Here is a 72,089-nt window from a genome sequence, read left to right as displayed (position 1 = left end):
GTTCCTTTATTGCTAACAAGTGGAGTGAACACTTAACACTTCACCAAAACGGTGAAAAAAGACATGATTACACTCAATTTTCAACAAATGAGCGTTGGATTCACAAAACACGTGCGGCGTCAAGATAACATTTTGCAAGTCATTCCCTTTATGAAGGGAGAGGTGCGTGCCCCGGATATTTCGGCTTTTTTTCGGCCTATATTTTTCTTTCGGCCTAAACCGATAATGCTATTTCAGCCGAACATTTTAGACAGCCGAAATTTTTGTGCACTACTAACATTATGACATACTTTCACACTCTCCTACAGTCCTACACCCCATCAAGAACCCTGTATTCAGCAAACCAGCGCCGTCTTGTAGTGCTTTCTCATATGGACAGTAAATCCCTTTAACTCTCATTCTCCTTCACAACTCCTTCCTGGTGGATCATTCTTCCCAACTCAGTCCGGTTAACCACATCTCTCACAACATTCAAAAACTACTTAACACCCATCTCTTCTGTGAATACTTGACACTGACAGACAAGTGAAAGAAAAAAAAATCACCCTCTCTCTTTCTCTCCACAGATATTGTACTGGCTTTGTTGAAACTTGTAAACTGGTATTAGCACTAGTAATTTTGGTCCTGTAAGTTGCTCTGGATAAAAGTACGGAAGCCGATAGGTGTCGCCACGCGGCAACGGAAGAAAAACCATGCAAACACAAAAACACCATCAAATTCAAAAAAGCCACTTCATTAGTTGGGTGACACATGCCCTGCAAATTCTCAACAAAACAAAAACGCGCTGCAAATTGGCAACAACACAACGAAAGTGTTTCCAGGGGACTCAAGTAACTAATGCACAATGGCTGGAGTGCGTTTCATTTCACTGTGGCCATATTCGTAGGTGGAGTTATAAATAAAATAAAATGCATTTTTCTATTCTAGCCGGCCGATTTGAACAATTTAACGATGAAAGAAAACCATGAGACATTGTTAGCTGCACGGCATGCTTTCACAAGTATCACTAACGTGAAAGGATGAAAAAGTTTAATATTTTTTATTACATTATTAAGTACATTTAACATGATCGACAACAAAGAAAATAGGACCCCAAACACGAGTTCTTTGTTGATAACTCCACCAACAAATACGGTCAAAGTGAAATGAAGCACGTTCCAACCATTGTGCTTAAGTTATTTGAGTCCCCTTGGAAACACTTCCGTTGTGTTGTTGCCAATAAGGAACACGTTTCTGTATTTGTTTGTGTTGCGAGGATTTGCTGCGGGTTTTGTGTTTGTTTTTGTTTGCGAGAATTTGCAGGACATGTGTCACCAAACTAATGAAGAGGCTTTCTGAATTTGCTGGTGTTTTTCTGTTTGCATGTGTTTTCTTCTGTTGCAGCGCGGCAACACCTATCGGCTTCTGTATAAAAGCGTCTGATAAATGACTAAATGTAAATGTAGGCTTGAATGCATCAAACTTTTGATCAAAGTAAGCAAGCAACACGCAGTGCATTCCATATCCATCATTATAAATAGATGCAAATTTAATTTGACATCTTTTAGTTAGTCAAGAAAATAGATGCGCTGTTGTTTGAAATGTGGGAGGACACTCATATATGAATTAATATTGTGAAATATAACAACAGATAATAAAAGTAGTCTTTAAATGCAATGTGTGCTATTTACATTTACAAATTTGGCAGACGCTTTTATCCAATGACTTATATTGCATTATCCTGTTCATTTATACATAGGTATGTGCAATCCCCTGGGATCGAACCCACAACCTTGTATTGTTAACACATTGCTCTTACCACTGAGCTGCAGGAAAGCTGAGTATTTTCGGCAAGAATTTGACATTGATACGATCTAAACGTATTTATTAGTAGACATCATTACCCCTCCACCTTGGTGGTGTCATCAACAAGATTGGCGAACCAACTCGGTTCAAACAATTGATCTCCGACAGAGTTACTATGGTTTAGGGAAACAGCTGTTACATCGTTAATTTCCCCAACGATGCATCTAACTATGGTGGTTAACCAGCGAGTTGTGTTGTTGTTCGGGAAACACACCCCTGATTAGGTTTGGGTTGATGTTGGGTTTACTGTATGTTAAAGATAAGGGACTTGTACATCATATCAATCTATTACTTTCTGCTGATATAGGGTTAGATTGGGAAGTTATTTGACAGTAAAGTTGCTCCACAACGTCTAGAACCAACCAGATATGTTCATCCAGTAACAAACCTTACTTGACAAAATCATAGTTACTGACCATAGAAGTATTTGTACTTGTGTTATATGGTGATATGAATATTTTGACTGATTCCCTGATAAGTCACTTCTAAACTTTGTTTGACCAGTTTTGATAATTTAACCTGTGTTTTTTATTTGAATGTAATGAACCATTAATCTCTTTTTTTAGCCATTGTTTGTGTGAATTGTGTTCATCATCTACTGGCGAACTGTGTGCTTTTGTTTCGTAAAATGCAAAAGAAATTCAAAGGTAAGTGCATGTTAAAATATAAAATCTTACATATATAGTACTAGACTACTAATATATAGATATAATATGTGTGTACACTATATGTGACCCCCGATCACAAATCCAGTCTTATAAGCACAGATACATTTTTGGGTCAGAATAAAAGATTTTTGTTTAATGCCAAAAATAATTTGGATATTAAGTAAAGATCATATTCCATGATGATATTTGGTAAATTTCCTACCATACATATATAAATTCTTTATTTTTATGAGTAATATGCCATGGTAAGGACTTCATTTGGACAACTTTAGATTTTCTCAGTATTTGGATTTTTTTTCACACTCAGATTCCGATCTCATCATATATTGTCTGATCCTAACAAACCACATATCCACGGAAAGCTTTTTATTCAACTTTCAGAATAGTTTGAAAAACAATTGACATAAGACGATTAGTTGTCCAGTTTCACATATAGTTTTATTGTGTACTTTTTATATATGAATGCAGGTCATCTTTTATTTTTATTCACAGTCTTACAGAGAAGCTGGTTATTATTTACAATGATGCTTCTGGATATTCCTCTATCAATCTATTTTCATCTTGTCACATTGGAAAGGGAAAAAGGTATATTATTTCAATAATATGAGCCATTAGTAATGTTTTCAGAGTAAATAACAATCTTGTTGTTAATGTTCATTGAAGTATTTTTATGGGATAAGGATGTATTTTTTGTAAACTGTATTATACTTTTTTTATACTTGTACTTCAAAACTTCAAACTTATTTCAATTTAACGAAGCTCATTGCAGTTTGGGCAGTTATTACGTAATTCAAGTAAGACAAGTATGGGGAATACTAAACTAAAGCAGGAAGCCGTGGGTTACAGTACAATTTATAACAGCTAGGGCGTTGTGGCACGACGCGAAAATGCTTTTATAAAACGGCTGTTCCATATGCGTAGCAAGGTTTCATAAAATAAAGAAAATTAAGTGATATTTAGGCTAAGTAATGCGGTCAGCCGTTACAAATTGGGATATGTTCTAAAGGCTTAGATCGGCTCAACCAATCAGAATCAAGGACCAGAACTGACCGTTTTATAATTATATTTCTACAATCGCCAGCAAAAATCCTAATTAAACATCACATTATAGTATTGTAACAACTTATAAAACATACTATTTGTTTCATAAGCTTAAATTGCTCAAAAAAATCTAGTTTTTCAAATTTTTCAAGATTGCTTTGGTTAGTGTTGATTTTTGTTAGTGTTAGGTTGAAGGACCTATAGTGAGTGAAGAGTTAATCATATTAACACAATCTACTGCAACTGATACATAACTGATAACTTTAGTAATCCCACAGAATTACCTGACTAATAATCTGACATTTACTTGTATAAAATGACAAACTGTGTTTTGAACTTTTCTGTTTTTCTGTTGTTTGTTTAAATAACAGATTATAGGGGATGGATCTCAGTCATTTTATTTATCCAAGCCCTGAAGATGATTGTGTTCTTCGAATGCAGTTTTCATGGTACTATCCATTCCACATTGCCTGATTATCTCAATTACAATGCTGTGTATTCCCAACCCTGACCGTACCTACCTTGTCTATTTTTGACCTTAAAATATAAGGTATATAAGTGATGTTTGATATAAGTGATAAGTGTGTTACGCTGTCTTCTTCTTTTTTTTTATCTCACCTGAGAACATTGACATCCAAGATCTCTGAGAAGAGCTATATGTGCTTTTTACAAAACCAGTAAAAATCACAAAACATATTTTTATTATATTTATATTTATTATAAAAAATATTGTATACGTACAGTAGTATATCATTTCAAGATGCAACTTTTATGTAGATTGATTAAGCTGTAAAACACAAAGTTTGTTTTACTGTGAATTAATGAAATCCTAGGGGCTAACTTTGTTTTTATCAAAATCTTGAAATTGCTGGGTTGTTATTAAAATGGGACGAACCAAGCTGCCTGGTTAAATTAAAGCATTTTTTTATATTTGACCCAACAATGGATTAAAACAACTCAGCATTATTTACAACTCAGTGATTGGGTTCTTCCCTTTTTGACCCAAAACTGGGGTAAAAATAACCCGGCATTTATACAATATTACATAATATATTAGAAAAACATTCTATGTGTGATTTCATCTTTTAATCTGTGTTTTCTGCTCAGTCTTTTAACAACAAATGTTGCTCACACAGCAAAATGTTCACGAATGCAGAGACATCAGGACAATGCAGAACAACTTAGAGGAAGCCTTGGTACTACAGAGATAACATGTAAGACATGTAACTGCACATTAAACAAGATCCCACAGCAGATCTACACAGATAAAAAATCTACATCTTTCCAAGACCTGTAATGATTTTTTGGGAGAAGAATGTCTAAATACTGAAACATGGAGGTTCCCTTTCTGTCGGTCTCTCGACGTTGTGTCGAGAACGACAGGTGGGGTTCGCCCTTGAGAACCAATCAACTCTGACTACTATAGAAAAGGCCAATGAAATTTGGCGAAGGAAATTTGCATGCCGGGCTCCGCCCTCGGATATCCGGTATAAAACGAAGCCGGCGCGCAGCATTCATTTACCTTTTGTTCTTCAGAGCCATCGCTCATGAGTACAACTCAGGATTCAAAATCCTCTATAACTACACTGCCGGATCTTCGAAGTGTTGCAGCGGATCGTCCCTTCCTGCAGTGACCTTCCCCTGGGCGTCTCGGCGGTTCCAGTGGTGTCAGAGCTTTTTCCAAACAGTCCTTTTCAGGACTTAGCACTCTACAGCGCGGCAGATGCGGTACCCTCATCGAGAAGGGGATGGACACGATCGCCGTGTTAGGTGTCTGGGCGTCCAGCTCGCTGAAGCAGCAGTCGTTGACACATCTTGCCCGCACTGCGGGCAGATTGTCTTACAGAAGTGCGGTCACGGTTGGCTATCTTCCTCCGGGAACCAGTCAACATTTCGTCTGCTACCCGGGATGTGACATCTGGGACTACGGCCCCAGTGTCCACCCACGTCAGCAATGTCAGTGGTTTGGGGACTTCTGAGAGCGCTAACCCGCCAGCCAAGCGCTCACGGCCTCTCGCTCCCCAGTACGCTCGTCTGACCATTCCCCACTCGGAAACGGGGCGTGGCGAAGATGAGATGTCTAACGGAGCATCGGAGGGAGAGTTGCTGGCATCCGACCCTGAAGATTCAGAGTTTCTCCCCCCGGGGGGCCGAGCTTAGGAGGAAGCAGAGGTTGAGCTGTCGGCCATGATAGTCCGGGCTGCCGCGAGCATTGGGCTGCAGTGTATGCCACTGCCTCTTCCCCAACGCTCGCGGTGGGACACGTGGTTTCTGGGGTCGGAACACGGTGTAAAGCCGTGTTTCCTCCCAGACCCCGGAGGAAACAACATCGGGCCCGACCCTCACAGTACCATCTCTGACCGGTCGGTATGGGACGATCCCTGCCTCGTCTCCAAAGCCGGGCCCTTTTCAGGGACTGGCGCCCACTTACTCACAAAGAGAGTTGTTTTCCCCGGGCGTTCATTCCAGCCGATCGCACACTCCACCGGACCCTGGCGAGGTGTGAGGCCGTACACATGCGACAGCTGTCACCACTCTCAAATCGACAGTGCGTGCCGTTGTCCCGCCAGGCAGGCAAAAAGGCGGAGCCAACCATCCATCCGGGGAAACCCCCGCGACATACGGTTGGCTCCACCTGCCAACGAACCACCCTCCGTGGGAATGGTGAAGCAGGCCGTCCCCTTGGTCCCCCTGTCACAGTCCCTGGGAGCTTGGCAAAAGTTGCCCACACTGTCTCTGTGGCTAATGCGGACGGTCCATCTCGGCTACTCGATTCAGTTCGCCAGGTCCCCTCCCAAGTTTCGGGGCATCGTCTCTCCCTCTCTCAGAGGCAGGGACGCCTCCGTACTTCGTGCAGAGGTCTCCACCCTCCTGGCGAAACAGGCAATCGAGTCCGACCCCCAAGCCGAGATGTACAGGGGGTTTTACAGCCCGTACTTCATCGTTCCAAAGAAAGACGGAGGGTTGCGCCCCATCACATTCCATGGCATTCCATCCATCACTAAGCAAGCACCCCCTGGGGGTTGGCTGGGCAGAGTAGCCTCCCCCTTAGCCCGGGATACCATATGACCTATCACAGATAGTTCTAACCGGACTTGGTGCTATCAGACGCAGTAACACCCCCACCGTGGGCTGTTCCGTCTGCTATACCCTCATGACAATGGTTCCCATACATGGTAACCCATGAGCTTCCCCAGGTGGACCTCCACCTCGCGGTTAACTACCCAGTCCGCAAGTTCCATGCGTTCTCCTCCAAGGACGAGACCATACTTATATCCACCATATTCCTCCCCACGGGTAGGAGGTGGCCTCTGCAGCGCTTCTCTGATTAAGAGTCACGCTCACCCGGTGTAAACTGAGCCGGACGGCCTCTCGCCTGTAGAGAGCTAAGGCCCCGTCCGTGAAAGGTTACCGGTCAGGGCTGTACCCATCTTTCTCCAAGAAAGCTCTGGAAACCCCCGACCACCACAATGGAAGGTTACAGTTTCATGAAAGCTTCGAGCTGACACGCCCAGGCTTGTTACCGTCGCTTCGCTGAGATTGTGACGCGATACAGCGTTGTGGCGTTTTCCATAGACGACCCCATCTGTCGTTCTCGACACAACGTCGAGAGGCCGACAGAAAGGGAACGTCTTGGTTACGTATGTAACCTCAGTTCCCTGATGGAGTGAACGAGACGTTGTGTCCCTTTTGCCACGAACACGTATTGTATTCTGCTGCAGTTGTGAGAGGATCTCAGGCTCTTCAGAACAAGAGGTAAATGAATGCTGCACGCCGGCTTCCTTTTATACCGGATATCCGGGGGTGGAGCCCGGCATGCAAAGAATGCCCGGCATTCTTTACAGTAGTGCAATAGAAATTAAAATGTTTGGTACTCCAAAGAACCAGTCAATTTCTTTCTCACCTCTTTAGAACCTTTTTCACAAGGAACATTTTTGTGCGGCAGAAAGCTTGTGTGGATGTTAAAGGTTCTTGAGGCACACAGCAAGACAAAGAACCTTCCATGAACCTTTATTTTGAACTGGGTAAAATATATGTATAAAGAGCCACTTTGTGGCATAGTGTTGTGTGAGGAACAGATATGAGTCACATTTGTTTCAATGAGATCAGGTTGTATATGTTAATGCAACTTTGTGATTGTTTCACTACGCTTGTGTTTTGTGTCTGTTTTAGTGCCTCTCTGCAGTGTTGTTGTGTACATGTTTGGAGCAGTTGGTCTTGTTTTGCTGAATTCTGCTGCACTTATGACAGAACTTATTTTGAAAGCACGTAAGTGAACACGGCTTTTCAACACCATACAGTTTTGTGGGGATCCACAACACATAGAGTATACAAATACATGACAGATTGAATAATTAAAAATGCCTTGCTTCATAGTTATAGATGTTTCTGTTCTTTTTATGCATGTAATTCATTGATTTTAACTGGTAGGTAATGGTGAACGTTTGATGAAAGATCTTAGAGTCATCGTCTTTCCTTCGGAGGGTATTTTTGTCTTATTCCTGCTGGTTTTACAAATGCATGCTTTCTGTGAGTATCAAATCTTAAATCTTTTTTTAGAGATTATATAGTTAGCATGACTTCAGCAGTTAAAACTTAAGGAATTATTGTAGTAATCATATGATATTTTAATGGCTGTCATGTGGACTGTGAGCATCCACATGGATCTTTAACAGTAGATGGAGATGAAAAAGCAGGCAATAATCAGGGCAGGTGGATAACATTTACAGGTGAGAGAATAGGTAATGGTTAGAGGGTTAGTCAGTCCAAGAACTGTTATTATTTGGGGGACGATGCTCTTGGCTGGTGATCAGGAATATCCGAAGGAGAATTATACATAACAATGGCAAGTAGATTTTTTTGTGGAAAAAATACAACTGAAACAGAAGTCTAAATTAATGTTTGTGATTAACAAACTTTTCATTCTAGATGTAGGGGTGAGATTCAGGGATCAGTCAAGTGAAAGCCGTTCCACACTCGTATCGCCCCTTTTCAGACATCTCCAGCATGCACCTTTACTTCTCTCACCTGTCCCACTATCACTGATTATAAATTGTGTTTCTGTAGCTGTCACTCACTGCTAGTATCTGAGTACTCGTGTACAGAGCTTTGCACTCTCACTAAGGGTCCCTATTCTGCCAAAATTATTGTCAAAAAACAGTTAATGATGACATGTGTTTTACTTTATAGTGTTTATTTGACAATTCTAATTTTCTCTCTCTAATGCTGTCTGTCACTATAGGGAAAGTTAATAAGACTGAGTAAGTTCATAGTTTTATATGCTTACTCTTTAAATAAAATGATCTATATATAATTTATTTGTATTCATTAATTTTCTTTTATTCTGTTTTCCATTGCACATCATAATCAAAGTAACGCGTCTCAAAGATATGGACAAGATCTCGAGGTATTTAACTTATTGTTTAAATTGTGATGGCCTGCATTACAAAGTTTGACATCTTAACATATGTTTTTGTAAAAGATAAATTGTAATATCTTTTCTGCACATAGAACGCAGAAGCCCATGAAATGGAGACACTGTCTGGACCTGATACTGGGGTTTTATAGGAACGTCAATAATGAACAAGCTGTTCCTCATCTATCCTTTGACAGTAAGATACATTTCTCAGGAGTGAGCTCCTTGAAGTGGATCGGGAGACATTCTACATCTTTGTTTTAAGTGTGTTTGTTTACTGTTATTTAAAACTTCTCACACAAATGTAAATGGTTTCTAACATCAGTATGAGAAACTGTAAAGTTTAGTCTAAAGCTAATTTATATAAAGGAATTTGGTACTATGGCCCAACGACATTTCATTTAGGATTATTGACTGTGAAAAGGGGGAAAGGATAACGCACAAAATTAAACCATAAGGGGAGAGAACATTATCAATGCACAGGAATGATTTTACTCTTATGTAGACAATGAGAAATAAAAAGAGCCGTTACAAGTTTAAAGTGATGATTAGAAATGAGAAAATTGGCTTTGTATAGAATATTTTCAAAAAATAATGGTCAGTCAAAGTGAAATTAGCTTACAATACGGTATGGTGGTTTGATATTAGTCCAGGAATTAGATGCCCAATTTTACATAGGCAGACAAATCAATTATAGTCATCTGGTGGATGAGCTACAGGTGTTCATACATTATGATCTTTATGACTCTGTGGTAAGGCATTGGGTTAGAAGAATAAAAGGTCATGGGTTTGATTGTCAGGGAACACATGTACTAATAATATGTATAGCTTGAATGCGCTGTAAGTCTTATAAATGCATACATTAAATAGTAAATGGCAAGGGAGATAAAATGAGGTCAATAAAGCAATTGAACAACTCTTCGGCAGTTTTATAAATTTACAATTTACGTTTGTCACTTTTTTATTTTGTCTCTATTTGTCTATTGAACATGTTAGAAGAATATTTTGTTTTGTATAAACTTTAAACTTTATAACTTGAAGCTTTGTTTTGATTTGATTTTGTATTATACAGTATTACATTTGTTTCTATTTGTAAGATATTTAGTAGTACATGCGTGCTTTAGCATGTTTAACTTTATTTTTGTAAATAAAGAGAAGAGACAAGAAAAAACTGTTTCTCATTACTGCATATCTGCCTTATTCTGCAATATTAGTGAGTGTTGTTTTAGCAGTTTGGGTTTCTGCCAGTGTGTTTGTTCTGGTCCATTTCCCCCAGAACTATTTTTCTTACTTAGTATATTTGTTGATACACTTTCAGACTTTCTCTTTATGTCAATACTGCTGAGAATTGCTGTTTTTGAGTGATATCTTCTTTACAAACCTTGGATGAATGTCATTTACATTAAATCAGATGGTCATGTGTTTGTTTATAATTCAGTGGTGATATTTCAAACATCGTTATTTTAGTTACATTTATTTATTTACATGTTCATATGTTAATATAAATGATGTCATAGCAAACCAATGACATGCCGTCGAGTGACTGATGGTGTAAGTCTGCTAAATCTGACACGACAAACATCAACGGATGTCTCAAAGGAATAGTTCACCCAAAAATTAAAATTCATTTATTCACCTTCGAGTCGTTCAAATCTGTATACATTTCTTCGTTCTGATGAACACAGATAAAGATATTTTGCTGAAAGCTTATAGATTTTGCCCCCATTGACTCCCATAGTAGGAAAAAATACTTTTTCTATTTTTTTCTGTTGAACACAAAAGACATTTTGAAGAATGTAGGACAGCAAACAGTTCTGGGGTTGTTTGGACAATTTTTCTTACTATGGGAGTCAATGGGGAGCAAGGTCTGTCTGGTTACAAGCATTCTTCTAAATATCTTTCTCTGTGTTCATCAGAACAAAGACATTTATACTGATTTCAAACAACTCGAAGGTGAGAAATGATGACAGAATATTTTATTTTTGGGCGAAATATCCCTGTAAAAGACCCGTGATCAGTCCATATCTGTGTATGTTGGTGAAGACGTGACTCTGAACTGCTCTGTGGACTCTCACATCCCACCTGAAGACATTGAAGAGGTTTCATGGAGGAAAAGAGATAAAGATGAACACATCCTGGTTCTGCTCTATCAAAACATTAAAATTCAGACTGAGCGATAAAAAGACAGAAAAATGCTGATCTTCCAGCACACATTGTACACCTCTTTCCTTTTGACCTTATTTCAGCATGATATACATTAAGGAGCATATAATTTAATGTAAGTCGCTTTGTATAAAAGCGTCTGCCAAATGCAAAAATGTACGCAGCATCGTCGTGCTGGAACTCAGTTCTCTTCACCATGGGTTCACAGTTCACACAACAGGTGTGATTCTAATTGTTCTGAAAGGTTATACATTGATTTGTAAGTAAGTATAAGTATTTGATTAGAAAGTATTCCTAATGTAAGTTTATAGAAAAGAATGTAAAGCTGCTTAAAGAGGCCCTTATACATTGTGCAGTTTGTAATGTGTTGCAATTATTATTGTTACTTACCTGAAAAAAATGAACTTGTCTAACTTGAAGAGTCAGTCCATCTTCACTTCGTTCACCAAGTGAATTTCAGACGGGCTCTTTATAGAAAATAAGAATTCACAGGTCAAGGGCTCCTTTTCTGGAAATGAGAAGGCATATAGGGATAGTCACCTCCATATGGAGCTCATCCTGAAGAAGAACAGCGGGTGTCATTGTGGCGTCTGTGCAGGTCATTATCTGAAGAGCAGCACGTGTCGCACATCCCTAAGCTTGCTACTGAAAATGACACTGATTAAACCACTTGTGGATTATATTAAAGACCAGTGTCGTGAATACATTTTTAACATTACATTTACATTTACATTTAGTCATTTAGCAGACACTTTTATCCAAAGCGACTTACAGGTGGGGTAAGCAATGGAAGCATTTGGGACAGCACAAGTACAACAAAAGCAAAAGTGCAATCATAAAATAGAAGACTGGTCTCATATAACCTAACAGAGTATACAGAGCTCAGTTTTTTATTTTATTTTTTTATAAAGATTAGAAGAAATAGAGAAAACATTAAAGGGATAGTTCACCCAAAGATGAAAATTCTGTCATCATTAACTCATCCTCAGATTGTTCCAGACCTGGAAATATTTCTCTGTTCTGCTAAACACTATGGAAGATATTTAGAAGAATGTCTGTAACCCTCATCCCTCATTGACTCCCATAGTATTTGTTTATGGGGATTGAGATCTGTTACTACAGTAGCCATGGTTTTTTTTATAAAACTTTAGTAAAATCTCGCAGGGTCCACGAGCCACCATTTCTGTGAAATAACTGTTCCATTGGAGTCAACAGAGTTGACTGACGCAGCTCTCTCTCTCATTGGCTCTGAAACAGAGATCCTATAGAGAGATGGAAGGGACTGTAATACTTGAATTTGGAGAAACCTTAACGGCTAACAAAACCCATTGACATCGATGAAAAAATTGCATCTGGACTCCTTCCCTGCATTCTGAAGCCAGGGCGTTAGCTAGCTGTTACGCTTTTTTGGCTAAAGGTTGTAGGCTTTCCATCTAGTGGCTTTGGCATAACATCATTCAATCGAAACAGGGTCATTCCGCAATTTTTTTAATCGACATTTAGAAAATATCGCTCTTTGCACAGATCTGTAATGGAAACCTGGGTAGAGAGAGAGAGAGATAAGGCAACAGCCAAAGTTCACTGCACTTTTCATCCAATATGTTGTTGATTTCTTTTGGAATTTGAGCTGTAATGAGCTACACTTTTACAGGAATTTCTTGCATTATAGATGCTAGATTTGAGTGTGATTATTTAAATCAGTGGTTCCCAAACCTGTTCTTGGGGACCCAGAGCTCTGCACATTTTGCATGTCTTCCTTATCTAACACACCTGTTTTAAATCCTCAGCTCATTAAGGGAGTGATCCATTAACTGAAGTACGTGAAGGGAGATTAAGAAAATAAGAAGAGCAGTGGGTCCTCAGGAACAGGTTTTGGAACCATGCACTGATTTAAATTATGTGTTGCCATCTGTTTGTTAAAATCTTAATACTGCTAAATCCTTCCAGAGAAGAGCCACAGGTCTGTAATAGGGGTCACTGCCATCTCTATCTTTCTTTAGCTGTTATTTTTACAAACATCAAATTCTAACGTCTTATTTTTGTACTTTAACAGCAAGGGGCCAATATGATCAGAAGAAGCTCGTCCCAAAGCCATCTAGCCCTACTGCTTGGCCAATTGGAAAGGTCCCGAAATATGTAAGTACATCCTACAGTGTAATATCTGAATTCAAATTTTAATTAATTTCAGGAATCTTAAGAGCACAAATTAATTTCATGACATCTGCCAAAATAACGTTTGTAATTCTTAAAAAATCTGTATTTTCAAGTGAAAGTTGTAATTGAACTACTGTTCAAATATCACTCAAGAAATGGAGTTTTGTACTTTGTCCATGTCTGGAATTTGATATTTATTTGCAGTTATTAATGGATGTTCTTTTGATGTAAATGGGACTCATGACACACTGACACAGTGATATGTTTCTGTGCACGACAGGTTTGGACTGCCCATGAGTCTTCTCTTCTGAATAAAATATGAGACAATTAGCTGGTTTTTGTGATGTTCGTCTGTTTTGTACAGATTGCTCATTGACATCCAATGCTACGGTAGGATAACACAACATGAACTTGCAGCCCATGGATTTTTTTTCTATCAGGAACTTTAAGGAGAACTTGGTGGATTCAAGTAAACTTGAGCTCAGCAAAATGGATTTAAATGGAGTGTTGATCATTCTGCTATCAAGTTGCACATATAATGCACACACATTATTATACTGTAGATAATATGGTTTTTGCAATTAAAGCAACACTTTGTAGTTTTTCAACCTTAAAATAATGTGCCTAACATTTTTTTTTCAGTGGTTGATCAAATCTTAACTGGACGAATTCTATTGCCGCTCCTACCTGAGCAACATCATAACGGTCAAAACCACATTGTGCGTTCTCTGTTCGGGAGGGTACACACAGCCTCGTCCATCCCCTGCCTGCGGAAGAGTTTCCAAACAATGTTTCTGCCGGTCATCAAATTCACACGGGTTGCGCTGGCCACAGGGAAGCTTATACAGCGAAGTTTTTTGTTTTGTTTTAGATTTACGACACTAGTAACAGACAATTGCGCTTATTAACCATACAGGGAACCTGTGAGCAAATATTCCATAGTGTTGCTTTAAGTTACAGCTGCCATGCAATTTTATGGTTTCTTTGATGTGAAGACTTAATTTTAATTTTATTTAAAACATTCATTTTGGGGCTCCGATTCATTTCCATATATTCTTTTAATTTACTTCCTAATGGATAACGTACAGTCAGCCGGTTGTTATCGCAGAATAAACCCTGACCGCGTGATCAGGACCCGACGAGAAGCGGTGAGGGTCCTGTTGTATTTTATTAGTTTTGAGCATTAAATCTTCACTTAATCATTTTTAGGGAATATTGAACGATAAATTAAGATTTATTTTAATACATTTAAACATTCATTAAGTAACAGCACAGTTAGGCAGCTTTGTTCAGCAATAAGGTACCTTTGGTTTATATCTTTATTTTGTCATATCTGAATCATTGCAATAATGATGATTAATTGTCTGTTAATTATCATTTAATTTAAATAATTTTAATTTTAATTGTCATTTAATTCTCATACATTTGTTTGTTTGTTCATTAAATAAATTTTACACACAGTGCTGTGGTTAATTGACTCGTTTGCAAGTTGTCATTCAGTCAATATTAATAGCCTACACTTAGCACATTTTAAAGTAATTTATTTAATGAATATATCTTCAACAACTCTGTAAACGTCGGAATTTCTCCAAATAAATTTGTATAGGGCCTGTACAGTAAAATATACAATATGAATTATTTTCAGGTGAATGTGTGATCTTCAAAAATATTTTTTCCAAAAGTTACATCTTTAAAAGGGAGATCGTCTTATATATGTGACAAAACAATTTAAAGGCGTTGATCGACTCGGATAATGCAGACATCAGAGTACAGGCACTACAGCTTCCCCTTGTGTCTTCTGTAAACATGTGCAATAATTGCGGTGATCTGAAATCATCGCGTCGAGTTCAAACAATCGCCATGAAACGATTATTTAATGATCGTGACACTGACAGCCCTAAACAGATCTCAAAATAATTCTAAAATGAATTTTGAGACTTGTTGAGTTTTGTCATAGAAGCTAAATCTGTACATCTACAGTATGATTCAGTGATGTGTACAGAGATGATACAAATATGTTTATAAATACATGTTTCATTCGGTTCTTATGTTTGTGAACATAATTATGCATTGTCTTTAATAATAAAAGGATCTGAGATTTCAGCTCAAGGATCTCTGCTGCAGATATTTTAATGCCGAGAACATGAAGGTATTAATATTGGCTGTTTTTTAAGTTAATATGTCAACAGTAGTTTATCTGAACCACAGACACATCAATGTGGTTCAACATTAAGATATAGTGCATGTTTCAGGAATATTTTGTACCTTTTACTTTAAAAAGTGCTGGATTAACACGATATATCATAATACATGTAAGAAGTTTGCATACTCTCACTATATTATTTAAATGGTCCAATCTGGCACAGTCTGGTTGGTTGAACAGTAAGGAGAGCAGTGTAGTTTGAAAGGTTTGAAGACATATGTAATATTAAATAAATAAATGTTCTATTTTTGTTGATTGCTAGATATTAGTTAATTTGATATTTTTTTACTTAAGTGTCTTTGCTTTCTCTCTTTTTTCCTTTTCTTTTCTCTCTCTCTCCTTTTTTTTTTTGGTGAGGTGGTGGTAAGTAATTTGAGAAATGGCATCTGGAAGAAAAACATTCCCTGTTTGGGAACATTTTAATATCTTCTAGTAAAGTGTGTTTTGATATATAATACAAATCACGTATTCACTCATATTTCCCAGGACATCTTCATCTATATTTTATTGATGTAACAGGTAAGATGTTTGGTGTGTGATAAGGAGCTTCTGTATTAAAATAATACTTCATCCATGCTCAGTCACTTTAAAGCTCTACACGAGACTGCGTCTGAGACCAATCCTGTACACAGGTGTATAATCATACTTTCACTTTGAGATTTACCTATGATTTGTATTTGTCATTGAAAATGTTCTTCCCTTCAGGTTCTCGAAAGCAGATGATTGATGAGGCACTGGTGAATATGATCATCCAAGACTCTCAGCTGTTTTCACTGGGGGAGGATGAAGGCTTCAGGGGTCTCATCCATGCTCTGCATCTTACCTATGTACTTCAAAGCATGCAGGTGTTTAGAAATATACTGAGTCCAATTTAACTATTTACACTGGATGATATCTTAATAATAACCTTTCTTTTACATTTATTTTACTGTTGCACATTTAGGCCTTGAAGGAAATGTTGGACTCAAATGATGAGAATGCCAATATCAAGGCAAAGGCTGATATGGAAAATGTCAAGGCTGTGTCTTTAACTTCAGACATGTGGACATCACTAGACATGGACGCTTACTTGCATGGCCATAACCTGCCACTATACATTAATGAGAATGATAAGCTTAACACTGTCTTATTGGAGGTAGAGAAGTGTAAAATGCCTTGTCACAGATGCTGCAGCGAATATGATTGCTTGTGCTAAGATTCTACAAGTGAGGGACACAATCTGCCTTTTATGAATATTTCATGACATAAACATTAGTGTGATGCATTTACATTTTCTGTAATATTTATATTTTGTCCTTCACATTGTTCAGGTGGAAACCTGTGGCACCTGCTAGGAAACTAACATACCCATAACCTGTGATCAACTTGAATCCTGGAAAGAACAAAACATGTGTTTCCCCATCTGATGGCACTTCAGTTTCTGTGTACACCAGCCTCCTCTTGACCCTGTGTGAGAGTGTTTTCAATTCAGGCGAGGTATTGTGCAAGAGGAGAAATAGGCTCAGCCCTTAAAGTATCAAAAAATATTATTTCTCAATAAAAACCAGTAAAATAGGCTTTTATTGGGCCCACATTCTTCTTCACCCAGTTTCACAAGCACATTTAATAACCACATAATCCATGAATTAGGCTATTTGACGTTAAATTTATATACTCTCCTATACCAGATACAGACAATGTTATTACTATACAGATCAATTACATGTCATATACTTTTAATCTTTTAGTTAAAATAATTCAACAATTTCTCACTTACTCTTGGCACCCACAACACACTAAACAGTATTTCACTGTAACACATTGACTAATATTGACTTATATATTAACAGGAATTTCCACGTTATATTACATTAATATTATCAGGTTTTATTTGTGCACTACACAGTACAATTACATCATTTAGGTGGATGTTCCATCCAATGAGGCTTCATCCCAGACACGGCTGTTGTACATTCTATGATCCACTAGATGGCACTGTAGTCGATACTCCATGTCAAATATTTCCTCGATCCAGAGGAAAGTCTCATAGCTTCACGTGGCTTCATTTAGCCATCCCTACCCTACTGTGAATTTATACAAACCTGTGTCATGATTCCTCCGCTTGGATTCCTCCGCATGATCCTGCGTAATCATGTTGATGCATTTGCTGTTGAGGGACAGATAATTAATGTTAAATCATTTATATATATATATAAAGATATATATATAAGACTTTTTATCGGATCTATTGGTTAACGTCGATAAAGTACTGATTGTTGGAGATTTTAATATCCACGTAGATATTGCTAACGATCCATTAGCTGTGGCGTTTAAAGAATTACTAGACTCTTGTGGTGTAACACAGTACATCAATAGACCTACTCATCGACATAATCATACCCTAGACTTGATTATATCTCACGGAGCCGATCTAACCAATATCGATATTATACCTCAAAGCGACGACGTTTCCGATCACCATCTTATAACATGTACACTGCGCACTGCTGAAATCAGTTGTATACCTCGTTATCGACAGGGTAGAACAATCACCTCAACTACTAAAGATAGTTTCGTGAAGAACTTGCCAGATCTGACTCCTCTAATAACCTCTCCAACTAATATAGAATCGCTCGATGTCATGACCAGCAACATGGGCACCATTTTCTCTAATACATTAGAAGCGGTCGCACCTATGAAGTGAAAAAGGATTAATGAAAAGATCACTGCACCATGGTATAATAACACCACTCCTGCCCTAAAAAGAGAAACGCGTAAACTGGAGCGAAAATGGAAACAAACCCAATTAGAGGTCTTTAAAATTGCATGGAAAGAGAGCGCAAGCTGTTACAAAAAGGCACTAAAAGCAGCAAAAGCCGAGTACTTCCGTAACCTCATAGAAAATAACAAAAACAATCCAAGGTTTTTATTTAGTACAATCGCTAAACTAACAAACAAACAGACCCCACCTGACCTGGGTATTCCGCCGCATCTTGGTAGCAATGAATTCATGAAGTTTTTTACTGAGAAAATAAAAAAAAATACGAGACAACATAGCTAAAACCAAACCTCCAAGTGTGTCGGAAGAATTAGTTTCAACCGTCACCCAAAAAGAAAAGCTTGAGTGTTTTTCTCCTATAAATCAGGAAGATTTAATTAAAATTATTGCAACATCCAAACCGACGACATGCCTATTAGACCCCATTCCGACTACTTTATTAAAAGAGCTACTACCTGTTGCAATTCAGCCCATTTGTAACATAATCAACTCTTCTATTAATCTAGGCCATGTCCCAGGACCCTTTAAGCTGGCTGTAATTAAGCCTCTTATCAAAAAACCAAACTTAGACCCAAATGAACTTGGAAGCTATAGACCGATTTCAAATCTCCCGTACTTGTCTAAAATACTAGAAAAAGTAGTGTCAACTCAACTGAGTACCTTCCTACAAAATAATGACATGCACGAAAAGTTTCAGTCTGGCTTCAGACCGTATCATAGCACTGAAACTGCGCTCGTTAGAATTACAAATGACCTTCTTATTGCATCAGATAAAGGAAACATCTCACTCTTAGTCCTGCTTGACCTTAGTGCTGCTTTCGATACTGTAGACCATAAAATACTATTAGATCGTTTACACAATTATATCGGTATTCAGGGACAGGCACTACAATGGTTCAGATCTTACTTAACAGACAGATATCAATATGTCCATTTAAAAGGGAAATCGTCATATCTTACGCAAGTAAATTATGGATTACCTCAGGGATCGGTTTTAGGACCCTTGCTTTTCTCCATATACATGCTGCCCCTTGGCAACATTATTAGAAAACATGGAATTAGCTTCCACTGTTACGCAGATGATACTCAGCTATATATCTCATCAAGACCAGATGATTCCTTCAAACTATCCAAACTGGCAGAGTGCATAGAGGACATAAAACATTGGATGACTAGTAATTTCCTTCTTTTAAACTCTAACAAAACGGAAATATTACTTATAGCACCAAAAACACATAAACAGAATATCTCCGATTACAGCCTGCAAATTGAAGGCTGTACTGTTACTCCAACAAATACAGTTAAAGACCTAGGCGTTATATTAGATGGCAACCTGTCATTTAAAAATCACATCTCAAATATCACAAAAACAGCTTTCTTCCACCTTAGAAATGTTTCCAAGTTAAGAAATATTTTATGTGTTGCTGACGCAGAAAAGCTTATTCATGCATTTGTGACCTCAAGACTTGACTACTGCAATGCTCTACTTAGTGGTTGTCCTGCATCATCGATAAACAAACTACAGTTAGTTCAGAATGCAGCTGCCAGAGTTCTTACTAGGTCAAGAAAATACGATCACATAACCCCAGTTTTATCATCGCTACACTGGCTACCCATTAAGTATCGTATTGACTTTAAAATTCTTTTAATTACTTGCAAAGCCTTAAACGGTTTAGCCCCTACTTACTTAACCGAGCTTTTATCACGTTACAACCCATCACGCTCTCTAAGATCTCAAAACTTAGGACTTTTGACAATACCTAGAATAACTAAATCCACCAAAGGTGGACGAGCTTTCTCATACGTAGCACCTAAACTCTGGAATAGCCTTTCTGATACTATTCGAGGGTCAGACACACTCTCCCAATTTAAATCTAGATTAAAGACACATCTTTTCAGCCAAGCTTTCACTTAATGCATAATTAATGAACAGCAGCTACGCTAATTATTCTCTTTATTCTCTTTCCGCCTCTGCCTCGGGATGCCCATCCCGAGGTAGGAAGAAGTTCCACCATGTCCAGACGACCGACAGATGCCGATCCTCAATTTGAGATAACGCCAGCTACAGCTGCAGACTGACTGACCATCCCAGCTCCATCTAAGGCAATTCCACCACCAGCCAAGAGAAATATGACAATCGGACCATCCCAGCTCAGACCAATACACCCCCAACCAAGAGCAAAGACGGACTATTTGTCTTATTAATGCTGAAGTTACAATATTTGGTATTAAATACTAAACTTAAATCACATGTCAGCAGTTTATGTGCAGCTGTGACACGTCAGAGGGGATCTGGCCCTCCCGGTTGAGCCTGGTTTCTCCCGAGGTTTTTTTCTCCATTAATCAATCATTGGAGTTTGGGTTCCTCGCCACAGCAGGGCAGTGTCGGCCTGCTCACCGGGAGACTGCTTTTATTTATGTATTTAGATGTGATATATTATTTATTAGAATGCTCTTACTCGTTGTATAAATACAATGTGCTGTGTTTTACCTTTTCTGTTTTTCCTGTTTACCCTGTAAAGCTGCTTTGAAACGATACACATTGTGAAAAGCGCTATATAAATAAACTTGAATTGAATTAAAGATAGAGAATATAAATCTGTGATTTAATGGATTATACCGACCCAATACAGATGTGATACAGGGCTGTCACAAATGTAATATATGTCGCACATTGTACGAAAAAATACATCTGTGCTAAGAATAAATGTACCAGTGTTGTATGCTTGCGACACAGTTTTGCACGTGATTTAGACAGAGCCCCTTGTTTGTGTTAGGTATATTTGTCGCTGTGATTGTCTGTGTGTGATTTAAATCAATGGTGCACCGCTATTTTAGTTATTGCGTTTACAACTTGTTTTCCAGCTGCAATGATCCATATTTAGAGCTCTGTGATTTCCGTGATGTGGAAACAGGGAAGTAATAGCGGAGGCGTTATCTGGCTTTTATACATGTCACATGCTTGTTTTGCGTGCACGTGAATGAGCTAAGAGGATCAGAGTAACTGATCTCAGATCAGGGATCTACCTCGACCGTCGTAGGACCTGAACTGGAGAGAGCTCTCTAAATTTCTGCCTGAATAAAATAAAACATTAAAATATATGTAATTTCCACCTATTTTGGGCCACGGTTTGGAAACAAAACCCTGTGATACTTTTATTTATTTTTATGCATGTACGAAAGCAGGTGAAGGGGAAAAACACTGAAAAGGAAGCGACCTTGATTACATTTTCCTGGACGTACCAGTCAAGCGGAATAGTGCAGAGCAATGCATTATGGGAGTTGTAGTTTGTAGACCCTTTGTTACGGTGAACGTCTAATGTTTTTTTTGTCGTGTTGCTCAGCTTTAAATGTATTATATGGTAAAGTTAATATTCTGTGCTCAGTATGTGTTTATTGTAGTGCCATTTTAACTCAACTTCTATTTCCTGATCTCTTCACTGACCCAGCCCCTATAACAATTCAAAAGTGAAAGTTAAATCATTAATCTGAAAGTAAAAGTTGGTCTGCCGACATTTTACGAACATGATTGTCCGTCAGCAAACCTTTTTAACGACAATTTATAGGATTTATGATTATTTTGTCTAATTTTGTATATTTAAAGATGTTCCTACCTAAGTTGTTTTTAATGTCAATATTGCTGCACATCGCTGAAGGTGAGTTAAATATACCGAGTCACATTTGCGACGAGAAACAAAAATTCGGTTCAGTGTTCTAAAGAAACAACTAGTTTTACAATTAATGATTCACATGTTTACAGACCTTTTTTAAGTAGGCCTATTGTGAAATTGTTACCAATTTTCAGGTTATTTCAAAATGAACCAGTGGTTAAATTACCTATTCTGTTAGTGTATTTACAGACGTTTGTGGCTAGATGAGATGTGCAAGCCATAATAAATGACTATATTTAATGAAAAGGTTATATTTATTTATTGTTTAGGGTTCACAGTGAAGGGTGCGTCAGGTCCTCTGGTTGTTCCTCTGGGAGGTTCAGTTCTTCTGCCCTGTTCTGTTGATTCACTCTCATCACTGAAGGATCTGGAGGTGGAATGGAAAAGATCAGACTCACAGACTCTCATTCATCTGTATCAAGATGGAGATATTAGACCAGAAGTCCAGCATGAGGATTATTCCGGTAGAGCTCATTTCTTCACTGACGACATTAAACATGGGAATTTCTCTCTCTTGCTGATGAATGTGACAGCTGAGGATGAAGGTCAATACACATGTACAGTTCATAATGGACTGGAGCCTGGTGAGACTGTGCTGGAAATTAAAGATGTTGGTGAGTTTGATCACATACATTTCTTCACTTTGTGTTTATTATTGACTTAACTGTACACACCAGTACTTCATGTATCTGCTCTACCGGACTGTTTACACACGCATAGCATCATTTGCACTCTATACTGCTCACTTGCACACCAGGAATAATATACTGAATGCTCATTTGCACTAATGGACTACTTTCATAACTGCATCTACTCATCTATTGCACTATAACTACAAAAACTGCATTAACTCATATACTGCATCATACCTTTATTAACCGCATTAACTTATCTATTGCACTGCAACTTTAATTGCCAATGTCTATAATTAATGCACACTTAAGTCACTTGCACTATTGTATAGTCTAAATTGTTATCTGTCCATAACCACCTGTACATTAATGTTCACAGTATATATCCTTCTGTATATATTGTTCATAGTACATACCGACTGTCATATTGTCATAGAACATTCCTTCTGTAAAGTATTTTCATAATACATGTCCATTGTATAGTATTTTCCTAATATTGTATTCTGTATTTATTCACACTGTATATCCTGCACTTGCTAATTGCACTTCTGGTTAGACCTAAACTACATTTCGTTACACTGTACTTGTATATGTGTAATGACAATAAAGTTGAATCTAATCTAATCTAATTAGGAGTTTAGAAAAAATATTTTAATTTTTACTGTAGTGAACAAGAGTTAATGTGTTACATGATTTGGAAGGGGGTCATGAGAATTCGATTTTAGGCCCCTGTTCACCTGTAGTGGGTAGACAGTGGGTGAATGGAGAGTAAGTTTACTCTTTCTTGGCCAGCAACAGCACTAACATCAATACTGTTTTTGTAACATCAGTTTGGGAAGTCGAGAATCAGATTTACTTTATGCTTTGAACTTCTTTCAGAGCGTCTGATAGTGTCTGGATCAGATCAGTCCATATCTGTATATGTTGGTGAGGATGTGACTCTGAACTGCTCTGTGGACTCTCACATCCCACCTGAAGACATTGAAGAGGTTTCTTGGAAGAAAACAGATAAAGATGAACACATCACAGTTCTGCTCTATCAAAACAATGAGGTTTATCCAGAAGCATCAGATGAGCAATACACAGACAGAGTTGAGTTATTCAGTGATGAAATCCACAGAGGAAACTTCTCTCTCAGACTGAAGAGAGTCAGAACTGAAGATAAAGGACTTTACATGTGTCAAGTGTTTGCTGGACGATTCTCAGACAACACAACTGTAACACTGCAACAACTAGGTGAGAAAAATACAAAAATTTTACAAAAATTTAAGCTCAAACAAATTCATGCATTTTATTTAGTTAGTAATTTTAAGTCAGTATTTTCATTTTTTTTATAATAACATTAATTCCAACCACAACCCGTTCAACCAGCATCATGTTTTTGTGTAACATGTGTTACAAAGTATCATTTTTTTTGTGTTCCTCTACAAGAATAGTCATAAGACGTTGAAAAGAAATGATGGAAATGATGACAAATGTATTCCTTTAATAATTAAAAAGATAATTTTGTCATATGCAGCAGTATGTGTCAGTATTACACGACTGAATCTAATGACTTGGTGTAACAGCAAATTTGTGTTCACTGTGCGAATACCGTGTGATGGATTTAGTGTGTAAATTATTCTGTGCTTTATTTCGGCATTTATGAAATTTGTCAGGAAAAAATCTTCTGTGCAGTAACTGATTTTTGTGTGTGTTTCAGGTTTGTCTGGTTTTCACATAATGGTGTTGATTTTGTGTATTTCTGCATGTGGATCTGCTCTTCTGTTCTTCTCTCTTATCTACTGCAGACCACAAACAGGTATGTTTACAAGAAACATTCTTCAGTTCAGTGAGTAACACATAATTTGTTTGTGACAAAACAAACACCTGAGACAATAAATGAACTCCAGGTCTACAGTTCTTATAAACAATGAAAAACATAAAACATTTCTATGGTAAACCAGCTTTCACATTTCCAAAATATCTTTTTATTCAATTTAAATAAATTAATATTTTTTTTCAGGGCTCCGTGTGGAAGGTTATTATTGGGTTTCTCTGGAAGATTCAGCGGTTCTGCCCTGTTTTATAAACAAACTCTTACCAGCTGATGTAAAGAAGGTGGAATGGAGTAAATCAGGTTTAAAGGGTCCAGTGTTTGTGTATCAAGATGGAGATATTAAAGCAGAGGTCCAGCATGAGGATTATCATGAAAGGGCTCATTTCATCTCTGACAACTTTAAAAATGGAAACATCTCCCTCCTGTTGAAGAATGTGAGAAAAGAAGATGGAGGACAATACACATGTAAAGTTCACAGTGGATGGAGAACTGTGTTAACAGTCAGTGTGAATTTGGAATATGATGAAGATGGTAAGTCAATAGATAACTATACAGCTTTTCTTTAACACTTAAAACGTACACGTTTTAGTTTGGTAGTCGACCGATTATTAAAGACCGATGCTGACACAGATATTAAGAAAGCACTGTGGCTGATTTACCAATAAGAGATAAATGTAACACAAATGCAATTAAATGAATAAATGTAAGATATACAGAAAATTGGTTAAACGAAAAGAAAAATGATTGTACATTACGTGCCCAATAATTATCATGAAGCAAAGCATTAAAACAGACCTTAAACACATGAATAGGTCCACACATGACACAATATTGGAATTTAGACGTATTATTTATACTTACCATTAACACATAAACACACACAAACACATCAAAGGAGTCAAAAACTGGCCCTTTTAAGAACAAAATGCTACGATGCTGTAATTTTCAGCTGATGCTGATAATAACAAAATGCCAAATTACGTCATATAGCCTACATCAGTCTATAAGTAGTTTAGTTATGTTATTTAATACAATATGGACTGTGTTTCCACGCAGTAAATGAGTTTAATTCAGTGTAGTTATGATTGTAGCAGTGGACTGGTTATATATTATCTGGTTTAATTCTTCAGTCTGAAAGATTTTCTGCTATTTCAAAGAGAAATGTGAGCTTGTAAATATTTATCTGTTATAATATTTTCATGCTGTAGAGATGTGTTTGTGTGCGACTATGTAACATATCCGAAGGTTAAACCCAAAAAAGGAGTTGACTCTGTATTTTATTTTATATCTCTGCTATAAAAAATTGCACACATTACATGAAGACCTGTAACAAAGCAACATGTTTCTCTTAAATTTAGAGTAGCAGATGTTCATCTTTGTCCATATTGTCACAGGGTTCAAAACTTAATTGTGTAATAATCTTATATTATCTCACAGTTATTTCTTATGAGATTTTTTTTTTTCAGATTCAGATTTTATAGTGGATTATTCTAGTGATTTGGTTGTTCCTCTGGGAGCCTCAGTACTTCTGCCCTGTATTATTGACAAACCCTTATCAGAAGAAGATATGAAGGTGGAATGGAGTAAATCAGTAAATCAGACAAAGTATCCAGTGTGTGTGTATGAAGATGGAGCAGAGATCCAGCAAGAGGATTATCATGATCGAGCTCATTTCATCAATGCCGACATTAAACATGGAAATTTCTCTCTCCTGATGAAGAATGTGACAAATGAAGATGAAGGAGAATACAAATGTAAAGTTTACAGTGGAGGCAAGTCTGTGTTTTCAGTCACCACAACATTGGAACCAAGACTACTAGGTAAGTCAACAGAAATGTATAGAAAAAATATTGTAGCTTTAATGATTTAAATGTAATTCATGCACTTCTATATTAAGTTAAATTATGTTTTGTTTAGTGTTACAGTTAAACCTACTATAAAGCTAATTTGTAATTAACACAACAAACTGATACTGATTGGTACAGGTGATACAGGTCTAATGTCATGACCACAAATTCTGGACCATGTGCTTTAAAGGAACATGTCTTATCTTATTTTTCATTTATAGCTTCTGTTTGTCAGTAGACGTGTATTAGTAACAGATGGGTGTTGATCATGCTAACCTATGTCACCTGTGACCACCTCTGTCTATACAGAAAGATGATACTTTATATAATGGACTTTTTATACAGTCTCTCACAGAAGTGAGTACAACCCTCACATTTTAGTAAATGTTTTATCATAGCTTTTCATGTGACAACACTGAAGAAATGACACTTTGCTAATGTAGTGAGTTTACAGCTTGTATAACAGTGTAAATTTGCTGTCCCCTTAAAATAACTCTACACACAGCCATGAATGTCTAAACCGCTGGCAACAAAAATGAGTACACCCCTAAGTGAATATGTCCTAATTGGGCCCAATTAGCCATGTTTCCTCCCCGGTGTCATGTGATTCGTTAGTGTTACAATGTCTCAGGTGTGAATAGGGAGCAGGTGTGTTAAATTGGGTGTTATCGCTCTCACTCTCTCATACTGGTCACTGGAAGTTCAACATGGCATCTGAGGATCTGAAAAAATAGAATTTTGGCTCTACATAAAGATGTCCTAAGCCATGAAAAGATTGTCAAGACCAAGAAACTGAGTTAAAGCACGGTGCCCAATAATATACTGCCGTTAAACAGAACGGGTTCCACTCAGAACAGCCCTTGCAATGGTCGACCAAAGATGGAGAGTGCATGTGCTCAATGTAATATCCAGAGGATGTAGACGTAGAAGTGCCCACAAACAGTTTGCTGAACACAAGCAGACTAAAGACATGGATTACTGGAACCATGTCCTGTGGTGTGATGAGACCAATCGTGTATGGCGGCAACCAGGTGAGGAGTACAAAGACAAGTGTGTCTTGCCTACAGTCAAGCATGGTGCTGGGAGTGTCATGGTCTGAGACTGCAGGCACTGGTGAAAAATAGAAATCACACAAACATTATTATTTAACTTGTAAGAATACACATTTAAGTGCTGTCAAGTTATTAACAAAATCATTATAAGTAATAATAACTCTTAGACTATATATTTTAAAATCTTTTTATTCATTGATTTGCTGTGTCACAGATATAGTCATTATCTCATCTCATCCCATCTCACCAACAGTTTAATACTTAGTCGCACATCCAAACGTAGTCAGAGAAGAGCCTTATCTTCACTGTAAAAAATTTAAAGTTGACATAACTTAAAATTGTAAGGCAACTTGCTGCACAGCTTTTTTGAGTTTACTCAACTTTTAAACAAAGTAGTTCACTTAACTTAATTCACTGAGTAAAGTCACATGTTTACCAATTTAAAATCTTTTGTTCAGCTGATTGAGTTTTTATAGTTAAAAAAACTTACAAAATTATACAATTTCAACTTTTAATGTTATTTTCACTTGACTTAATAAAGTATGTTCAGTTGACTAAAGATGTTGATTACAAGGTTAAAAAATTAAGATACTACAGGCTTGATATTTTGGTCCAGGTTTTTATTTTAAACCAGCAGGAAATGGAAAAAACAAACAATGTTTACCACTTTAGCCATGCTCCTTATCCTTAAAAAAGAGATAAAAAAAGAGTAGGGCAGAAGAATATTTTTTTTTAAAGAGTACTTTTACATTCAAAGTGTTAACATTCAACTGGTCATAAATACTTTAAATGTTCTATCTTTTAAATGTTTTACATTTTAAATTGTAAACACTGAATATGTTACAACTGAGCAGCTTTATACCATAAGTGCAAGTTAACGTTTGTGCTGTAAGTGCTGAAACAGTGGCACCAATGTTTATCACAACCTCAAGTTAACAGTTTAAACAAAAATGAGTCAAACAAAATGCAAGCAAATTGCAAAAAAAAAAAAAACTATCTACTTGCATCTTAAATGTAAGATACAAACATCTCACAAATGCATCTCAAAGTAATAGCTTAGTTTTGAGGGTCTGTACCCTAGCAGAGCAATGAGTGCCCATCTCCATAAACACTTTCTCAATAACCTCAAAAGTGTATTTCAGTTGCTTTGGGTACTCAAAGTCCAAGGCAAACAGAGGGCCAAACAGGTATGCAAGTGCAGACTGCAAGTCTGGAGCATCTCTCAGTACAATACCTCCTCCAACACAACAGCAAATTTTGTGACACTGGGCAGTGTGCTGGGGGGGCATCATCTTCAATTACAATAAGGATTCCCACCTTCATCCCTCTGGTCTATCTGTCCTCTGGAGTCTTGTCCTTATAATAAAAAGAATAAATCAATATCACTTGACACCAACAAACAACAACAACAAAAATGAACTATAAAGTATCCTATAACAATGTGCTCTTAGGTATGCATCCAATTTGCAGAATCAGCAAGATGTTTATCATTTTATATAGTAAATACACAAATTACAATTGGCTCTTTTTTGATTTAGTACTAACCTGAATAAGCTATATCACAAAAAAGCAATTATAACAACTATGATGGTATATTTTCAGTCATTCAGTTTCATTGCAAAATCTACCACAAAATATAAGTGATTGGTGACTGAGGCTGTCATGTTAACTGTAATAAATTTCATACCCAATCATTGACCAAATTCATGTTGTATTTGCAAAAATATACTTTGAATCAAAAATGATCCAATGAATCATCAAAACAATCTGTTTTCTGTTAACACAAAAATTCACATTCCTATTAATCACTCATGGTCATGTGGCAAGATGTTGTATATCTGTTGAAGTAATGAAACATACTCACCATGTTTTAAAAAGTACAGAGGAATCTTCTCGTAGAAACATGGGGAGACCTTCCAGGACGGTTTGCTTTCTGTGAGTCACAATATTTGTGGTCTAAAAAAATGGGTACAAAACAACAACAAACCAAAAAAATATGGTTATTAATTTAAACTTTTTATGAGTTTGCATGTATGTTTGAAGTCATAAAGCCTCTGCTAATGAGCCAATGAATAAAATTAGATGGGTTAAATAGGAAATCAGTATTGTATGCAGTATACTAAGTTCAGAACCAAAATCAGTCTAATCAGCTAGTGAACACTTGACATACATTGTCATATGCCTTCAAAAATATCTTCCGAAAATGTTCTTTATAGAAAATAAAATAGCAAATGGCTCTGAATAATCTGTTTTTTTAAATTATCTATCTATTGGTAACTTTGACATTAACAAGTTACCTGCTGATCAAGCTTGTTGAGAAGATCTTCCATTTCTGTTCCAAATGCCCCCTTTCTTGCTCTGTATAGCTTGAGGAGTTGCGGAGTGTGCTGGTGTATTGATGCTCTGAATGTCTCGAGGAGGTCCACACTAGTGATGCGTTTGAACTCATTACATAACTGGTGATAGAAATAAATCAGGTCTTGGTTGTAACATTGTTTAATTGGCTTCAAATGTGTTACAACAGATCAAGACACAAGTTTAAATGCATGTTTGTGGATAGCAAAATACATTTGCAAATCAGTTCAAATTCATTGATTTTTGCACATGTATTTGTTAATAATATTAAATCTAAATCAACTCTATAAAATGATACTTACTTTAAATGAGACGATTGCAGTCTTGTAGACACCGTCGAGTAGTCTGCAAAACACGTGAGAGCCTAGCCAGGCTTCGAAGGACACAGGAATTTTTTTTGCAGATGTTTATTGCCTCTGATCTCAGTCTGAAACGTAAAAATTCTAATATTAGGCCACTGTAGCGTGTGTGAATTTAAATTTAAGATAAAGAGTCGACTTTAAAATATTTCTTTATATTTGTGTACTGCAAAAATTGCCAAATTAAATAGTAAATGTGTCAGTGCAATAACGTCAAAGTTACTTTGAAATAAACAAACTTGTTCTTAACTTAACTTACCACGATTGCCTCAGGTTCTATTCTAAATTTTTAACATGCTATTTGCTGAAGTTGGGAGACTAGTTAAAAGTTAAGCATCCTCGTGGCAAAAAAAATTATACAGTGCATAACTAGCCGTACCACGGCTCTGCGATCAAGCAGATACATGCTACTTTTACAAAATAGTTCAATGCATATAGCCTACTTATTACTTACATAAAACGATGGCTTTGAGCAGAAACACGTTGGCTGTGAGTAGATCCATTAGTCTCGCACGAAGATGCTAAAATGTCTCCGTCCAGCAGTCTGATTTTGTCCGTTGGCGCGAGCTTCATTACACATGCGCCAACCTCGTGATCGTTACAATGCGCATGCTCCAACCTCCAACCCAACTTCTTTGGTTGTTAACTTGCATTTATTAATCGAATTTACAAGTAATAATAGGTTAGTCCAACGGTTGTTGAACCAACTTCTTTTCACTGGTTAAGCCAACTTTTTTGCATTTATTTGTCCAGTTAACTAAAAGATAATCATTAGTCTAACTTTTTGTGAGTTGAATTTTTTACAGTGTTGCCGATCGCGTGAACGTTACGAAAACAGGAGTCGCATCTTCTCAAACTGCGCTGCTTTCATGGACGTCAGTGCCTTGACCTCTGCGGTCTCCTCCGGAACCGCAGTCTTTGATATTTTGCAACTTATTGTGTGTAGGTGTCTTTTTGATGACTCGTGGTCCTTAATTGCTTCTAATTTTACGATTTTTTTAAAATCTACCTGCCAATCTGGCAGATAGATTGACAGTTTTACCCGCCAATTGCAAAATTCACCCGCATTTGGTGCGTTGTTGGGTGTTAATTTCAAGCCCTGACTGTGACATACTGAAGCAGAGATGAAAACAACCCTAAACACACCTCCAAGATGGCCACTGCCTTGCTAAAGAAGCTGAGGGTAAAGCTGATAGACTGGCCAAGCATATCTCCTGACCTAAACCCTATTGAGCATCTGTGGGGCATCCTCAAATGGAAGGTAGAGGAGTGCAAGGTCTCCAACATCCACCATTGAGTGGAAGAGGACTCCAATGGCAACCTGTGAAGCTTTCATGCCGAAGAGGGTTACGGTAGTTCTGGAAAATAATGGTGGCCACATAAAATATTGACACTTTTGGACCAATTTGGACATATTCACTTAGGGGTGTACTCACTTTTGTTGCCAGGAGTTTAGACATTAATGGCTGTGTGTAGAATCATTTTGAAATTTACACTGTTATACAAGCTGTACACTCGCTACTTTACTTTATAGCCAAGTGTCATTCCTTCAGTGTTGTCACATGAAAAGATAATAAAATATTTATTGAAATGTGAGGGGTGTACTCACTTCTGTGAGAGACTGTATGTATATATTAGTGCACAGGATAAATTAGAACCCCAACCAATTCTTTTTAGAAAAAAATCTAAATTGCTTTTAACTAACAAGATAATTTTAGATCATTATGCAAATATTTACATAACATTTACGGATTTGGCAGACGGTTTTAACCAAAGTGACGTACATTGCATTGTATTATACATTTGTTTCTGAATATGTGCAATACACTGGGATCGAACCCATGACCTTGGCATGGCTCTAACCACTGAGCCAGAGGAAATATTAGACACCCCACCAAATATGTTAGAATAAAAATATATACATATTTTACAAGAATTCACCAGCAGAAGAGTATAATCAATACAGGTGATCAAAGGGAAAGTAACCATTAAGAGTGGCATTTAAAAGATAAAACCCACTCCACACGGAAATGAAATGTCACAAAACCTTAGAAAGAGAAATTTGACCCTGGACCACAAATCATTCATAAGTAGCACAAGCTCATGTTGACAAGGGCTAAGAACTCTATACACTGTTATGATGAGACAAAGATTAATGTATTCTTGTGTGATGTTGCATGAGTGATGCAGGTAATGGGGAGTTGCATTTTAAGGATGGCATCATGAATTCACAGATGTTAACATCTGTCTGTGCCCTACGTCACCTGACACTCTTTCTACATGATAATGACTCAAAGGGTCACTGGTTCATTTATTGAGGAAGAACAGAGTAAAAGTGATTAAGCAGTCCAAAAGTCAAGGAAACCATGTTGTAGGATGAAATCATTTTCATCTTATTTTAATTTAATGTATTATCATTTTTCTTATCCTAGAGAGGCTAGATGACCAGACTCTTATGTTAATAAAGTACTGTGCTGTGCACAGTGTATACTATATATATATATAAACTGTATATATGTATATGTATGGGCCAAAGAAGTTAAGAAGTCCCAATCAAAATACAAGTACAAAAGTGATTTTATGTCCACAGAAAGCACATTTAGTAAAATGTCTACTCATGGTTTCAACTAAGTTTTTGGACAGTACAATGTCAAATTTGGTTGAAATTATGATACATTGTCATTCAACGCTACACAATATTTATACACAAATTCAAACAACATGCTTATTCTGACTTGTACATATTTAAATATATATATAAAAATAAGGGATCATATAACATTTTATTGTGTTTTAAATGTGTAAAAGATTCTTATTGAAATATGGGAAAAACCTAGGATAGTTGCAAAGTTAAAAAAAATCTAAAATGGCAACTGATTAGAATTTTGAGTGAAGTCTTTTAATGTCATAAATTGATTTTTTTTTATAAAAATGCCTGACAAGATTGTCACACTGAATGACCTTTTATTGGGCGTCTTGTGTAAATCAGGGAAAAATATGTGATATTATTTTTTTGCTCATTTTTTTAACAACAAAAATTTTAAGCAGTATTACACTTATTGTTTTTATGCTTAAACCCTTTTTCGTCTTTGACCCGTATGTGTAAATTATGATAGAATTTTCATTTTGAAGGTGAACTTCTCCTTTAAGTGAACTTTAAACAATCTTTACAAGCCAATACAATCTGTGCCTTTCTTACCTAATTTGAAAGTTCTAAAAAACTTAACAGTCTTGACTGCTAAATTCTACATTAAATACAGAAGAATTATCCTTTAATCTACATAGCACATTAAATTCTTCTGTAAATTACTAGTTACTAGTGACTTAATAATAGTGGGTCCCTTTAAGAGCAGCAGCCAGGCTCGGCTCCAGATAAGTAATTTTCCGGGTAGGCCGAGGGGGGTAAGTCTATATATATTTTGCACGAAACTATTTAAACAAACTTTATACAAAATAACTATTAAGCTATTTTAATTATTACGTTTAGTATTAATATTGTATAACATTTCATATTTATATTACTATAATATTCACAGCATTAACTTTCTGCTCATTTTTAGAGAATTCTGTCACAAACTCATCCATGTCCAGTCCATGTGTTATTGCTTTTTTATGAGCTAAAAGTACAACTTTTTTTTCCTCTCCTGAAGCATTATTCGGCGGAATGGTGTCAAAACCATCACTCGTCGGATAAACCACTAATATTTTATGTAGGCGGTTGGACTAATTATTAATTTGTCATTTTTAACAAAAAAAGCGGCATTGTCAAGTTGTCAACTTTTTCTTGTCTAAAAAGAAGTCAAGTCTGAACAGGGCCTTGTGCCGTCAAACGGTTGTATAAATGCAATAATATCACTTTCGTAGTCATCTGATAGTGCTCTATATCAGCGGTACACTTCTGTACTCGCCTCGTGCCCAGGGCTGCATTAATGCACTGGATTACCTGGGTTTAAACTCAAGGCCCCGGGCTGGGAGGGGGCCTAGGTGATGTCTAATTTTTTTTAGGGAGGGTCTATTTAAGTTAAACTGAGTGCAAATAGCCCAACTTCTGGGTAGAAACTATTTACGTTCCGCCACCCACTGATTGTAATATAGAAAGATTTAGAGTGACAACATATGGAAGAGTGACTCCAGGGGAGTAAGGCGGAAAAACTGTTGATTGATAGATTGATCCTGGAGACCTGGGTTTGATTTCAGCTCATGCCAAATTAGCAATTTGTTTTCAATAAAATTAAGAATATACTTGATATTTGGTAACAAGTTTTAATCATAAAATGTTGGATAAGGTAAGGGTAAGTTGTAGGGCTTTGTTAACCCAATAAGTTACCATTATTTTAATAATTGTAATAAATGTAATGATTTACACTCTGTTATTAGGCCTATTGCATAATTTTTAATGCACAACAATACTGAGGTGCAAACAGTAGCTGCTCCTAATAATAAATCTGGTATCAATAGCATCGTACTACAATTTAGACTTAATGCAAAGGATAGAGAGCAATTTTATTGTGTAAAGCATATCAAAGTAAGGAAGGCAGACATGTTCGGCCTCACTGGGGCTTGTGCTTTGATTTACACTCACTAAAAGTTTAAAACAAAACCTGCGCTTCCTGTGCATGTTCCCGCACTTCCACAAACATTCATAAAAATAAAGACTGTTGGTTGTGGCTCTCTCACAATGTTCAACATATGCGCACGAGTCCTTACACCAGCTTCCGCTTTTGGATGGCTTTCTCCGGGCTCCCGAAGCCACTCTGCAACAATGCAGTTGTGTGTTATTTGCACTTGACCCTCAACGCTCCTCTTTTAACTCTCGCTCCTGCCGCAGACTTCGCTAAACTGGCAAATTACGCCAAGAAAGCCTGTTATTTTCTCTTAGTGTAAGAGAACCTACTGCTATTTAAACTTGGTTTTATGTAATCTGAACTTAAAATCATGTTTCGAAAAAGTATTTAAAAAATTGATCAGACAATCACGTCATTTTTTTTTTAAACAAAAACACAAGGGAATCCTGTGGAGCTGTATTATTATAGGACTATGTGCATAGTTAATGCAGTGATATTTGTTTATATTTCTGCAAAATAAATGTGGTAATTAAGATTGTGTGAATGTAAGCTGTAATTCTGGTGGATGGATGGCCCCTTGGTTTACCTCCTAAGGGGCCCTCCATCCACCAGAATTCCAGCTAAAAGCCTTAAAGTGAGAGTTTACCCAATAATGAAGAATTTGTCATTATTGACTTACCCTTATGTAATTTCTTACCTGTATAAATTTGTTCCGATGAACACAGAGACAGATATTTGAAAGAATGCTAGCAATATTCAGTTATGGGACATCCTTGACTACCATAGTAGGTAGTCAAAGGTGCCCAATAACTCTTTCTTTTCCTAAATTCTTAAAAATATCTCATTATGTGTTCATCAGAACAAAATAAAAACTCGCTTTCTATGTGTTCATTGGAACAATGACATTTATACAGATTTGAAACAACCTGAGGGTGAGTAAAAGATTTTTCGTTTTTGGATGAACTATCCCTTTAATGCCGCCCTGCTCGTGCCTCTGGCCTAATCACAGCTATGCTGATATAGACCCATATCACACTCCTACTGAAGCGATATTGCATTAATACATTTCTGAATATTATATAAAGTCTTTATTAGTATCATCTGGTGCTGCTTTATGTTTCTGATGATGTCATTCTTGTCAGATTCTACATGTCCAATGCTTAATTTCTGATCACAATACAAAAATACTCTTATATAAAATTTTAAGAAGCAGCGGATTAAGTCGAAAATACAGAAATGTAGGGTCAGTTATCTAAGATTTGATGTAATTATTAATTGGTTTTAAATTTAAATTCAATCTCAACATGTTTTGTGGCCATTTTAGAAAAAATGATGTCATGGAGTCAGACTGAACACAGAACAGTATCAGCATTGATTCCCAACAATACTAACATGTTTGTGAAATGGTTATATGTGTAAGGACCACAAAGTAGAAGATACAATACAGTTTGTCCAAATGTGCTTGTTCAAGCTTGAACATCACAGAAATGTATTATTTTAACAACATTAGTCTTGCATCCCTGATGCAACTCAGTTGACTCATTTGTATTATCTTTCTAGACACAGCTCTCCGTCTTCAGATGTCTCTGGTCTTCTGTCCAAATATCATCATGTTCTTTGCATTTGTCTTTTGGGGTGTTTCAGAAGGTCTGTGTTTATGACATGATATTACTTGATCTGTTTCACATTAGTAGACACACTGTTGACCCATTCTTTTAACACTTTAATTTTTAGATTTAAGTCACTTTAATTTTGTCATTACATCAATGCATTGTCAAATAGATGATTTAATATATTTCAGTCTTCTCAGATTTTCATTTCTGTTTATACACCTGTTAATTGTCATGATGTATGTGTTGTTGTTTCAGGATCAGTGAATGAGACCGTCCTCTGCTGTACCCTTTACATTGTCAGACCGCTCATGTTACTGTTTACTGCCCCATATAAAGAACAGTTTACAGGTTTGATTCACTTCTAATGATTATCATTTGATCACAAGAGATCATGAAAATATTCATAAAACACAGATGTTCAGACTGCACATCTCTGTCATTGATTTTCTAGAAGCAAACTCAATAAAATCCCCAGTAGTTTATCATCAGTGTTTTGGTGTTAAATGATCATATTTAATCATGACATACACTGTATTTTCTGTTTTACAGGCAAACTTCAAACACTTTTGAATTGGAGTTTGCATACAGATTATATTTCTTTCACAACTGTTGTTTATTCAGGTAAGCACATAGCACTCAGTACATATCATGAACACCAAAATACAGATTAGTTGAAAATAATTTTGAAAGTCAGATTTGTAAATTGCTGTATTAAATAAAACCTTTATTTGTATCATATGGTACTGTGGTATATTTCTGGTGGTGTTTGAATTATGTCAGTATGAATTCTTTGTGTTCAATGTTAAATCCTTAATCACAATTCATGATTACTCTTATAAAAAAGGTTTAACTGCAACTGATTGAGTTAGAGACCACAATAAATGTAACACAAAACAGCAAGTTATATTTTCTTAGACTTATTAGACTTGGACTTATTAGATCTTAGACAATTTTTTTTACTACATCTCAACATATTTTGTGTCTGTATCAAGTGGCCGTATCCAGTGTTATAAGAAGTAAATTGTATAAAAAGTCAAATTGTGCTATACAAGAAGTCAGTGTGCTATACATAAACACTCACGTTGACACTGTCAGTGTACAGTATATAGTATATAGTGTTAAACATGAAGTGTGTTCTGTAATTCTGGAGTATTTATATTTTGGCTACGTTGATCATTTTTTCTTTGTTCCTTTTTCTAGTTCTTTTCAAATCTGCTTGGGAGAAAAGTCTGAATTACACTGCGTCTGAGAGAGCCATGATCATCGCCCTCTTTGTAATAGTGCTTCTTTTATGCCTCATCTATATCATTTACAGTGAGTATTTTTCGGAGATTCCTCCCAACACATATCAGTAACTTTCGCACTGTGAATTCATGTTTTATTAGACGAAAAGTGTTTGTGTCAGACACAATCTAAGGGAATAACAAATGAATTTGTCAGTTAAACTAAGCATTTATACTAGGCAAGTTTATGACGTGGTTAACATTTCATACCTGTGCATGATAGAATTAGCAGTTTGTTTTCAATAAAATTAAGAATATACTTGATATTTGGTAACAAGTTTTAATCATAAAATGTTGGATAAGGTTAGGGTAAGTTGTAGGGCTTTGTTATCCCAATAAGTTACCATTATTTTAATAATTTTAATAAATGTAATGATTTACACTCTGTTATTAGGCCTATTGCATAATTTTTTATGCACAACAATACTGAGGTGCAAACAGTAGCTGCTCCTAATAATACATCTGGTATCAATAGCATCGTACTACAATTTACACTTAATGCAAAGGATAGACAGCAATTTTATTGTGTAAAGCATATCAAAGTAAGGAAGGCAGACATGTTCGGCCTCACTGGGGCTTGTGCGTTGATTTACACTCACTAAAAGTTTAAAACAAAACCTGGCTTCCTGTGCATGTTCCCGCACTTCCACAAACATTCATAAAAATAAAGACTGTTGGTTGTGGCTCTCTCACAATGTTCAACATATGCGCACGAGTCCTTACACCAGCTTCCGCTTTTGGATGGCTTTCTCCGGGCTCCCGAAGCCACTCTGCAACAAAGCAGTTGTGTGTTATTTGCACTTGACCCTCAACGCTCCTCTTTTAATTCTCGCTCCTGCCGCAGACTTCGCTAAACTGGCCAATTACGCCAAGAAAGCCTGTTATTTTCTCTCTGTGTAAGAGAAACTACTGCTATTTAAACTTGGTTTTATGTAATCTGAACTTAAATTGTTAAAATATTTATTATTTTCTTTTTAAAATCATGTTTCGAAAAAGTATTAAAAAAATTGATCAGACAATCATGTCATTTTTTTTTTAAACAAAAACACAAGGGAATCCTGTGGAGCTGTATTATTATAGGACTATGTGCATAGTTAATGCAGTGATATTTGTTTATATTTTAAATGACTTCTTGGTGTAGATATTTTGTTGATATTTCTGCAAAATAAATGTGGTAATTAAGATTGTGTGAATGTTAGATGTAATTCTGGTGGATGGAGGGCCCCTTGGTTTACCTCCTGAGGGTAAGAAGAGATATCAGAGCAGAACTGTGTAGTATTGATCTCTTATCTTTGATGACAGTGATTATTGACCCGTCATGGACATATCAATGTAGAGCTTCAGGGCAAGACAGCAAGGTTTTTTAGTCTTAAATATATCAGTGACGTCATGATGGTCAAGACTGTCAGTCTTGTTTTTCACGTCATCAGATGGAACAGTGATCTTCAGAATATAGTGTAGACCAGAGGTTGCCAAACCTGCTCCATGAGATTGGCTGTCCTAGAGAGTTTAGCTCCAAACATAATCAAACACCTAATTCATCTTATCAGGGTCTGCATGGTCACTTGTAAAATACAAAGGTGTATTGGAGCAAGTTGGAGTTAAACTCTACTGGACAGTCGATCTCCAATGACAGTGAAACCTTTTGAATGTCGTCAGTTATTTGTACATTTTTAGTGGCAATATGACAATTTTTCATTTTAAAAACCCTACTGGGAAAAAAATGGCTGCTTACATTACAGGCTTAAACACATGAACGCATGATTTTCTGAAAAGATATTTGAATATCTCAATGTTTTAAGGAACAGTGTTGATGTTCAAATTAAAGTGAACAATTACAATTTTAATCTATCAGAATACTGTGGTCCTTATTTTTAAAATGAAAATATCTGATGTCAGCACTGATAATTTACATTAAACAGTATTTAGGAGAACTGCTATCTTTTATTATGAAAGCTGTTTTTGTGCTGCAGTGTGTTCAGAAACTAGAGTTAGTGAAATCATTTACACTTGTTAATTCAGCAGATTTTGTTTATACAAAGAGACTTGCAAATGAGAACAATAAAAGCAGTCAAACCAATAAAAAGACATCAATGTGTGAGTTTAGGTGAAGGGGTCAGTGTTTGTCCTGTAGATAAAATCAGAGCTTTGGATTTAATTTGAGCAGCTGTTGGGAGCCAATGCAGAGTGATGAAGAGAGATGTGACGTGTGCTCTCTTCTGCATGTCATAGACCGGTCTTTCTGACACATTCTTAATTTAAAGTATAGGCCTAGTGTATGGTAGATGGCCAGCCAGGAGAGCATTTCAATAATCCAGTCTGGATAGAACAAGAACGTGGACAAGTGTTTGTGTAGCATGTTCTGATAGAAAGTGTCTGATCTTCCTAATATTTTGTAAAGCAAATCTTCATGACTGGACAGTGGTCTGTGAAGCTTAACTGATGTCAACCATCACACTTAACTGAATAGAGAGGTTGTGATGAACTGTTGGCCAACATCACAAGCAGTTCCATCTTTGTCTCTGCTTTATACATCCATATACACATGCAGTAATTTACTTTTGATCACATATGTCAAGTATTTTAAGGCAATATTCAGAGAATAATCATGTGTTCGTCTTAAGGATTTGAGAATAGATACGTTGTTCTATAAAAGCATTAGTTATTAGGAGGGTTTTGTTCGTTGTAAAAACAAATGTGAATACTGTAGATCACATCTGATGTGAAAATGCATTAAAAGATTGTAGGGTGCAGATAATACTATTTAGTTAAGTTGAACAGTTTGAACAGTTTTTATTATTACAGATTGCACGTTTTAGTCTTTAATATCTGTTAGAACCTGTATGTGTGGAATAAGTATCTGTACATCTGTTTAAAATAATAATCTGATGCTGTTATTGCTCATGAAAAGTTTGTTTATTTGTTTCTTACCACACAGTTTATTTATTATTTCCTCATCTGTTCTTTTTGATGTTCTTCTTTTTATAAATCTGTAATGATAAATGTTGATGACATTAATTCAAACGTTTGAGTCCTTGTGTTAATTTTGTTTTCTTTTTTTCTGCAGTGTTGCTTCAGATCACTGTGAAATTGAGCCAGCGGGTAGACACTATACTCGATGTTGTGGCTTCTATAACCTTTTATGTTCTCCCATCATTACAATTCGTCCTCCTGTTCTTCTCATTTGGATCAGCCACAGGAGGTGAGATCATCTTTATAACCCACAGTGTATGAATTCATTCATGAGAAATAAGGAAAGCAACATTATTAGTATTCAAATCATATTTAGCAAAACCAGAGAAAACAAGTTGATATTTTTCAGAACTGACGCTGAATCAAAGCAGTGTGAGATGATACTAATTTATCTGATTCATTACCTGTGTGTATGCAATGAGAAGTTTATGATAAGTTGTCATATTTATTGAAATAGACACTTTTTATATTGTTAATAAATAATGAATGAGTCTAGGTTCATGATTGAGTTTCACGATAGGAGCTTGTTTATATAATCCTGTCATTCAAGTCTCACTACGTCACCATCTCAACTTTGTTAATTTACACTTTAAATAGTTCATGGGCTTGATATTGAATATAAAGCTGGAATGTCGATACATTGTACTGAAGGATAATATGACCATTATGAATAAATAACAAGCTGGCACATGAATAAGAAAATGAAATATTTTACAAAGGGAAAATCTAATGCTGTCAGCCTTGTTTTAAGGACACGGTTGGATTTGTATCTTTACTATGTTTAGCATTCCTATTAATGATACAGTACTGCATTTATACTGTGTTAACCATCAACATTCAGTTATCATTTGATTATTAAATCAATCCAGGGAAGATCTTGGAGAGAGGGTGTGAGCCCCTCCATGTGCAACCCATCAAATAAATGTACCCTATTACTGTATGTGAAGGATTTTATGAACTTTTATATTTCTATAATGTTGATTATACACCAATCAGCCTCAATATTAAACCACTGATAGACAAGTGAAGTGAATAACATTGATTATATTGTTATGATGTCAACTGTCCAGGGGTGGGATCTGAGTACTTTTGACAAGTGCCATATAATGATGGCTGAACAACTGGGTCAGATCATCCTCAAGATGACAAGTCTTGTGTGTTCCTGGTATACAGTAGTTGCTCAAAAGTGATGCAAAGAATGACAAGCGATGAAGCGTTCACGGGCACCAGAGGGTAATTGATGGCATGATGAGTGAAGGCTAGCCCGTGTTGACCGATCACACAGAAGAGCTGCTGTGCTTTTCGCTTAAATTGCTGAAAAATGTAATGTCGCACATGATAGAAAAGTGTTAGACACACAAAGCATCACAGTTTTCTGCGTACGGAGCTGCCCAGATGCAGACCGAGAGCCCACCATGACCCCTTTATCATTGAGAAAACATCTACAGTGGACTGTGTGCATCAGAACTGGACCACAGAGCAGAAGATTATCTGTCTGATTTTCCTCCAGATCAGGTGGATGAATGGGTGCGTGTGTGTTGAATACATGGCGATGAGTTAGAAGTCAGGCCGTGGAGGGCGTGTGATGCTCAGGGCAGTGTTCTGCTGGCAGACCTTTGGCACTCATGTGGATGTACGGTTTCTTGAACATTTTTGGAGACCCGGTACACCCTTCATGAGAGCGGTGTCTGCTGATGTTAGTGTCGTCCTTCAGCGGGATTATTTACACTGCACATTACACACAGTGTTCAGAAATGGTTTGAGGAACATGATGAAGATTCAAGGTGTTGTCTTGTCCTCTAACTTCTCCAGAACTTAATTCATTTCAGGATCTGTATGATGTGGTGGACCAGCAGATCTGATTCACGGTGGCCCCACTGTGCAGATCTTAAAGAATCTTCTCGTAATGTCTTTGTGTCAGATACCACAGGACATGTTTAGTCTTGTGAAGTTCATGTCTCGACACATCAGAGCTGTTTCGGCAGCACAGGGGATCTAGATGATATTATGTACTGTAGGGGGTTTATAATGTTGTTGCTGATCGTTGTCTGATTTTAATATTTCTCTCATTGTCTTGTAAAAGATGAATCGTCTGAGATCGATCAATAGAAATGTGACTGCTTGTTGTTGCTTTTTGGGGAAATGATTTAACTATTTCCAGTTTTATGTTGAGTTATGAGTTACTGTATATGTAGTGCCTTATGATTATAATACGTTATCTGATGTCATTGAGTTGTTCATGGAGCACTCACGTCAACGCACATATTACATAGATTTTTATGTATTTCTGTGATGTGAATCTGTTGAGAGACTTGTTTGTCACTCCAGCATGTATTTTAATCGAATCTCTCTGCTGTTTTTAGGTTTCATCATTGTTGCAGTTTTGCCTGTCATAACATCAGCGACCAGATATGATTGGAATGATGTATGTGGGAATGATTTAGGCTGTAAGTGTGTGATTTGTCATCTTACCCTATTTTAAATGCAGAAATTAATCATTACATGATAATGGAATAATATATCAAATGCATGTGTGTTTAGTCGTCATGAATTGTTGAGTTTGGATGTTGTGCTAAACACAAGTAAAATATTTCCAGTTCTTCAGTAGCATGATCATCTATGTTCATTTGCTGTGGACATTTGTGAGACGATGATCGTGATTTTAAAGTTTTTTTCCTTTAATGCAGTTTAATTCAGTAAATGTTTTTTGTTTCCAGGTTCACCTTTGGTCAGGAGATTAGTTTGGATCGTTTTAATGTGTTTCATGAATACAGTACTGATGTTTTTCTACATCACAGCACTGGAGAAAGAAAATGGTAAGAACCTGTTTTTAAAATGTTATGATCAAAAACATTTCCTCTGAATAGATATATATGTCTGTCACCTTTGTCTTGTGTTTCTACTATTAATATGCATATTAAATTAGTTTATTAAATGAATTGAGGACTTAAAATCTTTGGCAATATAAATAGATTTGTGTTGTTATGAAGATTATAATGTTGCTTTATTCTTCATGTACAGATCGTGTTGGATGGGCCTGTACGATTGGGTTTCTTCAAGTAATATGGACAGTTTGGAATTGTTTCGCGTCATTTGGAGATTGGGGTAAAGTATTGATCATCTGCTTTGATCATTATCTCTTTAATGTGTTATCTATTACTAGCTTGTTCATTGTCTTTCAACCAAAACGTTTTTACATCTTGTTCAAATATTCATCATTCACCAATGAAAAAAATGATCATATTTGATTCATCCTCTCTCCTCATCTGATGTGTGTTTGTGATCTCTGATTTTCTCTCTTAATCTCTTAGTCAAGCAATATTGAATCATTAGTAGAAAAAAAAATCTGAGGTTGTGTTTGTGTTTAAAGTCACACCGTGTCTACACCGGACGCGACATGACAACCTGCTTGTTCTTAATGGGTTTGTCGCGTTTCGCCGCACCGCAACTTTTCAACACGCTAAAATCACAGCTATAAGAGTATTTCCGCGGCTTTCAAAATATTTGGCAAAACCTTGCTTCATGTAAAAAAAATCAGTTGTCTGAATGAACTTTTATTGATTCTGGTTTGCATTATTTCCAGTTTCATAAAGCAGTCCCCTAAAATATGTGCACATTATTTTCTCATCCCATGTTCATCTGACTAATTGTGCAGCAGATCCTTCATCTTCTTTAAAGATTTCACTAGTGGTGTAGCCTTCTCAAGCCGATAGGTTGTGTTGAGTTACTGATGCTGAGAGGGAACACACACCTTTGCATTTATGTGTTTAAGACTAGTCTCAAAAGTTTCTCACTTTCTTTTTTCTGTTAAAACTGGTATTTAAATTCTAATTCCGTTGCCCAAAATTTTGGAGTGGTCTAAGAAGTAACACCGTGTCTACACCGGACGCCGTGACATGACAACCTGCTTGTTCTATGGGTTTGTCGCGTCTCACTGCGCCGCATCCAGTGTGGACAATATTTGAAATAATAATGGGTTCATATGAGGTTTTAATGAATTTTGTTGTGTCGCGTCGCGCCTGTTGCGTCCGGTGTAATAGTGATACTAAAGTCCAGCTGGTTAACTTTTTGTTATGATCTGTGTTGTCATGGAAACAAATAAACTGTCAACCGCTCTAGATTGAAAAAGTGTCCTGACATTGGGCCCGTTTACTTCACGCCATGAGTGTTTATTAGCTTTCTGTTGTTTTCCTATGACATTCTTTCCTGGCGTGTGGACTCAGAAATGATACATCGTGGTGCATGACATCAGGCTTATCAAGCGGATTGTGATAAAGTACATTTAATTTTAGTTTCTTATATACAGAAAATTAGGAGAGGAAGAGTTTTCAGCAATTTCAACAAATAATCGGCAACAACTGCAGCCACCTTTCATAATGTGACCGTGGATCACAAAACCAAGTCTTAAGTAACGCGATACTTACCTTAAATATATCAAAACTTTGTTTTTGTGAGTGGATGGTCTGCCACAGTTTCTCTGATTAACAACTTCAAGGGCGATTTTATCAATATTTGGATTTTTTTCCACTTCATGAGTTTTAAATGGTTATATCTCAGCCAGATATTGTACTATTCTAAAAACTCATACACCAATAGAAAGCTTATTGATTCAGGTTTCATATTATGCAACTTTGTTGTCCAGGATCATAAATACATTTGATCATAGACTTAACATTATATTTAGCATTTCATCATACACCTTCATTCAATCATTCAGTATCTTTTAAGGTTTTATATTCTTGTAGTGTTATACTCTATATCTTATGTATTGTGATTTATATCTCATTTATTGCCACATGTAATTCTGTCTGTAATGTAAATATTGAACACAACACTCAAATGTGTGCAGTATGTCTACACAAGAGAGTTGGTGTTTCACTTTGGCATCTATGAAGTTTTATATAATATTTCAATGCAGCACAGATGTTTGGTGTTGGAAGATTAACTCTGGTTAACAGATGTGTACATAACAGAGTGAACTACACCTTTCTTAACACAGTGAATAAAAATGACAGGTGACAACTAGTTGTCCAGTACAGTTCTGTTCACATAGCGTGGCTTCTTCATAAATGCGGTCGTGAGGCCTGAACATTTGCAGGTGTGAGTTTGGTTATAGAATATGGTTATCACACACATAAATAACTGAACAGAACTTTAAATACAGGACTGTCTACTTTATGTTTGTACAGTGTGAACGAGGCCTATGACTGTTCATGAGACCCCTGTAGGAGTGAGTTAAAGTTAAAAACAAGTGTGGTTTTAGTGTCTGCATTTTAGAGGAATACAATAGTGTAAAATCTATGTACTTGAACAAATATAATGATAACGATTGTAGCGTTTTTAGCTGCTTGTTAAATTACGGATGAGTTTACTCATCAAATAAGATTCTCCACCAGATCTATCAAGATCAAACATATATGAAATGAGTTGTTAAAACGTCAAATTCAGTCAAGGAATTAGTTTAGCTCAAAGGCAAATATGTATAATAATCGTCATTACACATACATATTTTACAATTCTTATTAGAAAGATAGTGATACAAATCCCATATGTATCCGTCCAGCAGATACATCAATGATTTTATACACTAACGTTATCTCATGACTATAAGTAACGTGAGTTTACCAAACAGAATTAAGAGCAGAGGTAGCATAGATCGAAACACAGTTTAAGTGACCAAGTTTGTGAGCGTGAACGCAGAGAACCAATCACAAATGCCTTTATGGTTTTTATTAAACTCTACTCTACATGGTAAACATAATGAAGACAAACAAATACATGAAACACAAATGCGCTAGGATGCGCAGAGAGAGAGAGAGAGAAAGTGAGAGGGCATGGCCGCGAGGCAGGTAAAACATGTCTGAAAACCATTAAAATCATCTTTAACAAAGAGGCACGCTAATCTTAACGCAGCTAATCTATATTTAGAAACGGATACTTGCAATATTGTTGTTGGACCAATATCTGTATGCGCGTTGATGGAAATCTTTCAGAATGCAGTCCTGTTGAAACGCTGAGTTTGGGTTCTGAGTCCAAAGTTCCATGGCCTAAACTGACTAAACGGACTCCCCAGAGGGGAGTCCCTTGGAGTGTCTTCTCGTCCTCTTTCTTTTCCTTTCCGATTGCAAAAAAGTTTTCACACTTGGTTCGGTGATGGTGTTTTAAATGCATACCTGCCCTGCCCCCAGATGGTCTGCGGGCCAATGCCATGAAAGTGAAAAGGGGGCCTAAGAAAGATCCTTTGTTTCTCATGGCACCTCATTTGCATAGCTCTGACAGTTTGGTCAGTTTGCGTTTAATACCTAAACTTAGTTATTGGCATAGTATGATGTGTGCTATGTTTTTATAACATAGCTCATCATATAGGGATTTCAAAGATGTGTAGTTACATATGAAACATGCAAGACATTGAACTGTGAACGTATGAATACGTCAAATGAACCCTGAATCAAAACTTGCATATCTAACAAATACAGAGTATATAAAATAGCACGAGCGACAACACACAACCTAGACATTTAGATAGATTTACAAAAAGGATAGTTTAAATCAAATAAGTTCCTATTTGTCATAGAAGTTTCTCTGGTTAGCCTCAGATGGTAAGTTAGAGATGAGACACAGACTTAATTACTTACGCTTTGAAGTCTATGAGTCGTAAACATCCTACAGGGAAACCAAATGGTTATCACACTATCTTTGAGAGTTTAAACCCTAAAACCAGACCCCATGGAGCTAGGTCTGCTATGGTCTTTGAAGATGTGATCTTAATACCTAGACAAAAGGGAGTGAGAGGTTGAATGGCTTGATCCATACACTACACGATGCAAATAAAAAAACAAGGTTTGCACAGCAATAACTGAGAAAATTAATGTGTAAATGAGTGAGACTCACACACAGTCAGATACTAGCAGATATAATGAAGGAAACAGTTTCTTCAGCATCTACTTTACTTCAAGTGGGTTTGAATGGTTTTGGGAAACCTCAAGCTCTACTTATCGCCTATTCATAAAACCATAGATTTATTAGTTTTCATGAAAACACAGATCATAACAAAAAGTTACATTGTGTCTACACCGGACGAGGCGTGATGCCACAAAAGACAACAGAACCCATTATAATTTAACATTCTGTCCACACTACATGCGGCGTGACGCGACAATCCCTTTAGAACAAGCCGTGTGTTGTGTCGATTCACGCCGGACACATCCGGTGTACACATGATGTTAGCCGGGGGCTCATCAGTCTTTTTTCATCTTAAATTAGACCAGTGTAAGATTTTATGTAACTACATAAATGTTAGTTTCATGAAACTAAATGACAAGAGGTTAAATGCTCTGCTACTTGTCTCTTTGGATAAAAGCATCTGCCAAATGAATAATGTTTATGTATTTATCATATGTATGTATGTACAGTATTTAACTAACTAAGAACAAAATTAGACAAATAACTTGTAAGACTTGAACAGTATTATGAACACATAAACTGTGAGTCAGTGTTAAAGTCTTGAGTGGAGTGAGATCAGGATTTATGAGGTTTTCTCTTTTCGGTTTGTTGAAGATAAGATGCGCTGCTGTCTTCTGGATCATCTGAATAGACACTAGTAACACTGGCTAGAAGACTATTAAAGCATTGCAGTAGTCCAGTCTTAAAATAGCAAGGAGCTGCGTATCATAATCGGACAGAAAGGGTTTTATTATCCTAATATTATAACACAATAACCTGCTGACAGCCTCAATAAGATGCAGAAGTTTTTAAAGGATGAAATATTGTATCCAAAACCTTAATGTGACTCGCACACATTACTGCACATTACACATTACATGCTGCACAAGAGGTTTTGGTAAAAAACAAACCAGTATTTTTTTTGTGCACGGTCATGAAGTAAATAAGTGTAGCAAAACAAGCTCAGTGCCTGTACCAATAACCACACATGATGTGTTTTTACTTGCCCAGGCATGACACATTTTCAGTATGTGATCAAAGTCATCAAAACATCTGTGATGCCTCAAGTGCATGTATAGAGCATTAGATGATGTGATGAGACACACTTGATAAAACTATTTGTAACGCATCATAAACATTAAATGTTACATGTATTCATTTACAGGTTTTACCCGTATCACTGCAGTTTATGTGTTTGGATCAGTTGGTGTTGTTGTATTCAGTGCTGTTGGACTGATGACTGAACTGATACTGAAAACACGTGAGTGAACACAACACCTTATCAAGTTAAACTGTGAGAAAATGTTTTCATAACCTATTTGGTTCATGGTGAAACCAGTAAACAAGTTTTACAATATACAGACAAAAGCATGTGGACACTCCCTTCTAACAAACAGGTTTTGCTATTCCCATCAATTCTGTGGAAACAGTTTCATTCTAGAGAACTGTGTGCTGACAGTAGTATGAGGTCAGACAGTGATGTTGGCTCGGGTCTGAGATCTGTGAAACACTGTTAAGTTGGTCCACCCTAGAATCAGTAAACCATTCCTTGGAGTTTGTCCATAGAAATAGTTTCTTGCTGGAACATAAAAGAGCTCCTCCCTAAACTCCAGATACAAAGTTAACAGCACATTATTCTGAAGATTGTAGACATGATTTTTCCTGTTTTCTCTGGATTTAATAGCTAAAATCATTAAAGAATGCTTCATATCCTTTTGACCGTATACTGCATTTCTTTGTTCCTTTACTGAGAAAGGATACAGAAAAGAGTAGATACAGTATATAAGTTATCATGGTAAAGTACTAAATCATGTTAAAGAATTTGTCTCCAGTGTAAGATATATTTTCTTGTTCTTCTCAGTTAATGGTGAAGGTCTGGCGGGGGATTTGAGAATCATCGTGTTTTCCTCTGAAAGTCTCTTCACTGCACTGGTGGTGATGATAGGCATACTTTCACCCTGTGAGTACAAACTGATTTATTATTAATGACATTGTATTACATTCTTCTTTTTTTTTAAGTAAATGATCTTTATAAACATGGCCGGTGCCACGAATCTGTTAACATGATTGTCACTCTCATTATCACACACCCCTGTCAGGAAATAAATGATCAAATCACTTTTTATGGTCACATCACCAGGTGTGGTGAGTACAAAGTAGAATGCAGTTGGACAGACAACTTTATGACAAACAACTGTATGACTATACACACTTAAGTGAAAGTTTGTAGTGCAGACAAACAGTGTAAAGTATAAATAGACAGACTGTACAAGTCAAAATACATTATACACATATGCACAGTATATACACAATATATACAAATTAGACGTTGAATATATACATTAAATATGCAGGTGTACACATGAACGTGTAGCCACATAGCGCAGATATTGGAGTGCAAATTTGGTAATGGATGGTTATTGCATTAGATGATGCATTCTGATCCTTAAAATGATTTGATATAGGTTTAGTTGAAATGTTTAAGTGTGATGTGAGGATTCATGTATCTCACACATGGACTGAGGTGTGACAGAAGATATCGCTCATTCATAACTATATTCACTTTCACTAAACCAGCTGTCTATATAAATCTATAATTTGTAATAATATAAATGTTTAATAATAATCTGATGATGTTTTCCTTCACTTGTCTGAACACACAGGGATCAAAAAGGATCTGCAGTGTTGTCAGGTTTGTGACATATAATGTAAATCTAATTGATTTGTGATGTACAGTTAAACTATTCATGTCATTGTTTATGTTGCACTGCCTGATATGACAGTGATCATGGATTTAATAGGGACGATTTGTTTCAAACAAGACTTTGTCAAACTACAACACAGTCTTGAGAATTTAAGGGTAAAGTTTAATCTATTGATTTGTGTTTATTTGTGTTTTGTGTCCCTTGGCATAACTTTTTTCATGTCAGTCAACACGACTTTCAATGCAATGTATTTTAATATGCTGTATCTTCAATGTATAAATATATATCAACGCAATCTGATGAGAATTCATACCTGTTTTACGAGGTTGTAAATTGTATTATGATTTGACTTTGCACCTGTGGTTTTCAGGTGTTAGGGTGGGGTAAGGGCTTATAGCCACCTCATAACATATGTACAACATCCTCAGATCACAGGTTATAAATATATAAATGTATAAACATGTGGTATGTGTATAGAAAGTTGTGCGGAATGATACAAAAAGTTGTGCTAAATCACATGAAATAGGTCTGGACATGAAAAAACGGCTAAATTCATGTCCATAAACACGAATCAATAGATTGTAAATTGAACTGCTGTGAAACTGGGTTGCAAACTTGTCATGACATTACAAAGTTATGATTAAATGTTTCTTTTTTTTCTACACTTTTAAACATTACACATTGCAGTTGTGTTCTTTTCGTTTTTACCCTTCTAAATTCAAATGGCAGATGTCTGATTGGTAATAACATCTCTATTCTATTTGCAAGGGTTAAAGTCACACATGATCATTTTTTCCTTGAATATAAAGCCATTGAGATAAACAAAATTGATTTTCACTGGCGTGGGAAAAATAAATATCCTCAGTACTGTTTATGCACCTTTACAGAACTGTGCCAAAACTAAATATTGTTTAAAACGTTGTTTTGTCATTAATACAGATTCCAGCAAAGTGTAAAAAAGCTGCGCCCTCTGAATCACCCCAGAATCAGGTTTGTAGCATATGTGAGGTTTTACACAATATAAGGACATATGTTTATTCATAATTAAACAAATCTTTAAAAGTAGAGAGATGATGTATTAATAAAATATAGTAGTTCTGATCCTGGAGTAACACAGCAGTGCGCATTTTGAATGTCTACCTTATTTAATACAAACCAATCCAGAACATGATCAATGAGGTTTGATATGCAACCTGCCTTTGCTTTGACACTCACTCTTCATCAGGGTATGTTTACTTATCTAATATAAACAGTAGTGTGCAATATTCTTGAAATAGCAGGTTTGGGTGTTTGTGTTTCATGAGATATTAATATTACAAGGACTTTGAATCTGCAGCACAACTCCAGGTCAGAGTTCTGTCACTCCTGCCTCATTAAGTATACGGTTGATTCGCAATCGAGTTCTTTTTCATTCTTGTTTCAGTTCGTTTGGGTGAGTGTGAATACAGCAATCGCACCAAAAGCGAACCAAAAAAGCGGTTTGTTTGTGGTGAGAACGTGATCCAACCTCGAACAGACCCAAATACAAAAAGTACTGCCTTTTTAGACTAAACCAGCTGCTTTAGTCAGCTGCGCTCTGCATTATGGGATGAGAATAAGTGTTTGTTAACTCGCAGCTCGCGAACAAACTTGGAGTTGTGAGGAGGTGCGGAGCCTCACAGAAATTTGTTCTGGTGACCATATAACATCCCAACTTTCCAAAACTCAGAAAAACAGCGCAATATTTGGAGCACCATTAGCCCTCGCAGTCGTCTCTCCATAGTGCAGCGTTTTGTCAGCTGGCTTCTGACTTTTTCGATTGGTCAGAAATTATGTACGGGAAAATTCAGACAGTTTAGGAAATACGTTCTCGCCAATGAGTGATGTGGATGATGTCACGTGACTGCATTTTGGTTTGTTTCAACTGGTTCAGACCAAAGCACTCAGTGTGGTATGAAAAGGAACTTATGCCGCTGAAAAATGCTACAATGTATAATTTTTTGCCATTGGTCCGGACCAAATGAACCGAACTAAAGTTGAGAAAGCACCCTAGGACTGAACTACTCCAATTCTCCCTTGTGCTTCTGTGGTCGAGAGGTCTAGTAATCACACTTCAACTCAAGACTTTGACAGTGGCCTATATGATATAATGTTTAAAATGCCTTTTTTGTAAATGATTAACATAGAAGCCTCAGATAAATGTATCTGATTGACCATCTCCTAAGGTTGCTTAGTGTTTTACCATCCTAAAACAACTTACCGGCTGTCAGATACCTCATATTTAAAAATGAATGAACATCCATGATCCAGACAGTTCTTCAGTTGTAATTGATATAGATACAAAAAAAGTTCCTGGTGAATAAATTGTATTTGGTTAACATTAATAAATGAACAGCAGTGGGGTTAACAAAAGGATTTATTTTTAAAAACACAAAATAAAGGGCCGCGAGGGGGTAAAGCACTAAACACAGACTTACCAAACACTAATTAAACACTAGACTTACCAAACACTAGACTAAACACTTGCTAGATTAGGGTATATCATAGCAAACAATAACATGAGTACAGCGGTACATGGATCCACAGAATACAATGCACGAGCGCAAGACACTGAACACGAGGGCTATTTAAAGGGAAACTACAAAAGGGTCATTGACAAGGTTACAGGTGTAGGGGATGAAACACTGATGGGAAGGTAAACGAGATGAACGGGCGGGAAACAGAGACGAGACTCAGAGAGAGAGAGTATGACGATCCCTAAGGCCCAAAACCTCTCTCTCCACATAAAACCTAAGGCTATGCCATGACTCCGCCGCAAGACCAAGAATAAACATGACGTGATGGCTGAATCATGACATTTGACTATACCGCAAGAACTAGAATTCATATCATGCTATATGTTAAAAATATTCAATCAGAAAACATGGTTACTGTTAAATAAGCAACAGAATAGATAAACATGTTTTGCAGGTACTAAATCTGATTTACTGGACCGTCCTCATCAGCCAGATCTTGATTTATTGTCAGTTAATCTCTAGAGATGAGCTGAAAGAGAATCAGGAGATATAAAGAGACGTCTCATATGTGCAGTGCTGGAAACTCTGCAGGTGCAGAACTGAGATGTTGTTGTACATGTTGTTGTTGTTTAACGTATGTGTCTTGTTCCGAACTCAGAATGCAGCAGATGATCAAGAAATGAATCCTCTAGTGAATCCACAAGAGACTGATAAACATAGAGAAGCAGACGAAACTCAACCTGATTCACAAACATGAGAGAAGATTCATCACAAACACTCTGACTACTCTACACTCTTGAGACAAACTGAGTTGTTTTCTTTATTTGTACTGGATTTTGTTTATATAATTTATAGTTTCAGTGTTTTTATAGTTTTGTAAATGTTTGTATATCGCTGTATTCAGCTTCATAATTACTGATGTTTGGAGATGACACCACATGATGTGATACTTAGTGCTGTTAACATCCTTCGACTGAGGATTTTGTGTATTTATAGCAACAGTAAAAACACAATTTTTCGGTGGTTTTCTCACGAGATTTGAAGTGGTCACGTGGTCACATGTGGTACACTTGGTAGCTTTCAGGAAACTCCTGCCCCTGCAAGTTATACTAGAACGTGAAGATTTTTCAATGTTTGATTATAGGTAATTACGGTGATTATGGCATGGTGTAATCGCACCTTATGTTTATAATGTTTGCTTGTGTGAAAGCACATTTTCTTTGTATTCATGTAATGTTGATTTGATTTTTAAAAAACATTTACATTTACATTCTTACATTTAAGAATTGTTTTTTTAATCAAATGTATAAATTAATCTGTGATTTTCTCATCAGAGACAGACATTTTTCATAATTTGTATTTCAATACATTATAATTCACCTTTGTTCAGTTAAAGTTTTGATGTACTATGAACACATTTGCAGCACTGAAGTTGGAAGTTCAATCTTTATTTGGCCTTTTAGAAATCGTTAATAATTCAGTATTGCCTACTGACACTTTCTGTCAGACCTTTAAGAAAGAAAAACTCAAATTCACCTTAACAATAAGAAATACCTTAATTCATTTCTGCAGGTGAATTGTGTTCTCTCTGGATATATGAGCTTAAGCTGATATTTGGTTGCTTTTACAAAGAATATTAAGGACTTAGTTGTGTACTGGCCCTGGTCGGGGGGGCTGCTTTAGAATTCAGAAGTTAGACATAATTAATATTACATATAAGAATTTACACTCCGTTTAATATCTGACCCGTGGTTCTCCTTTATCTCAAATGTGTGCTTCCACTGTGTGTGTGTGCGCGAGTGTGTTTGTGTGCGACTGTGTTTGTGTGTGTGTGTGCGAGTGTGTTTGTGTGTGTGTGCGTCTATGTCAATGTGTGTAAGTATGTTTGCATATTGTGTGTGTGGAGCATTTGTATGTCTGTCTTTGTTGTTTTCACCTTGTTTTTACAGGTATATATGCCTTTAGTTGTTTTACTTGTAGTCAATGTGTTTCATGTACAGCTGCTTTGTAACAATGAAAATTGTAAAAAGCACCATATAAATAAAGTTGAGTTGAGTTGTACTCTTGAATCACTTGTGTCAAAGTCAATATTTTATGACCACATGTGTATTAAAAACAGCAGCCTGAAAATGTCTTAAGACCGATGACTAAACAGTGAGACCGTAAATGAAACTGATGAGCTCTTCATGTCAATATTCAGGATGTCACAATCTGTTTAGACATATTCTGTTCATTTTGATTTACCCTAAATTAACGAAAGGCACCTGAGAAGTCAAAACATCACTGTTTTATTGTGTGCTATGTGGAAAATCTGTTCTTTCTATTTTTTAGTGTTTTGAAAATATTTTTTTTGTAAACATTGTTTTTAAATCCTATAATATATTGTGGAGTCCCTAAAATCAACATCACAGTCATTATTGAGAGGTAAATTAAGACAGAATTGTCTCAGATAAATTAAGATATTCACGCATGTTTTTTTGGCATGTTGAGAAAACAATGGTGAATATTTTAAGAAATTTCGGTACTAGTTGTTTCAGTTAAGACAGCTCAAACTTTTATTATAGTCTGGGACTTTAAACCTTGTCTGTGAAACAATTTTACTTTGTAGACATATCTGGACAGCTATTTTTATGTTGTGTATTTACATGACAGGGGAACAATTTCAGTTCAGTAATATAGTTTGACTATATTTAGACAGCGATATAGACCAAAATGTGCTTGCTTAATAGTAAATATTTAATCTTTCAGTATACTGTGGTCCTTATTTTTTAAATGAAAATATCTGATGTCAGCGCTGATATTTTGAATTAATCAGTATTTAGGAGAACTGCTATCTTTTATTATGAAAGCTGTTTTTGTGCTGCAGTGTGTTCAGAAACTAGAGTTAGTGAAATCATTTACTCTTGTTAATGCAGCAGATTTTGTTTATACAAAGAGACTTGCAAATGAGAACAATAAAAGCAGTCAAATCAATAAAAAGACATCAATGTGTGAGTTTAGGTGAAGGGGTCAGTGTTTGTCCTGTAGATAACATCAGAGCTTTGGATTTTATGTGAGCAGCTGTTGGGAGCCAATGCAGATTGATGAAGAGAGATGTGACGTGTGCTCTCTTCTGCATGTCATAGACCGGTCTTTCTGCCACATTCTGGATTCACAGTATAGGCCTAGTGTATGCTAGATGGCCAGCCAAGAGAGCATTACAATAATCCAGCCTGGATAGAACAAGAACATGGACAAGTATTTGTGTAGCCTGTTCTGATAGAAAGGGTCTGATCTTCTGAATATTTTGTAAAGCAAATCTTCATGACTGGACAGTGGTCTGTGAAGCTTAACTGATGTCAACCATCACACTTAACTGAATAGAGAGATTGTGATGAACTGTTGGCCAACATCACAAGCAGTTCCATCTTTGTCTCTGCTTTATACATCCATATACACATGCAGTAATTTACTTTTGATCACATATGTCAAGTATTTTAAGGCAATATTCAGAGAATAATCATGTGTTCGTCTTAAGGATTTGAGAATAGATACGTTGTTCTATAAAAGCATTAGTTATTAGGGGGGTTTTGTTCGTTGTAAAAACAAATGTGAATACTGTAGATCACATCTGATGTGAAAATGCATTAAAAGATTGTAGGGTGCAGATAATACTATTTAGTTAAGTTGAACAGTTTGAACAGTTTTTATTATTACAGATTGCACGTTTTAGTCTTTAATATCTGTTAGAACCTGTATGTGTGGAATAAGTATCTGTACATCTGTTTAAAATAATAATCTGATGCTGTTATTGCTCATGAAAAGTTTGTTTATTTGTTTCTTACCACACAGTTTATTTATTATTTCCTCATCTGTTCTTTTTGATGTTCTTCTTTTTATAAATCTGTAATGATAAATGTTGATGACATTAATTCAAAACATTTGAATCCTTGTGTTAATTTTGTTTTCTTTTTTTCTGCAGTGTTGCTTCAGATCACTGTGAAATTGAGCCAGCGGGTAGACACTATACTCAATGTTGTGGCTGATATAACCTTTTATGTTCTCCCATCATTACAATTCGTCCTCCTGTTCTTCACATTTGGATCAGCCACAGGAGGTGAGATCATCTTTATAACCCACAGTTTATGAATTCATTCATGAGAAATAAGGAAACAGCATTATTAGTATTCAAATCATATTTAGCAAAACCAGAGAAAACAAGTTGATATTTTTCAGAACTGACGCTGAATCAAAGCAGTGTGAGATGATACTAATTTATCTGATTCATTACCTGTGTGTATGCAATGAGAAGTTTATGATAAGTTGTCATATTTATTGAAATAGACACTTTTTATATTGTTAATAAATAATGAATGAGTCTAGGTTCATGATTGAGTTTCACGATAGGAGCTTGTTTATATAATCCTGTCATTCAAGTCTCACTACGTCACCATCTCAACTTTGTTTATTTAGACTTTAAATAGTTCATGGGCTTGATATCTTGAATATAAAGCTGGAATGTCGATACATTGTACTGAAGGATAATATGACCATTATGAATAAATAACAAGCTGGCACATAAATAAGAAAATGAAATATTTTACAAAGGGAAAATCTAATGCTGTCAGCCTTGTTTTAAGGACACGGTTGGATTTGTATCTTTACTATGTTTAGCATTCCTATTAATGATACAGTACTGCATTTATACTGTGTTAACCATCAACATTCAGTTATCATTTGATTATTAAATCAATCCAGGGAAGATCTTGGAGAGAGGGTGTGAGCCCCTCCATGTGCAACCCATCAAATAAATGTACCCTATTACTGTATGTGAAGGATTTTATGAACTTATATATTTCTATAATGTTGATTATACACCAATCAGCCTCAATATTAAACCACTGATACACAAGTGAAGTGAATAACATTGATTATATTGTTATGATGTCAACTGTCCAGGGGTGGGATCTGAGTACTTTTGACAAGTGCCATATAATGATGGCTGAACAACTGGGTCAGATCATCCTCAAGATGACAAGTCTTGTGTGTTCCTGGTATACATTAGTTGCTCAAAAGTGATGCAAAGAATGACAAGCGGTGAAGCGTTCATGGGCACCAGAGGGTAATTGATGGGCATGAGGAGTGAAGGCTCGCCCGTGTTGACCGATCACACAGAAGAACTGCTGTGCTTTTCGCTTAATTTGCTGAAAAATCATGTCGCACATGATAGAAAAGTGTTAGACACACAAAGCATCACAGTTTTCTGCGTACGGAGCTGCCCAGATGCAGACCGAGAGCCCACCATGACCCCTTTATCATTGAGAAAACATCTACAGTGGACTGTGTGCATCAGAACTGGACCACAGAGCAGAAGATTATCTGTCTGATTTTCCTCCAGATCAGGTGGATGAATGGGTGCGTGTGTGTTGAATACATGGCGATGAGTTAGAAGTCAGGCCGTGGAGGGCGTGTGATGCTCAGGGCAGTGTTCTGCTGGCAGACCTTTGGCACTCATGTGGATGTACGGTTTCTTGAACATTTTTGGAGACCCGGTACACCCTTCATGAGAGCGGTGTCTGCTGATGTTAGTGTCGTCCTTCAGCGGGATTATTTACACTGCACATTACACACAGTGTTCAGAAATGGTTTGAGGAACATGATGAAGATTCAAGGTGTTGTCTTGTCCTCTAACTTCTCCAGAACTTAATTCATTTCAGGATCTGTATGATGTGGTGGACCAGCAGATCTGATTCACTGGGGCCCCACTGTGCAGATTTTAAAGGATCTTCTCGTAATGTCTTTGTGTCAGATACCACAGGACATGTTGAAACTTGTGAAGTTCATGTCTCGACACATCAGTGCTGTTTTGGCAGCACAGGGGATCTTGATGATATTATGTACTGTAGGTGGTTTATAATGTTGTTGCTGATCGTTGTGTGATTTTAATATTTCACTCATTGTCTTGTAAAAGATGAATCGTCTGAGATCGATCAATAGAAATGTAACTGCTTGTTGTTGCTTTTTGGGGAAATGATTTAACTATTTCCAGTTTTATGTTGAGTTATGAGTTACTGTATATGTAGTGCCTTATGATTATAATACGTTATCTGATGTCATTGAGTTGTTCATGGAGCACTCACGTCAACGCACATATTACATTGATTTTTTATGTATTTCTGTGATGTGAATCTGTTGAGAGACTTGTTTGTCACTCCAGCATGTATTTTAACAGAGTCGCTCTGCTGTTTTTAGGTTTCATCATTGTTGCAGTTTTGCCTGTCATAACATCAGCGACCAGATATAACTGGAATATTGTGTGTGGGGATACTATGGGCTGTAAGTATTTGAATTGTCATCTGACCCTCTAATAAAAGCAGAAATAAACCCTTATGACAAGATGTATTAATGCATATGTCATTAGTCGTCATGAATCATTGAGTTTGGATGTTGTGCTAAACACAAGTAAAATATTTCCAGTTCTTCAGTAGCATGATCATCTATGTTCATTTGCTGTGGACATTTGTGAGACGATGATCATGATTTTAAAGTTTTTTTCCTTTAATGCAGTTTAACTCAGTAAATGTGTTTGTTTCCAGGTTCACTTTTGGTCAGGAGATTAGTGTGGATCGTTTTAATGTGTTTCATGAATACAGTACTGATGTTTTTCTACATCACAGCACTGGAGAAAGAAAATGGTATGAACCTGTTTTTAAAATGTTATGATCAAAAACATTCCCTCTGAATAGATATATATGTCTGTCACCTTTGTCTTGTGTTTCTACTATTAATATGCATATTAAATTAGTTTATTAAATGAATTGAGGACTTAAAATCTGTGGCAATATAAATAGATTAGTTGTAATGAAGATGATAATGTTGCTTTATTCTTCATGTACAGATCGTGTTGGATGGGCCTGTACGATTGGGTTTCTTCAAGTAATATGGACAGTTTGGAATTGTTTCGCGTCATTTGAAGATTGGGGTAAAGTATTGATCATCTGCTTTGATCATTATCTCTTTAATGTGTTATCTATTAGCAGCTTGTTCATTGTCTTTCAACCAAAACATTTTTACATCTTGTTCAAATATTCATTATTCACTAATGAAGAAAATGATCATATTTGATTCATCCTCTCTCCTCATCTGATGTGTGTCTGTGATCTCTGATTTTCTCTCTTAAACCTGGCTCAGACTACAGGAGTTTTAAAATCCTGACAGATTTTAAATCTAGTTGCAGCTCACACATAAGGAGAATCTTATCAGATTCTCTTATGTAAAATCTTAAACCCGGCATTACATCTACATTTGAATCTCTTTTTCAAGCACTACAAAAATAGGTTTGCGCTTTGTAAACTTGCATTTATGAATGTGAAATGTTTAGAGAAGAAACGTTGGGGGTAAAGTTGTGTTTATGAATAAGACTAAATGTAGCGAGTGCAAAAATAAAAATTAATTGATTGGATTTTTTTATTTCATAATTGCACATCAAAAGACATTTTTAAGACACCCAAATACAGGATAATATTAAGATTATCATACCAACGGACGCCTCTTTCGTCATCTCACCGGGAAACAGAAGTAAACAAAGCAACATCGCAGTAATTTCACGTGATCTATTTGTCCTATTATGAAAAAAGTGTATTTCTACGATAGATGAAGGAAATGCAGCGGCTATGCAAAAGGTCTTGAGTGTGTAACTGTACCCGTTTAACTGTACTACGGCTTATCCGCGGTGAAAAGCAGATGTTTCGGTAGCAATTCAAAAGTAAGGTATTTATACGTTACTGTAGCAAAACTGTAGCAATGTGTGTAACATTCAATCCTGGAATTCTGAGTCTTTGTCGCTCTGAATGATTTCTCTGTCTGTCAGTCCAAAGCCGCTGAGACGTATTTTAAGCAGGTGATGCTATAATGCTTTTTTGCTAGGGCTGAACTTATAACTGTGCTTTAGGCGAGCCGCTTAAGTTTAATGTTAATAAATAACGGAAGAAAACAATTGTCGCTGCCGAACTAAGATGAATGCCAATGTGATTATAAGATAAAAACGTGCGCATATAGTTAAATAACAATCTGTTGACCGAAACTACAAGCTGCGCGTTAGCAGTTAATTTACGCGGTACATTTAAAACCGACGTGACTTCTCCCTGCAGCTCTTGTTCTTATCTGTGAGGTTGTGGTATATTTTTGAGGATACATTATTAAGACGATCCTCCATGTCCGCTGTACAACGTACCCTTGCAGAAGCTTTACCTCCGTCACTTGTCGATGTGTCTCTCATTGGCTGTAGCGAAAGCACCAATGTCATCAGCCCGATCTACAATCCTAAATATCAAACATGTTTGATATGATCGGGGCGGCTAAGATTTCTCTCGGAGCAGATCGGGAGTTCTAAGATTCGATCTGTGAACGCCTCACATTACGTGATAATCTGGGCCGATTCTCGGGCTCGATCGCGTTTCTAGGCCCGATTTCGAAGATTCTCGGGAGGGGAAATCGAGGTAAAATCTGGCCGAGAATCCTGTAGTCTGAGCCAGGCTTTAGTCTCTTAGTCAAGCAATATTGAATCATTAGTAGAAAAAAGAATCTGAGGTTGTGTTTGTGTTTAAAGTCACACCGTGTCTACACCAGACGCGACATGACAACCTGCTTGTTCTTAATGGGTTTGTCGCGTTTCGCCGCAACTTATCCAGTGTAGACAAAATGTGAAATTATAATGGACTCTAATGCGTTTCTAAAGTCTTTTGTTGTGTCGCGTCACACCTGTCGTGCTCGGTGCGGACACAGTGTCAGCTACTTTACTCTCATGTTTTAATCACCCGTCAACTTTTCAACAAACTAAAATCACAGCTATAAAAGTATTTACGCGCCTTTCAAAATATTTGGCAAAACCTTGCTTCATGTAAAAAAGATCAGTTGTCTGATTGAACTTTTATTGATTCTGGTTTGCATTATTTCCACTTTCATAAAGCAGTCCCCTAAAATATTTGCACCGGTGTAATAGTGATACTAATGTCCACCTGGTTAACTTTTTGTTATGATCTGTGTTGTCATGGAAACAAATAAACTGTCAACCGCTCTAGATTGAAAAAGTGTCCTGACATTGGGCCCGTTTACTTCACGCCATGAGTGTTTATTAGCTTTCTGTTGTTTCCTATGACATTCGTTCCTTCGGTTGGACTCAGAAATGATACATGGTGGTGCGTGACATCAGGCTTAACCAGCGGATTGTGATTTAGTACATTTCATTTTAGTTTTTTATATAAAGACAATTAGGAGAGGAAGAGTTTTCAGCAATTTCAACAAATAATCGGCAACAACTGCAGCCACCTTTCATAATGTGACCGTGGATCACAAAAACTAGTCTTAAGTAGAGCGGGAACATTTTTAGTAAAAGACAAAAATACATTGTATGGGTCAAAATTATAGATTTTTCTTTTTTGCAAAAAAGTATTAGGATAATAAGTAAATATCATGTTACATGAAGATATTTTGTTAATTTCTTACCTTAAATATATAAAACTTTATTTTTGTGAGTGGATGGTCTGCCACAGTTTCTCTGATTAACAACTTCAAAGGCAATTTTCTCAATATTGTGATTTTTTTGCACTCTCAGATTCATGAGTTTTAAATGCTTATATCTCAGCCAGATATTGTACTATTCTAAAAACTCATACACCAATAGAAAGCTTATTTATTTAGGTTTCATATTATGCAACTTTGTTGTCCAGGATCACAAATACATTTGATCATAGACTTAACATTATATTTAGCATTTCATCATACACCTTCATTCAATCATTCAGTATCATTTAAAGTTTTATATTCTTGTAGTGTTATACTCTATATCTTATGTATTGTGATTTATATCTCATTTATTGCCACATGCAATTCTGTCTGTAATGTAAATATTAAACACAACACTCAAATGTGTGCAGTATGTCTACACGAGAGAGTTGGTGTTGCACTTTGGCATCTATGAAGTTTTATATAATATTTCAATGCAGCACAGATGTTTGGTGTTGGAAGATTAACTCTGGTTAACAGATGTGTACATAACAGAGTGAACTACACCTTTCTTAACACAGTGAATAAAAATGACAGGTAACAACTAGTTGTCCAGTACAGTTCTGTTCACATAGCGTGACTTCTTCATAAATGCGGTCCTGAGGCCCAAAGATTTGCAGGTGTGAGTTCGGTTATAGAATATGGTTATCACACACATAAATAACTGAACAGAACTTTAAATACAGGACTGTCAACTTTATGTTTGTACAGTGTGAATGAGGCCTATGACTGTTCATGAGACCCCTGTAGTAGTGAGTTAAAGTTAAAAACAAGTGTGGTTTTAGTGTCTGCATTTTAGAGGAATACAATAGTGTAAAATCTATGTACTTGAACAAATATGATGATAACGATGCAAGACACAAGGTTTGGACAGTTATAACTGAGAAAATGTTTGTGTAAATGAGTGAGACTCAGATACCAGGATAAAGAAGGAAGGAAACAGTTTCTCTTTTATTCCAGTGGGTTTGAATGATTTTCGGAAACCTCTAGCTTTCCTGACCGCCTGTTCATAAAACCATAGATTACAATTTTCTCTAAAACAAGATAGTGAGGCCACATGTTGAATCTCCATTTAGTTTTTTAGTTTTCATGAAAACACAGATCATAATAAAAAAGTTACATTGTGTCTGTGTCGGAAACGGCGTGATGCCACAAAAGACAACAGAACCCATTATAATTTAACATTCTGTCCACACTAGATGCGGCGTGACGCAACAATCCCTTTAGAACAAGCCGTGTGTTGTGTCGATTCACGCCGGTCACATCCGGTGTACACATGGTGTTAGCCGGGGGCTCATCAGTCTTTTTCATCTTAAATTAGACCAGTGTAAGATTTTATGTAACTACGTAAATGTTTGTTTCATGAAACTAAATGACAAGAGGTTAAATGCTCTGCTACTTGTCTCTTTGGATAAAAGCATCTGCCAAATGAATAATGTTTATGTATTTAGCCTAATTATGTATGTACAGTATTTAACTAACTAAGAACAAAATTAGACAAATAACTTGTAAGACTTAAACAGTATTATGCACCCAGAAACTGTGAGCCAGTGTTAAAGTCTTGAGTGGAGTGAGATCAGGATTTATGAGGTTTTCTCTTTTTGGTTTGTTGAAGATAAGATGATCTGCTGTCTTCTGGATCATCTGAATAGACACTAGTAACACTGGCTAGAAGACTATTAAAGCATTGCAGTAGTCCAGTCTTAAAATAACAAGGAGCTGCGTATCATAATCGGACAGAAAGGGTCTTATTATCCTAATATTATATCACAATATCCTGCTGACAGCCTCATTAAGATGCAGAAGTTTTTAAAGGATGAAATATTGTATCCAAAACCTTAATGTGACTCGTGTCGTAGGAGAGTCTTGAAGCTGCACAAGAGGTTTTGGTAAAAATCAAACCAGTATGTTTTTTTGTGCACGGTCATGAAGTGAACAAGTGTAGCAAAACAAGCTCAGTGCCTGTACCAATAACCACACATGATGTGTTTTTACTTGCCCAGGCATGACACATTTTCAGTATGTGATCAAAGTCATCAAAACATCTGTGATGCCTCAAGTGCATGTATAGAGCATTAGATGATGTGATGAGACACACTTGATAAAACTATTTGTAACGCATCATAAACATTAAATGTTACATGTATTCATTTACAGGTTTTACCCGTATCACTGCAGTTTATGTGTTTGGATCAGTTGGTGTTGTTGTATTCAGTGCTGTTGGACTGATGACTGAACTGATACTGAAAACACGTGAGTGAACACAACACCTTATCAAGTTAAACTGTGAGAAAATGTTTTCATAACCTATTTGGTTCATGGTGAAACCAGTAAACAAGTTTTACAATATACAGACAAAAGCATGTGGACACTCCCTTCTAACAAACAGGTTTTGCTATTCCCATCAATTCTGTGGAAACAGTTTCATTCTAGAGAACTGTGTGCTGACAGTAGTATGAGGTCAGACAGTGATGTTGGCTCGGGTCTGAGATCTGTGAAACACTGTTAAGTTGGTCCACCCTAGAATCAGTAAACCATTCCTTGGAGTTTGTCCATAGAAATAGTTTCTTGCTGGAACATAAAAGAGCTCCTCCCTAAACTCCAGATACAAAGTTAACAGCACATTATTCTGAAGATTGTAGACATGATTTTTCCTGTTTTCTCTGGATTTAATAGCTAAAATCATTAAAGAATGCTTCATATCCTTTTGACCGTATACTGCATTTCTTTGTTCCTTTACTGAGAAAGGATACAGAAAAGAGTAGATACAGTATATAAGTTATCATGGTAAAGTACTAAATCATGTTAAAGAATTTGTCTCCAGTGTAAGATATATTTTCTTGTTCTTCTCAGTTAATGGTGAAGGTCTGGCGGGGGATTTGAGAATCATCGTGTTTTCCTCTGAAAGTCTCTTCACTGCACTGGTGGTGATGATAGGCATACTTTCACCCTGTGAGTACAAACTGATTTATTATTAATGACATTGTATTACATTCTTCTTTTTTTTTAAGTAAATGATCTTTATAAACATGGCCGGTGCCACGAATCTGTTAACATGATTGTCACTCTCATTATCACACACCCCTGTCAGGAAATAAATGATCAAATCACTTTTTATGGTCACATCACCAGGTGTGGTGAGTACAAAGTAGAATGCAGTTGGACAGACAACTTTATGACAAACAACTGTATGACTATACACACTTAAGTGAAAGTTTGTAGTGCAGACAAACAGTGTAAAGTATAAATAGACAGACTGTACAAGTCAAAATACATTATACACATATGCACAGTATATACACAATATATACAAATTAGACGTTGAATATATACATTAAATATGCAGGTGTACACATGAACGTGTAGCCACATAGCGCAGATATTGGAGTGCAAATTTGGTAATGGATGGTTATTGCATTAGATGATGCATTCTGATCCTTAAAATGATTTGATATAGGTTTAGTTGAAATGTTTAAGTGTGATGTGAGGATTCATGTATCTCACACATGGACTGAGGTGTGACAGAAGATATCGCTCATTCATAACTATATTCACTTTCACTAAACCAGCTGTCTATATAAATCTATAATTTGTAATAATATAAATGTTTAATAATAATCTGATGATGTTTTCCTTCACTTGTCTGAACACACAGGGATCAAAAAGGATCTGCAGTGTTGTCAGGTTTGTGACATATAATGTAAATCTAATTGATTTGTGATGTACAGTTAAACTATTCATGTCATTGTTTATGTTGCACTGCCTGATATGACAGTGATCATGGATTTAATAGGGACGATTTGTTTCAAACAAGACTTTGTCAAACTACAACACAGTCTTGAGAATTTAAGGGTAAAGTTTAATCTATTGATTTGTGTTTATTTGTGTTTTGTGTCCCTTGGCATAACTTTTTTCATGTCAGTCAACACGACTTTCAATGCAATGTATTTTAATATGCTGTATCTTCAATGTATAAATATATATCAACGCAATCTGATGAGAATTCATACCTGTTTTACGAGGTTGTAAATTGTATTATGATTTGACTTTGCACCTGTGGTTTTCAGGTGTTAGGGTGGGGTAAGGGCTTATAGCCACCTCATAACATATGTACAACATCCTCAGATCACAGGTTATAAATATATAAATGTATAAACATGTGGTATGTGTATAGAAAGTTGTGCGGAATGATACAAAAAGTTGTGCTAAATCACATGAAATAGGTCTGGACATGAAAAAACGGCTAAATTCATGTCCATAAACACGAATCAATAGATTGTAAATTGAACTGCTGTGAAACTGGGTTGCAAACTTGTCATGACATTACAAAGTTATGATTAAATGTTTCTTTTTTTTCTACACTTTTAAACATTACACATTGCAGTTGTGTTCTTTTCGTTTTTACCCTTCTAAATTCAAATGGCAGATGTCTGATTGGTAATAACATCTCTATTCTATTTGCAAGGGTTAAAGTCACACATGATCATTTTTTCCTTGAATATAAAGCCATTGAGATAAACAAAATTGATTTTCACTGGCGTGGGAAAAATAAATATCCTCAGTACTGTTTATGCACCTTTACAGAACTGTGCCAAAACTAAATATTGTTTAAAACGTTGTTTTGTCATTAATACAGATTCCAGCAAAGTGTAAAAAAGCTGCGCCCTCTGAATCACCCCAGAATCAGGTTTGTAGCATATGTGAGGTTTTACACAATATAAGGACATATGTTTATTCATAATTAAACAAATCTTTAAAAGTAGAGAGATGATGTATTAATAAAATATAGTAGTTCTGATCCTGGAGTAACACAGCAGTGCGCATTTTGAATGTCTACCTTATTTAATACAAACCAATCCAGAACATGATCAATGAGGTTTGATATGCAACCTGCCTTTGCTTTGACACTCACTCTTCATCAGGGTATGTTTACTTATCTAATATAAACAGTAGTGTGCAATATTCTTGAAATAGCAGGTTTGGGTGTTTGTGTTTCATGAGATATTAATATTACAAGGACTTTGAATCTGCAGCACAACTCCAGGTCAGAGTTCTGTCACACCTGCCTCATTTAGTATACGGTTGATTCGCAATCGAGTTCTTTTTCATTCTTGTTTCAGTTCGTTTGGGTGAGTGTGAATACAGCAATCGCACCAAAAGCGGACCAAAAAAGCGGTTTGTTTGTGGTGAGAACGTGATCCAACCTCGAACAGACCCAAATACAAAAAGTACTGCCTTTTTAGACTAAACCAGCTGCTTTAGTCAGCTGCGCTCTGCATTATGGGATGAGAATAAGTGTTTGTTAACTCGCAGCTCGCGAACAAACTTGGAGTTGTGAGGAGGTGCGGAGCCTCACAGAAATTTGTTCTGGTGACCATATAACATCCCAACTTTCCAAAACTCAGAAAAACAGCGCAATATTTGGAGCACCATTAGCCCTCGCAGTCGTCTCTCCATAGTGCAGCGTTTTGTCAGCTGGCTTCTGACTTTTTCGATTGGTCAGAAATTATGTACGGGAAAATTCAGACAGTTTAGGAAATACGTTCTCGCCAATGAGTGATGTGGATGATGTCACGTGACTGCATTTTGGTTTGTTTCAACTGGTTCAGACCAAAGCACTCAGTGTGGTGTGAAAAGGAACTTATGCCGCTGAAAAATGCTACAATGTATAATTTTTTGCCATTGGTCCGGACCAAATGAACCGAACTAAAGTTGAGAAAGCACCCTAGGACTGAACTACTCCAATTCTCCCTTGTGCTTCTGTGGTCGAGAGGTCTAGTAATCACACTTCAACTCAAGACTTTGACAGTGGCCTATATGATATAATGTTTAAAATGCCTTTTTTGTAAATGATTAACATAGAAGCCTCAGATAAATGTATCTGATTGACCATCTCCTAAGGTTGCTTAGTGTTTTACCATCCTAAAACAACTTACCGGCTGTCAGATACCTCATATTTAAAAATGAATGAACATCCATGATCCAGACAGTTCTTCAGTTGTAATTGATATAGATACAAAAAAAGTTCCTGGTGAATAAATTGTATTTGGTTAACATTAATAAATGAACAGCAGTGGGGTTAACAAAAGGATTTATTTTTAAAAACACAAAATAAAGGGCCGCGAGGGGGTAAAGCACTAAACACAGACTTACCAAACACTAATTAAACACTAGACTTACCAAACACTAGACTAAACACTTGCTAGATTAGGGTATATCATAGCAAACAATAACATGAGTACAGCGGTACATGGATCCACAGAATACAATGCACGAGCGCAAGACACTGAACACGAGGGCTATTTAAAGGGAAACTACAAAAGGGTCATTGACAAGGTTACAGGTGTAGGGGATGAAACACTGATGGGAAGGTAAACGAGATGAACGGGCGGGAAACAGAGACGAGACTCAGAGAGAGAGAGTATGACGATCCCTAAGGCCCAAAACCTCTCTCTCCACATAAAACCTAAGGCTATGCCATGACTCCGCCGCAAGACCAAGAATAAACATGACGTGATGGCTGAATCATGACATTTGACTATACCGCAAGAACTAGAATTCATATCATGCTATATGTTAAAAATATTCAATCAGAAAACATGGTTACTGTTAAATAAGCAACAGAATAGATAAACATGTTTTGCAGGTACTAAATCTGATTTACTGGACCGTCCTCATCAGCCAGATCTTGATTTATTGTCAGTTAATCTCTAGAGATGAGCTGAAAGAGAATCAGGAGATATAAAGAGACGTCTCATATGTGCAGTGCTGGAAACTCTGCAGGTGCAGAACTGAGATGTTGTTGTACATGTTGTTGTTGTTTAACGTATGTGTCTTGTTCCGAACTCAGAATGCAGCAGATGATCAAGAAATGAATCCTCTAGTGAATCCACAAGAGACTGATAAACATAGAGAAGCAGACGAAACTCAACCTGATTCACAAACATGAGAGAAGATTCATCACAAACACTCTGACTACTCTACACTCTTGAGACAAACTGAGTTGTTTTCTTTATTTGTACTGGATTTTGTTTATATAATTTATAGTTTCAGTGTTTTTATAGTTTTGTAAATGTTTGTATATCGCTGTATTCAGCTTCATAATTACTGATGTTTGGAGATGACACCACATGATGTGATACTTAGTGCTGTTAACATCCTTCGACTGAGGATTTTGTGTATTTATAGCAACAGTAAAAACACAATTTTTCGGTGGTTTTCTCACGAGATTTGAAGTGGTCACGTGGTCACATGTGGTACACTTGGTAGCTTTCAGGAAACTCCTGCCCCTGCAAGTTATACTAGAACGTGAAGATTTTTCAATGTTTGATTATAGGTAATTACGGTGATTATGGCATGGTGTAATCGCACCTTATGTTTATAATGTTTGCTTGTGTGAAAGCACATTTTCTTTGTATTCATGTAATGTTGATTTGATTTTTAAAAAACATTTACATTTACATTCTTACATTTAAGAATTGTTTTTTTAATCAAATGTATAAATTAATCTGTGATTTTCTCATCAGAGACAGACATTTTTCATAATTTGTATTTCAATACATTATAATTCACCTTTGTTCAGTTAAAGTTTTGATGTACTATGAACACATTTGCAGCACTGAAGTTGGAAGTTCAATCTTTATTTGGCCTTTTAGAAATCGTTAATAATTCAGTATTGCCTACTGACACTTTCTGTCAGACCTTTAAGAAAGAAAAACTCAAATTCACCTTAACAATAAGAAATACCTTAATTCATTTCTGCAGGTGAATTGTGTTCTCTCTGGATATATGAGCTTAAGCTGATATTTGGTTGCTTTTACAAAGAATATTAAGGACTTAGTTGTGTACTGGCCCTGGTCGGGGGGGCTGCTTTAGAATTCAGAAGTTAGACATAATTAATATTACATATAAGAATTTACACTCCGTTTAATATCTGACCCGTGGTTCTCCTTTATCTCAAATGTGTGCTTCCACTGTGTGTGTGTGCGCGAGTGTGTTTGTGTGCGACTGTGTTTGTGTGTGTGTGTGCGAGTGTGTTTGTGTGTGTGTGCGTCTATGTCAATGTGTGTAAGTATGTTTGCATATTGTGTGTGTGGAGCATTTGTATGTCTGTCTTTGTTGTTTTCACCTTGTTTTTACAGGTATATATGCCTTTAGTTGTTTTACTTGTAGTCAATGTGTTTCATGTACAGCTGCTTTGTAACAATGAAAATTGTAAAAAGCACCATATAAATAAAGTTGAGTTGAGTTGTACTCTTGAATCACTTGTGTCAAAGTCAATATTTTATGACCACATGTGTATTAAAAACAGCAGCCTGAAAATGTCTTAAGACCGATGACTAAACAGTGAGACCGTAAATGAAACTGATGAGCTCTTCATGTCAATATTCAGGATGTCACAATCTGTTTAGACATATTCTGTTCATTTTGATTTACCCTAAATTAACGAAAGGCACCTGAGAAGTCAAAACATCACTGTTTTATTGTGTGCTATGTGGAAAATCTGTTCTTTCTATTTTTTAGTGTTTTGAAAATATTTTTTTTGTAAACATTGTTTTTAAATCCTATAATATATTGTGGAGTCCCTAAAATCAACATCACAGTCATTATTGAGAGGTAAATTAAGACAGAATTGTCTCAGATAAATTAAGATATTCACGCATGTTTTTTTGGCATGTTGAGAAAACAATGGTGAATATTTTAAGAAATTTCGGTACTAGTTGTTTCAGTTAAGACAGCTCAAACTTTTATTATAGTCTGGGACTTTAAACCTTGTCTGTGAAACAATTTTACTTTGTAGACATATCTGGACAGCTATTTTTATGTTGTGTATTTACATGACAGGGGAACAATTTCAGTTCAGTAATATAGTTTGACTATATTTAGACAGCGATATAGACCAAAATGTGCTTGCTTAATAGTAAATATTTAATCTTTCAGTATACTGTGGTCCTTATTTTTTAAATGAAAATATCTGATGTCAGCGCTGATATTTTGAATTAATCAGTATTTAGGAGAACTGCTATCTTTTATTATGAAAGCTGTTTTTGTGCTGCAGTGTGTTCAGAAACTAGAGTTAGTGAAATCATTTACTCTTGTTAATGCAGCAGATTTTGTTTATACAAAGAGACTTGCAAATGAGAACAATAAAAGCAGTCAAATCAATAAAAAGACATCAATGTGTGAGTTTAGGTGAAGGGGTCAGTGTTTGTCCTGTAGATAACATCAGAGCTTTGGATTTTATGTGAGCAGCTGTTGGGAGCCAATGCAGATTGATGAAGAGAGATGTGACGTGTGCTCTCTTCTGCATGTCATAGACCGGTCTTTCTGCCACATTCTGGATTCACAGTATAGGCCTAGTGTATGCTAGATGGCCAGCCAAGAGAGCATTACAATAATCCAGCCTGGATAGAACAAGAACATGGACAAGTATTTGTGTAGCCTGTTCTGATAGAAAGGGTCTGATCTTCTGAATATTTTGTAAAGCAAATCTTCATGACTGGACAGTGGTCTGTGAAGCTTAACTGATGTCAACCATCACACTTAACTGAATAGAGAGATTGTGATGAACTGTTGGCCAACATCACAAGCAGTTCCATCTTTGTCTCTGCTTTATACATCCATATACACATGCAGTAATTTACTTTTGATCACATATGTCAAGTATTTTAAGGCAATATTCAGAGAATAATCATGTGTTCGTCTTAAGGATTTGAGAATAGATACGTTGTTCTATAAAAGCATTAGTTATTAGGGGGGTTTTGTTCGTTGTAAAAACAAATGTGAATACTGTAGATCACATCTGATGTGAAAATGCATTAAAAGATTGTAGGGTGCAGATAATACTATTTAGTTAAGTTGAACAGTTTGAACAGTTTTTATTATTACAGATTGCACGTTTTAGTCTTTAATATCTGTTAGAACCTGTATGTGTGGAATAAGTATCTGTACATCTGTTTAAAATAATAATCTGATGCTGTTATTGCT

At 36.3% G+C, this 72,089-nt stretch overlaps 2 protein-coding genes and 1 long non-coding RNA gene across 3 annotated transcripts in view; 2 read left to right on the top strand and 1 right to left on the bottom strand.

Annotated features, from left to right (window-relative positions):
• LOC130426025 (uncharacterized) overlaps positions 1-10,115 on the top strand; it is a 21,364-nt gene extending 11,249 nt beyond the window's left edge. Inside the window, exons 10-18 of the mRNA XM_056752505.1 lie at positions 2,412-2,492; positions 3,006-3,098; positions 3,926-4,003; positions 4,691-4,768; positions 7,728-7,823; positions 7,986-8,084; positions 8,797-8,815; positions 8,928-8,961; positions 9,066-10,115. Coding sequence (XP_056608483.1) covers positions 2,412-2,492; positions 3,006-3,098; positions 3,926-4,003; positions 4,691-4,768; positions 7,728-7,823; positions 7,986-8,084; positions 8,797-8,815; positions 8,928-8,961; positions 9,066-9,122 — 635 coding nt within the window. The 3' untranslated portion in view covers positions 9,123-10,115. The remainder of the gene's footprint in view (positions 1-2,411; positions 2,493-3,005; positions 3,099-3,925; positions 4,004-4,690; positions 4,769-7,727; positions 7,824-7,985; positions 8,085-8,796; positions 8,816-8,927; positions 8,962-9,065) is intronic.
• An 11,456-nt stretch (positions 10,116-21,571) lies between these two features.
• On the top strand, positions 21,572-54,628 carry LOC130425886 (uncharacterized). The gene is made up of 19 exons (XM_056752309.1): positions 21,572-21,904; positions 22,189-22,533; positions 23,431-23,787; positions 24,254-24,352; positions 24,557-24,901; positions 25,837-26,190; positions 36,109-36,195; positions 36,417-36,509; positions 36,711-36,782; positions 37,362-37,475; positions 40,512-40,646; positions 42,781-42,864; positions 43,135-43,233; positions 43,439-43,522; positions 48,525-48,620; positions 49,221-49,319; positions 50,023-50,051; positions 51,004-51,054; positions 53,218-54,628. Exons 1-19 carry the CDS (start codon positions 21,820-21,822, stop codon positions 53,314-53,316), a joined length of 2,727 nt encoding a protein of 908 aa, XP_056608287.1. The 5' UTR covers positions 21,572-21,819; the 3' UTR covers positions 53,317-54,628.
• On the bottom strand, positions 27,991-31,277 carry LOC130425888 (uncharacterized). Its single transcript, XR_008907107.1, has 5 exons — positions 30,438-31,277; positions 29,927-30,051; positions 29,567-29,725; positions 29,134-29,225; positions 27,991-28,625 (listed from the first exon to the last, which is right to left on the bottom strand). It is a non-coding gene; the product is annotated as an uncharacterized LOC130425888 (long non-coding RNA).
• Positions 54,629-72,089: the final 17,461 nt, after the last annotated feature.

This window comes from Triplophysa dalaica, chromosome 7, assembly GCF_015846415.1.
Source record: "Triplophysa dalaica isolate WHDGS20190420 chromosome 7, ASM1584641v1, whole genome shotgun sequence".
NCBI classification, from domain to species: domain Eukaryota; kingdom Metazoa; phylum Chordata; class Actinopteri; order Cypriniformes; family Nemacheilidae; genus Triplophysa; species Triplophysa dalaica.
The sequence above is the reverse complement of the archived record's forward strand: the minus strand, read 5'-3'. Positions and strand labels throughout refer to the sequence as shown.

Bases quoted from the DNA above. Each gene is read 5' to 3' on its own strand.
- LOC130425886 (XM_056752309.1), top strand. From the start codon at position 21,820: ATGATTATTTTGTCTAATTTTGTATATTTAAAGATGTTCCTACCTAAG. The intron at 36,196-36,416 runs GTCTGTGTTTAT...TTGTTGTTTCAG, and splicing joins CTTTTGGGGTGTTTCAGAAG to GATCAGTGAATGAGACCGTC. The intron at 36,783-37,361 runs GTAAGCACATAG...TCCTTTTTCTAG, and splicing joins CACAACTGTTGTTTATTCAG to TTCTTTTCAAATCTGCTTGG.